The sequence below is a fragment of the Helianthus annuus genome, chromosome 3, assembly GCF_002127325.2.
Source record: "Helianthus annuus cultivar XRQ/B chromosome 3, HanXRQr2.0-SUNRISE, whole genome shotgun sequence".
Taxonomy (NCBI): Eukaryota; Viridiplantae; Streptophyta; class Magnoliopsida; order Asterales; family Asteraceae; genus Helianthus; species Helianthus annuus.
In genome coordinates this window covers 118,253,722-118,325,810 of record NC_035435.2, presented here as the reverse complement: position 1 = coordinate 118,325,810, position 72,089 = coordinate 118,253,722, and the positions used below count along the sequence as shown (strand labels likewise).

Genomic DNA, 72,089 nt, shown 5'->3' with positions numbered 1-72,089 from the left:
GCACAAAAGCCTTGCCGTGAAGGACAAATGTATATGGCAAAAAAGGCCTGGTCACAAAGGACTTTAAAATGCGGCACATGGCCTTGTCATAGGGATGTTAACATATAGCACGTTGGCTTGTCACGAATGACATTTAGAATACGATACATTGGCCTGTCACAAGGACATTAAACATATATAAGCCGTAATCTTATTCGATCAGGGGCTTTACGGCTTGAACATAGTTCTTCACCTTTGGAAAGGGAGTCATAGACTACAACTGTCATCGTCTTGAAAGACGATTCATTTTGGCCCATAGGCAAATCGATTGACATCACTAATGGATATTTATATATATATATATATATATATATATATATATATATATATAATCATTGTATTTGATGATATTAGTCATGATCACATTGATCTTATAGATTATAAGGCTTGGGCACCGCCCACCACCTTGGACAATGAACCATAACGCTCACAACTGTTAATGTCACTAGTGGACAATATAATATATAGCCCATAGGCAAAACATCATTAAAGGATGTTAAATAATGTGATCATCATATTAGATGATATTAGTTATGATCGCATTGATCATATAGACTATGAGGCTTGAGCATAGCTCACCACCTTGGACAGGGAATCATAAAAGATTACAACTGTCTTTGTCACAAATGGACAATATAATATGGCCCGTAGGCAAAACATCCCTAAGGACGTTTAAATAATATGATCATCGTATTAGATGATATTAGTCATGATCACATTGATCATATAGACTATAAGGCTTGGACATAGTCCAACATTTTTTTTAGACAGGGGGCGTAGACCATGACTGTCGTTGTCTTATTGGACAACAAATATAGCCCGCACGCACTTCATAACTAATCGATGTTTATAATATGTTCATCACATTGATGATACTTGCCATGATCTAATTTGATCATATAGGCTTTAAGGCTTGGACGTAGTCCAAATATCTTGACGGCTGGTGTGGTTTCTCAAGTCACACTGCCAGGAGTGTTAACATTTTCTGAATGCTAACAAATATTTATTGTCTTAAGAGGGTTTTACCATCATAGCCATGTTCATATTGACATATAGGCTAGGTTATACCATTAAGAGGATCTTTTGAAATTACTTAGCAGATTGATAAAGTTTGAATAAAATCGAGACGATCGCTTGAACAAAGGATATAATGAATACATATATAATAATTTCAAAATACTTTCGATTTAAACGATAGGAATTACCATACGTCCTTAAATAGGACTTTAGTTATCTTAAACTAGCTTGTCCACGCAGGGACTAAAAAGAAATATAAGTCCGCATAGAGACTAAAAGATGTGCCCACATAGGGACTATAAGAAATAAATGTCCACGCAGGGACTATAACGAAAACCAAGTCCACGCAGGGACTAAAGGATACGCCCACGTAGGGATTAGAATGAAATAATATGTCCACAAAGGGATTTTAATAAGCAAATGCCCATACAGGGACTTAAAGGAAAATGAAATACAATGAAAGAAGGATTTTCTAATGCCTTCCTTGCTTCATTCCAATTGTTTCTTTTCTTTGTTCACCACGTACGGTAGTGACACTTGATGTGCGTTAGGTGTAATATAATTTAGGTATATATTTTAAGCCCTTTTTACACTTTTTAGCCAAGTTTTAAATTTATAAAACACGATATTTACTAACACTAAACACACATATGGGCAAGTGCACCCATCGTGGACGTAGTATAGTGTTGGTAAGATACCGAGGTCGTCCAAGGACACAAGAGCTTTTAGTACCGGTTTATCCTCAACGTAAATCAAATCAAAATGTTAGAAAAAGGTTTTTAAACTAAGAAAATAAAACTAACTAAAATGCTGAAAAAAATAAAATAAAAATAAAACAGATAGACAAGATGAATCACTTGGATCCGACTCGTGTGTAGTGTAACCTTTGATTATTTTCGCACTTTTGCACTTGTTTAAGAGATTATCTTAGTTATTGTAGTAGGCCCCTCTTTTGAAGGCGACGTTACCCTCAACCCAGTAGTTTGAGTCAGCAAGGATACAATCCTAAAGGGTTGGATTATTGAAAGATAATTTATTAAGTTATTAATGCATAATGTGGTAGTCCCCTCTTTTGAAGGCGACGTTACCATCGGCTAAGTAGTCTGAGTCAGCAGGGATACAGTCCTAACTAGCCGGGTTAAAGTTTTAATAGTAGTTTAACTTATGAGGGGATCAAAGAGTTTGGACCCTCGCCATCCAATACCTTTGGGTATTGAAGGAGGTCCTACTAAATTTGACCCAGGTCCTTTGCAGGATCTATACACTGAACAATGGCAAGACTCTTACCAAACCGTTCCCTTAACCCCCGACCAGGTAGCCAACATACCTCCATATAGACTGTGGAGATATGAATGGTGAAAATCTTTTATTTTATATAGACAGTAAAATAATGCCAAGACACCACGGACAAACGATAAGGAAGAATCACCTTCAACATAAGAAACTAGTAATTAAAGTCATTAATACAAAACCAATTAAAAAGTGCAAAAGATTAAAAATAAAAAGTATTATACTAAACACTTGTCTTCACCAAGTGATGTAAGAGACTTAGGCAAACATGGCTTTTGATTGTCAAGAACTCTTATGATCAATCTTGGATCCCGAGACGACTCACACACTCTACGATGGACAATGGATGATGGTGGTGGATGATGGTGTTGTGACGGTGGTGGGTGGTGGGTGAAGTGTGAGAGAGGTGGTGTGCCAAGGGATGAGTTGCAAGAGCTCCAAACACTCCTATTTATAGGCTGAACAGAAGCTCGGGCACGGCCCCGTGTCCGCTGGGCACGGCCCCGTGTCCATCTGACTCTCTCTCTTCATTAATTGCAATTCGCAATTTCAATAAATGCATCTGCAGAAAGTTGACCACGCCCCCGTGTCCGCTGGATACGGCCCCGTGGTGGGCAACAGAAGCTTCTATGACTTTGTCTTTTCTGCTGACCCTTGGGCACGGCCCCGTGCTCACTGAGCACGAGGCGTGTTCAGTCTTTTGTCTTCTTTGTTTTGCTTGGGAAGATGCTGTCGGGAGGTCGGGCATGCCACTTTTGTTCCTTTTCTTGTATTTATGTTATATTTAGCTGTCTTTTTGCTTCTTTTGTTCTTTTGAGCTCATTTAATCCTGAAAATACAAAAGGAAGACAAAAGCATACTTTTTCCAACATTAGTACTAAAAAGGGGTTAGTTTTATGCCACAATTGATGTAATTTATATGTTGCATTTTGTGCACATCACACTAAAGACCTCAATGAATAAAGTAAGCATTCCAAATCAGGATCCATTGTAGAAATAGAATCCAAGGATTCAATGGTTAGAAAGGAAATATAAATTGGACCACGGATTGGAGTTTGACAAGCATAGTCCAAGTTCGGAATTTCAAAACATGGAGATAAGAAATAGAGGTCATTAGCATCCACCAGTATTATCTTCAATACGGGAGCCTCAGGGACCTCCTGGTATGGATTCCACTAGTACAGACTTCAAAATTTGAGCCTCAGGGACCTTCGGTATCGACTCCGAAGTATGGTTGAAAGTTTCAATAGGTTTGGTTTTGGGAATAGTTCCATAAGGGTCTTATTTTTGGCCATGGTACGAAGCTTAGCATTCCTTGGCTTCAGATGAGGAGAATTTCTATCAACGACTTCTTTGCTTGGCGACATATTCATAAAATACATAAAATTGAAACAATGTTTACTTAATAGGGATGAGAGCATTCCTATGTTAAGTCTAGACTCAGAAGTCAAAGGAATATGCTACTGTGTTATTTGAGATTAAACACAAAAAGGCTAGTGTTTATGTCACAACCCCAAATTCCACACGCGGAGTATCACCGGAGGGAGCGTGACATGACCAGGATCAAGCCACCAATCATATTGAACAATGTATTAAAGTAAATATAAAACCAACCAACAATATAATTGGTGTCCAAAACAAATTAACTAAGTTCAAGTTATCAGCGGAAGCATAAAGTTTAAAACCAAAACATAAGTTTAAAAGTTCAAATGTTTAACATGGAACACAACAGTCCATGTCCCACAACAACCTCGACCTCCTGTGCATGCTCCATCTAAGCACCTAACGACCTGCAAGGCATATAGTAACGAATCAACAACAAAGTTGAGCGAGTTCATAGTTGGGTGTTCATTTTAAGTTGTTTCAAAAACATAGGTTTCCTTTAGCTGGCTTACTTACCGTGGGGGTTACCCCATAGTTTAAAAACACGATTAATCCTTTCCTTTTACTCTGGCTCCCAGCCATGGGGGCTACCCCATGAATATCCCACTAGGCCTGTTACTATATCAACTACTGACGGAGAAAGTTGGGTACCCTAAGTCAATGTCTATCATCATTGACGTGCCCAGATCCATTAGTCCACTCCCGTCCTCTGCGGCACGGTGTGAGACTTGTCAAACCTAATAGCGCTATTTAACTAATGACCCGTTCGCCATTGGCCAGGCGATTAAGTCGATATAAAAATGAGGGACTTAATGATAGAGTTTTTGGTCTAGTATCAATGTTGTCACCCTTCAGTTAAGAGGGTGGAGGTACGTGTCCCATATAAGGAGATCACGTAGGTTCCAATGTTGTCACCCTTCAATTAAGAGGGTGGAGGTACGTATTCTACCCAAGAAGAATACGCAGGTTTCCTCTCAATCATTTACCCATTCCTAACCACCGGGAATCCCATGCCTTGTAGAAAGTGTGAACTCACCTTTGGTTGCTCAGTTGAACTCTTAAAATAGTTAATGGTCAGGGTTGGTCAATCACGTCCTAATATGATTGCCATTAGTTTGTTAATGGTTTTAAATAAAATACAAAGTTCCTACACGTATCTAACACGTATTTGTCAAGTAGTGTACTCGCATCAATCAAGTAACAGTTTATACCAAGCATACACTTATTTCACATTTATCACGTAGTCCATAAGCAGTGTACAAGAAATAGCCATCATGTATTTTGTATCGTTATTTGTAGCATCATTTTCACGTATCATAGCAGTAACAGTTAAACATGTATACAATGAACAGTAATTAAGCCCAATACATTAGTCTATGCGGCCCACTTGTCGGTGTGCGGTTATAATCAAATAAAGGTGTGCGAATGTAGTGGTGGGGCCAGACCATTCCATTTACTGTGCGGCCCAAACTGGGCTTATGTAATCCAAAAATAGGTAAGGCCCAAAGATGAGAAATGGTTTGTATTGTTCTAAAAGGTTAGTGACAATGTGCGACCAACAATGAAGTGTACGAGGTAAGAGGTGGGGCTGGACATTAGTGTGCGGTCGCCAATAATCATGCATTCCTTTCATCAGAAAAAGATAACGGGCATATACACACCTTTTTAAATAAATCACGTGACATCCTAGTTCCTATCCAATATTCAAACAATCATACAATTGTACCGTGAGCTCATTTGCTTGTACACACCATTAAAGCATAAAATTAAGTATTCAAGGAAACACCCAGATGTGCATTCCAAGGTTTCAAATTGATTCGAAAGGGACAAAGCCTTAATTAATCATTCCATTATTCATACCAAATCACAAGGTTAAACCATATCTACTCTCGTCCCCTATGCCTCTTATGACTTCATCAAAATGGATTCTAGCATCAAGCACTCTGTTTATTCCTAGGATCATTCAAACAAAATCATGAAGTGGACATTAACAGACTTTTTCATAACATCTCATTCCTATTAAATCATCCTAACCATATCAAGATCACAAAGAATCATTCTTTTCTTATACAGCAAATATCACCTCTAAAACAAAACATTATCCAACATTACCACCAAGCACGCATGACCAGGTTGTACCCTACGCAGAGCTGATTGTACATTCATGAAAACCCAGATTCATAACACTTTGCAACATACCAAAACCATGTTAACCATCAAATCAACAAGCAGCAACAAACACACCACCCTGCTTCACAAGTGACATACATATTCTTTTTGCAATCTTTATTTCAAAAACATTCCTTCAAATCTCATATATATGTATATCAAACAGTTAACACACACAAATGTCCAACCGAATTTATAATAAACACACATATATACGATTATGAGGTAGCACATTACTGACCGGCGAAAACGTGAAACGGTTGGACGTGTGATCTTGTTGTTTCTGCCTTCATCCTGCTCCGAGACCTGAACCGAGCCGAGGCAGAGCTGAACCAAGACCACCACCGCGTCCATAGTCGTGATTCCGACACTGGAAGATAACCGTCACCGGAGTTCTACGTTGCCGTTGATGTTACTCGACGAAGCGGCAGAGGAAGAGCGGGGGTGTGGTGGTGTCACACCCCGATTTCCACGTGTCTCACCGGTGGGCCCGGTGGGGGATTATCGTGATGTAGTTGGCAAAAAAATAGTCAAACCACACAATTATATGAATGCACAGCGGAAGCATAAAGATAAATATATTTCAACATTGAATGTAATATCAAAGTATCACCATTGTTGAAATAAAATCCACAGGGGATCAATAATAATAAAAGTATTGTTCAACAGACGTAGGCATCTTAAGCTTGCGAGACTCTTTATTGATGCTAAGGAGAAATAGCTAGCCAATTACGCTTAGTACCTGCATTTAATCTTTTTGGGAAAATACGTCAGTTTACACTGGTAAATACATTCAACCGACACTTTTGTAAAATGTTTATTAAAATTTATTTAAATGCACAAGGCACAAACTCTTTTATAACTTGGGAGAATTATTTGAATTTATAATCTTGAGAACGGATTACATGTTCCTTATGCGTTCAGTATCCCGGATCTTGTCCGGGTTAAAGATTAATAGACACACCACATCAACTATTTATGCACTGACGAGTGTACGCCTACACTCCGCGCTTAGGTCGTGGCCATTTCGTAAAATGCTGCCAGGGATATCCGGGACATGGTCATTAACCCCCCAAAGGCTTTTAAGTAAACAAGACTGTTTAAACGAGCCAATCAAATTTATTCAATTACCCACTCAACGGTGGAGAATTTGATACCCGATCAAGCGGTATGCTATATACCGTAACCCAAGCTCGTATAACGGAAAATAAGTTAAAAGTATTTACCTTTGCAAGTATAAATCCTTAATCGAATAAATTGCAAATAGCTTTTACTGATCTCCTATTCTGGAACGAAGGTTTAAAATAACCTATTAGAATCCTAACGGGTCTTTAATTAAGCTGTAGCTTAGACCGGTCAGTTTCAAAGGATAATTACTGTTTAATCGTGTGAAAGGCGAAAACCGGGAATGGAATATGATTTGGACCCAACAAGTTTGAAGACTCGTTTTATATGGGTATAATAACCACACTCTGGATTTTGGGGTCAAAACAATATGGTTTGACCCGTATCGGCTAGTTTATGTAAACTAGTTACATAAACCGAACCGTGCGCGCAAAAGGCGCAACGGGTAACCGTAAGAGCCCTACACTGGTTTCCTAAGTCAACATGCTTTAAAGAGGTTGTGGTATCAGTAGGATACCTTCCATAATGCCCGTAACGGGTTTAAAGCCCACATGATTACCAACATATAACTATCTTTGATTCGACAAACCACTGGACCATTTGTGATTTATCGTAAAGTCAATCGTTAATTACGACGGATTGACTTTTAAGCTAAACTAAGCAAAAAACTAAGCCACAAAAGGGTAGGCATACTTACAGAAGCTTGGTGCACGACTAGGGATGTTAGAAGAATGCTTTAGAGCTCCAGAGATGATCAAGAAAGCAAGTTTGAGGTGTGTTTCAAATGTGTGCAATACATTGCCTTTTATAGTGAAAATTTTGGCATAAGATCATTACAACTCACCCTATAATTGCTTATGGATGATCAGCAGGTGTCCCTGAGTGCTAGGGGGCATGTAGAGGGCGCCCATGCTTCAATTAATGCCTCAATGATCGTTTACAAGCTCAAACAGTGAATCTGTCCAAGTTTCTGCATCTGGCACTCTCACGCGACCCGCATCAGGATTCAGGCTAGGCTTACGCGGGCCGCCTGAATCCTTAAGTCAGTAAACAAATCTGCAGGTGGCTCACGGCCCGCATCAACTCATGCATATCCTTAACGCGGCCCGCATTAGACTTGATTTTCAAGATTTTCATATCTTTTGCAATCATTAACCTGACCTTTCGGTTTCGAAGGGGTAACTTTGCAATTTGGCCCTCGATTAATTACGAATAAGGGCCTCGTGACTTTTACCCGCATTGTTAAGTCCCCAGTTAGTTTAATTACTAACCAAAAAGCCTTAACTTTTATTGTTGACGCTTTTAACCCCTCACATACGAATTTGATCATAACTTTCTCGTTTTAAAACGGAACTTCGCGAAATTCATATCGTATATTCTAGTGAGCGTATTTTACTGTTACAAAGTCTCGGATTCGTCAGATGGTCACTCAGAGGTATAAATTAAACACGTTGACACATTCAACCCTTGTAGTTTGTAATCTCTCACTTTCTTCCGCGTTTCGCTCCGCACGATCCATGATTTATTCGTTTGAAAGTACGAGCATCATTTAGGGTTACTATACAGTATATTTACCCCTTGTTGACATTTTTAACCCTCGAATTTACATACTTCCAAGGTTTGTCAACTTTAGTCCTTTATTTAATGTTTAATACCACGTGTACCTCATGACACGTGTCAACACATTATTGGACACAAAATTTCGAGGTGTTACATCCTCACCCCCTTAAAATAAATCTTGACCCGAGATTTACTGAAATAAATAAGGGTATTTTTCTTTCATCGTGGCTTCAACCTCCCACGTGAATTCGGGACCTCTACGGGCATCCCATTTGACTTTAACAATAGGTACATGCTTCCTTCGAAGCTTCTTTACCTGTCGATCTTCAATCGACAAAGGTTTTTCCACAAATTTTAAGCTCTCATCTATGTGCACATCTGTATGTGGTATTACCAGTGATTCATCAGCGAAGCACTTCTTTAGATTGCAGATGTGGAACACATTGTGAATTCCATTGAGCTCCTCCGGTAAGTTTAACGTATAGGCAACTGACCCGATACGTTCGATAACCTTGAAAGGTCCTATGTATCTCGGGCTTAGTTTGCCTTTCTTACCGAAACGCATCACCCCCTTCCAGGGTGATACTTTAAGCAACACTTTTTCACTTACCTCGAAGTGAAAATCTTTACGCTTTGGATCTGCGTAACTTTTCTGCCTATCTCGAGCAGCTTTGAGACGGTCTCGAATCTGGACAATCTTGTCCGTCGTTTCGAAGACTATCTCTGGTCCTGATAACTGGACATCTCCAACTTCCGCCCAACAAACGGGCGATCTACACTTTCTACCGTATAATGCCTCGAAGGGTGCAGCCTTAATGCTGGTATGGTAGCTATTGTTGTAGGAGAATTCGATTAATGGTAGGTTCTTATCCCAACTACCACCCAAATCGATCGCACATGCACGTAGCATGTCTTCCAACGTCTGAATAGTACGCTCACTCTGACCGTCTGTCTGAGGATGGTAAGCCGTACTAAAATTCAAACGTGTGCCCAAAGATTGCTGGAAGCTTTTCCAAAAATGCGACGTGTATCTAGTATCTCTGTCAGAGATAATAGACACAGGTATGCCATGTAAGGCTACAATCTTATCAACGTATAACTGGGCCAACATGTCGGAGCTATAAGTCTCCTTGATGGGTAAGAAATGTGCTGACTTGGTCAGTCTATCAACTATAACCCATATTGTATCATTTCCTTTCCTCGTCTTGGGTAACTTGGTAATAAAATCCATAGTTACACATTCCCACTTCCATTCGGGAAGTTCAGGCTGTTGTAGCAAGCCTGACGACTTTTGATGCTCAGCTTTGACTTGCGCACAAGTCAAGCATTTGGCTACATAAGCGGCTGCAGACTTTTTCAAGCCTATCCACCAATAATTTGCCTTTAGATCCTGGTACATCTTATCAGCTCCAGGATGAATAAAATATTTGGAACTATGGGCTTCCTGGAGGATAACATCTCGTAGTCCTCCATAAATTGGAACCCATATTCGTCCATTTAATCGTAAAATTCCGTCCTTGCTAAGAGTTAACTGCTCCTCAGTTACTCCTAGCTTTTCTTTTGGATAGTTAGCTTCCAACACAGCTTCCCTCTGTGCAGCTAACAACCTTTCAATTAAATTATTCTTCACTTCAATGCTCTTGGCATTGATTCGGATGGGTTTCACCCTTTCCTTTCGACTTAAGGCATCAGCGACTACATTCGCCTTGCCGGGATGATATCTGATTTCACAATCATAATCATTTAAAGTCTCCATCCAACGGCGTTGCCTCATGTTTAACTCCTTCTGATTAAACAGGTGTTGAAGGCTCTTATGATCAGAATAGATCACAAACTTGATACCATACAGATAATTCCTCCACAGTTTTAGTGCGAACACAACGGCACCCAACTCCAAGTCATGGGTGGTGTAATTCTTTTCATGCACCTTTAACTGTCTTGAAGCATAGGCAATAACCTTGCCTTTCTGCATGAGCACACATCCCATGCCAGTGTGTGATGCATCGCAGTAAACTACGAACTCTTCGGTACCTTCAGGCAATGTCAGTACAGGAGCGTTGCTCAACTTTTGCTTCAGAATATCAAAGGACTCTTGCTGCTTAGGGCCCCAAACGAACTTTACTTTCTTCTTGGTCAAGGAAGTTAAGGGCGCAGCAATCCTTGAAAAAATTTCAATGAAACGCCTGTAATATCCTGCTAACCCCAGGAAACTACGAATCTCTGTAGGCGTCTTTGGCTCTTGCCAATTCATGGCAGCTTCTACTTTAGCGGAATCCACTTGGATACCACGCTCGCTGACAACATGTCCAAGGAATTGGACTTCTCGGAGCCAGAATTCGCACTTAGAGAATTTGGCATAGAGTTTCTCATGATGCAGGGGTTTGAGAATACAGCGAAGGTGTTTCTTATGGTCAACTTGGTTCTTAGAGTAGATAAGAATATCGTCGATGAAAACGATGATGAATTTATCTAAGTATGGCTTGCAAACGCGATTCATGAGATCCATGAACGCGGCCGGTGCATTAGTGAGCCCAAAAGGCATCACTAGGAACTCATAATGACCATAACGAGTCCTAAATGCGGTTTTATGTACGTCTTCATCTCTGACTTTCAGTTGATGGTAGCCTGACCTTAAGTCAATCTTCGAGAAATAACTTGCCCCTTGTAACTGATCGAACAAATCGTCGATCCTCGGCAAAGGATACCTATTCTTTATCGTGACTTTATTAAGCTCGCGATAATCGATGCACAGACGCATCGATCCGTCCTTCTTCTTGACAAACAGGACTGGTGCTCCCCAGGGAGACGAACTAGGTTTAATGAAACCTTTAGCCAACAGTTCATCTAGTTGTGTCCTTAACTCCTTCATTTCAGTTGGTGTTAACCTGTATGGTGCTCTAGCAACAGGTGCTGCTCCAGGGATGATATCAATCCTGAATTCCACTTGCCTATCTGGTGGCAAACCAGGTAGATCTTCAGGGAAAACTTCTAGATATTCCGAAATGACGGGGATGTCTTCTATCTTCGGTTTAGGCTCATCAATAATCACTTGTGCCATGTAGATGACACAACCCTTCTTTAAACATTTTGAAGCCTTGAGCATAGTCACTTGCTCAGGTAATCCATACTGGGTATCTCCCCGAATGGTAAGCGATTCACCAGTCAGAGTCTTTAGCACCACTTGCTTTCTGTTGCAGACGATTTGGGCCTGGTTGTGAGATAACCAGTCCATACCCAATACTATGTCAAAACCGGACAATTTAAAGGGAAGTAGAGACAGAGGAAAAGAGTGGTTCTTAATGGATATCACACATCCCTCTAGTACAGTAGAGACGGTTTCTATGGTGCCATCTGCTAACTCTACCTCATAGTTCACATTTAAGGTTTTGACAGGCATATTCAGCAATTTGCAAAATTTATGATCTACGAAAGACTTATCAGCGCCCGAATCAAAAAGTACTCTTGCAAACATATCATTTACAAGGAAAGTACCTGTGATCACGTTATCGTCTAGCACAGCTTCTTTAGCGTCCATTCTGAAGACTCTTGCATTGGTCTTCTTGGTTTCTTCAGGCTTCTTGGCGTATTTAGGGCAGTTGGTTTTAATGTGCCCCTTCTCATTGCAACTGTAGCAAGTTGCATCCTTTATCTTTTTGCAATCCAAGGTCTTGTGGTCCTTGGACTTGCATATCCCGCAAGCAAATGACTTCGACTGAGTCTGCGAGTTCGATTCGAGTCTGCACTTTCCAAAGTGGTGTCTCTTGCAATTATTGCACTTGGGCTTCTCACCAGATTGTTGCCCATCCTTCCTTGACTCAGACCCTCTCTTGCTGTCACCGTTCCCACGGTGCTTCTTGCTCGACCTTCGTGAAGTATCATCTTCACGTTTCCTCTTCTCAGCCTCTTTGTTCCTCAGCGATCTTTGTCTGACCGCATCCAAAGTGAGGGACAAAGATATGTCGGCTACAGATCTAAAGGTCGCTGGCCGAGAGGCCTTCACGCTTGCCTTTATTTCGGGGGCTAAACCACCGATAAAACGAGTTATTCTCTTTGGTTCCGGGGTTACCAGATACGGAACCAACCGGGACATTGTGTTGAAGCTCGTGAGGTAAGCTTGACAGTCAAGGTTCGTCATAACCAATGATAGGAAGTCGGACTCGATCTTTTCAACCTCATGCTGAGGGCAGAAATTTTCCTTGATGAGAGAAATGAATTCCTCCCAAGTCATGCTGTACAAAACAGCCTTCCCCGAGGCCTGAACCAGAGATCTCCACCAAGCCAGGGCTTCACCCTTGAAGGATTGCGAAACAAACTTTACCACGTCTCTCTCTGCACAACCACTGATGTCCACCACGGTGTCCATCTCGTCTAACCAAGTCATGAAATCTACTGCGCCCTTCTCCCCAGTGAAATCTCGGGGTTTGCAAGATACGAAATACTTGTAGGTGCAACCCCTGGCGCGAGATGCATCAGTAAACACTTTTTCCTTAGGACGGTCAGTGTTTTCATTAGATGAGTGCTTATCATCGTCCCTTTTTGGCTTAGACGGAGTCGAGGGTGGTTTGCTGTGAGATTTTGAGTGGGTTTTTGGCTTTGAGTGTGGTTTAGATATGGTTCTGCTCCGGGACTCAGTGTATTCTTCGTACTGTCGATCCGGGGCTGCCTTAACAGCGCCGTCGACTAGTGCTTTTAGTTCCGCACCCGTTAGATGAATCTGGGCGTTATCATTTTCATCTTCTTTTGAATGACTATTCACTTCATTGGGATCAGCCATCGTAACTTGAATCTGCTACAGAAGATAATGACAAAGTTTTTTTTAGTAGTTTATTATGGAATTGTCTTTTATGGCAATTCATTAACCATGGTAAACATAGACCATATCTGGTTAATTTGTTACTCACTTTAATTTAGGATTTGACGTAGGCATCTTAAGCTTGCGAGACTCTTTATTGATGCTAAGGAGAAATAGCCAGCCAATTACGCTTAGTACCTGCATTTAATCATTTTGGGAAAATACGTCAGTTTACACTGGTAAATACATTCAACCGACACTTTTGTAAAATGTTTATTAAAATTGATTTAAATGCACAAGGCACAAACTCTTTTATAACTTGGGAGAATTATTTGAATTTATAATCTTGCGAACGGATTACATGTTCCTTATGCGTTCAGTATCCCGGATCTTGTCCGGGTTAAAGATTAATAGACACACCACATCAACTATTTATGCACTGACGAGTGTACGCCTACACTCCGCGCTTAGGTCGTGGCCATTTCGTAAAATGCTGCCAGGGATATCCGGGACATGGTCATTAACCCCCCAAAGGCTTTTAAGTAAACAAGACTGTTTAAATGATCCAATCAAATTTATTCAATTACCCACTCAACGGTGGAGAATTTGATGCCCGATCAAGCGGTATGCTATATACCGTAACCCAAGCCCGTATAACGGAAAATAAGTTAAAAGTATTTACCTTTGCAAGTATAAATCCTTAATCGAATAAATTGCAAATAGCTTTTACTGGTCTCCTATTCTGGAACGAAGGTTTAAAATAACCTATTAGAATCCTAACGGGTCTTTAATTTAGCCGTAGCTTAGACCGGTCAGTTTCAAAGGATAATTACTGTTTAATCGTGTGAAAGGCGAAAACCGAGAATGGAATGTGATTTGGACCCAACAAGTTTGAAGACTCGTTTTATATGGGTATAATAACCACACTCTGGATTTTGGGGTCAAAACAATATGGTTTGACCCGTATCGGCTAGTTTTTGTAAACTAGTTACATAAACCGAACCGTGCGCGCAAAAGGCGCAACGGGTAACCGTAAGAGCCCTACACTGGTTTCCTAAGTCAACATGCTTTAAAGAGGTTTTGGTATCAGTAGGATACCTTCCATAATGCCCATAACGAGTTTAAATCCATTTTATGCCTCGTAGGGGTATTTCGGTCTTTTTAAAGATTATAAAAGAGGTTTCTGAGTTCTACAGGAAATCTGAGTTTTCCGAATAGTTTATAAAGTCCAAAATACTTTATTTATTATTTAAAATCAGTAGCAACTGGAATCGGGTCAAAAGACCTTGTAGAACTCAAGTTATGTCCGAAAAGGGTATATTCGGTAATTACCGAACCGATGCCATAACCGCAGGTTATGAGCAGGTTAAAAATAATTAATAATCTTTAAAAATCTCAAAATATTACTTTACTTCAGTGTGTAAAAGGTTTGGTGTCAAAATCTGGTTTTAGATAGGCGTTATGCTAATTGCGCTATTTAATTACTAAAGTTTCCGTAATTTGCGCTATTTAGCATAACTCCTATTCTGCACCTCGGAATGACGTGAAATTTTAGGGGCATGCTTAGAAATCAGTAACCAAGGTTATGGTTCTTTCACATGTCCGAAATTCTCGTTTTAAATTAAAAAGGGCGTTACGGTCAACTTTTAAGCATTTAACGGAAAGGTGTAAAAGACTCGGACAAACAACGAACCGGTCACAGAGGGTTATACCATCATGTAACCTGGTCCTAAGAGAGTCCTAAGGCATATCTAAAACATACTTTAACGGGTCAGAACTGAAGTCAAAGCAAAAGTCAAAGTTTTGCGACTTTCGGCTCCGAACCGGGTCAAAACAGTAAATGGTCGGATCAAACAAGCTTAGACTAGTTAATATACTTATTATCATGTTTTATGAGTGTTAAAACAGGTTACACGCCATCTACATTACTGATTATGCATTAAATCGCAAAATAGCATTTCTGTTGACTTTTTCTAGGCACATTTGACTCGACATTCGGACTAGTTAGAGTGGGAATCAGAGGGTGCCCTTTTTAGGGGTTTAAAGCCCACATGATTACCAACATATAACTATCTTTGATTCGACAAACCACTGGACCATTTGTGATTTATCGTAAAGTCAATCGTTAATTACGACGGATTGACTTTTAAGCTAAACTAAGCAAAAACTAAGCCACAAAAGGGTAGGCATACTTACAGAAGCTTGGTGCACGACTAGGGATGTTAGAAGAATGCTTTAGAGCTCCAGAGATGATCAAGAAAGCAAGTTTGAGGTGTGTTTCAAATGTGTGCAATGCATTGCCTTTTATAGTGAAAATTTTGGCATAAGATCATTACAACTCACCCTATAATTGCTTATGGATGATCAGCAGGTGTCCCTGAGTGCTAGGGGGCATGTAGAGGGCGCCCATGCTTCAATTAATGCCTCAATGATTGTTTACAAGCTCAAACAGTGAATCTGTCCAAGTTTCTGCATCTGGCACTCTCACGCGACCCGCATCAGGATTCAGGCTAGGCTTACGCGGGCCGCCTGAATCCTTAAGTCAGTAAACAAATTTGCAGGTGGCTCACGGCCCGCATCAACTCATGCATATCCTTAACGCGGCCCGCATTAGACTTGATTTTCAAGATTTTCATATCTTTTGCAATCATTAACCTGACCTTTCGGTTTCGAAGGGGTAACTTTGCAATTTGGCCCTCGATTAATACGAATAAGGGCCTCGTGACTTTTACCCGCATTGTTAAGTCCCCGGTTAGTTTAATTACTAACCGAAAAGCCTTAACTTTTATTGTTGACGCTTTTAACCCCTCACATACGAATTTGATCATAACTTTCTCGTTTTAAAACGGAACTTCGCGAAATTCATATCGTATATTCTAGTGAGCGTATTTTACTGTTACAAAGTCTCGGGTTCGTCAGATGGTCACTCAGAGGTATAAATTAAACACGTTGACACATTAAACCCTTGTAGTTTGTAATCTCTCACTTTCTTCCGCGTTTCGCTCCGCACGATGCATGATTTATTCGTTTGAAAGTACGAGCATCATTTAGGGTTACTATACAGTATATTTACCCCTTGTTGACATTTTTAACCCTCGAATTTACATACTTCCAAGGTTTGTCAACTTTAGTCCTTTATTTAATGTTTAATACCACGTGTACCTCATGACACGTGTCAACACATTATTGGACACAAAATTTCGAGGTGTTACATCCTCACCCCCTTAAAATAAATCTTGACCCGAGATTTACTGAAATAAATAAGGGTATTTTTCTTTCATCGTGGCTTCAACCTCCCACGTGAATTCGGGACCTCTACGGGCATCCCATTTGACTTTAACAATAGGTACATGCTTCCTTCGAAGCTTCTTTACCTGTCGATCTTCAATCGACAAAGGTTTTTCCACAAATTTTAAGCTCTCATCTATGTGCACATCTGTATGTGGTATTACCAGTGATTCATCAGCGAAGCACTTCTTTAGATTGCAGATGTGGAACACATTGTGAATTCCATTGAGCTCCTCCGGTAAGTTTAACGTATAGGCAACTGACCCGATACGTTCGATAACCTTGAAAGGTCCTATGTATCTCGGGCTTAGTTTGCCTTTCTTACCGAAACGCATCACCCCCTTCCAGGGTGATACTTTAAGCAACACTTTTTCACTTACCTCGAAGTGAAAATCTTTACGCTTTGGATCTGCGTAACTTTTCTGCCTATCTCGAGCAGCTTTGAGACGGTCTCGAATCTGGACACTCTTGTCCGTCGTTTCGAAGACTATCTCTGGTCCTGATAACTGGACATCTCCAACTTCCGCCCAACAAACGGGCGATCTACACTTTCTACCGTATAATGCCTCGAAGGGTGCAGCCTTAATGCTGGTATGGTAGCTATTGTTGTAGGAGAATTCGATTAATGGTAGGTTCTTATCCCAACTACCACCCAAATCGATCGCACATGCACGTAGCATGTCTTCCAACGTCTGAATAGTACGCTCACTCTGACCGTCTGTCTGAGGATGGTAAGCCGTACTAAAATTCAAACGTGTGCCCAAAGATTGCTGGAAGCTTTTCCAAAAATGCGACGTGTATCTAGTATCTCTGTCAGAGATAATAGACATAGGTATGCCATGTAAGGCTACAATCTTATCAACGTATAACTGGGCCAACATGTCGGAGCTATAAGTCTCCTTGATGGGTAAGAAATGTGCTGACTTGGTCAGTCTATCAACTATAACCCATATTGTATCATTTCCTTTCCTCGTCTTGGGTAACATGGTAATAAAATCCATAGTTACACATTCCCACTTCCATTCGGGAAGTTCAGGCTGTTGTAGCAAGCCTGACGGCTTTTGATGCTCAGCTTTGACTTGCGCACAAGTCAAGCATTTGGCTACATAAGCGGCTACAGACTTTTTCAAGCCTATCCACCAATAATTTGCCTTTAGATCCTGGTACATCTTATCAGCTCCAGGATGAACAAAATATTTGGAACTATGGGCTTCCTGGAGGATAACATCTCGTAGTCCTCCATAAATTGGAACCCATATTCGTCCATTTAATCGTAAAATTCCGTCCTTGCTAAGAGTTAACTGCTCCTCAGTTACTCCTAGCTTTTCTTTAGGATAGTTAGCTTCCAACACAGCTTCCCTCTGTGCAGCTAACAACCTTTCAATTAAAATATTCTTCACTTCAATGCTCTTGGCATTGATTCGGATGGGTTTCACCCTTTCCTTTCGACTTAAGGCATCAGCGACTACATTCGCCTTGCCGGGATGATATCTGATTTCACAATCATAATCATTTAAAGTCTCCATCCAACGGCGTTGCCTCATGTTTAACTCCTTCTGATTAAACAGGTGTTGAAGGCTCTTATGATCAGAATAGATCACAAACTTGATACCATACAGATAATTCCTCCACAGTTTTAGTGCGAACACAACGGCATCCAACTCCAAGTCATGGGTGGTGTAATTCTTTTCATGCACCTTTAACTGTCTTGAAGCATAGGCAATAACCTTGCCTTTCTGCATGAGCACACATCCCATGTCAGTGTGTGATGCATCGCAGTAAACTACGAACTCTTCGGTACCTTCAGGCAATGTCGGTACCTCATAGTACATCTTTTAATCATTGGAATTCCGAATCCCTGAGCATCTTTCTAATGCTAAGTGATACTCTTTCGAGTTTAAGCCATGAGAGATTGTGTACATGATTGGGAACTTAGCGTAATGCGGTTTGTGTCGTAGGTGCTCCATGGTAAGGCATAGGTATCGTTCGGATTCCTACCGGTTCTTGTAGTAGATTCGGTTGTCGTTGGAGAAATAAGTGGCAAATCTGTCAAGGTGGGGTAAATTCGAATGTCGTGTCTAGGAAGTTGTATTGGTCGTATCGAGTTCGAAAGACAGTGCTTATGATATTCGTAAAGAGTAATTCGTTCGAGCGGGGTTTGTGCAGAATAGGGCGAGATAAGAACTTAGGAGTTCGTGAAGTATATCACGAATAGTGAAAACACACAAGAAAAATAGTCACAATCCCATGCGTTCAACTCGAGAAAAAACATAAAGGTTTCGGGATTGGCAGCAAGGGTTTATCTGATGTCAAAGATGCAGCTCATCACACACAAATGGTATGAGGTTAAATTGAAGAACGTCGTTCACCGATAGGAGTGTTATATCGATATGGTTGGCACAACAAGAACTAGCTGAAGAAGGATGACCGTCGTACAGGTTTGTGTTGTTAAGGTTCACTGAAATTTTCGTCAAAGTTGTTGGGCTCCCCTCATGCGAAGGGGGAATAATTCACCTTGATCGATGAACTTAGATGAGTTTGCGGTTTATCGAGTCGGTAAGCAACCAAATTCAGAGGAGTTTCCTTATGTCATGTGAATGAATCTAAAATATGGTTGTGTAGTCAAGAGGTTTCAAAGGAAGGATGCGAAAACATGTTCAAGAGGGTATAATTGTATCAATAACACACCACCATCCTCAGGTTTCAAGATGTGATCACCAATGATCGAGGGTCGAGCCTTCCAAATTCTCTAAACTAGAGTAAGTTCGTATTAGTGTCTCTGCATGGAGAAGCGAGTACGTAGTATCACTGTGGTAAAGGAAATGATGGTCTTGTCTAAGTCAGTAGTAGAAATTAGGCATTGCATTAATCGATAAGCATAGGTCGGTACAAAGGCTAGCAAAAAGATTTCACATAATTAAGATAAACCATCGTAGGATCAAAGTGCGACTCTTGTAGTGTAAGGGGGAAAGGGTGAGGTGAATGTGTAGTTCATCGTGTCCGTCTGTAGGTTGAGTAATTTGTATCGCCGTCCTCGAATGTCCCGAAGACTATCACATCATTAGGAGGCATCCGCTTGCTAAGTAAGGTATACGAAGGTGTAAATCAAAGTAGAATAATAATTAACCACCCAACAGGGTACTGGGGGGGGTAAGGGTGATCTTATGATCGGTGGAACTCATGGTATGGTTGTTAGCGTTTCGTTATATCGGTTACGGATCGAAGAAATAGGAGGTTGGTGACATTCATACAAAAAATTAAGTGAAACAAAAATCCAACAAATAACCGAAGAATTTCACCGACTATTCCGTTTTCTAGAGACAGTTCCAGTAATGGTAGATGGCAGCACGACACGAAAGGAAGGTTCGTTGCATCATGGTCACGTGAGTATATCATTGGTCCAAAACAGAGTTTGGATGATAGGGTTTCGAGTGGTACAACGCCAAACACGTGTAACTGTGACTACATCGCTTCTGGTGATGACGACTAGTGGAAATGATGGGGTTCGTCAACATGGACCCGTGGGTATATTGTTCCCTTAAATCCGAGTTCGTTTGGGCCGGTTCTGGTCTACGTGCAAACCGAATGTATGAAGGGTCAGATCTGAATTCTAGCTATAACGGCGATGTCATGCCGAGACAATCGTATGGATAAATAGAACGCATAAAACAGTTGTCGTAGTGGGGTGAGGAGAAAACAGGAAAAGAATTTGATCACTACATGTCAAGTTTCAAGTAAACCATTAAGTGTCAAAGCGAGCACACTAGGGCTAATAAGGGCAACATGCTACTACGTTAACTAAGCATACTATAAACAACGCACCATGCAAATGTAACTAACAAGTAGGTAACATAAACATAGACCATACTATCTAAAGTGTTAAGCCTTGCACGTGGAGCGAAGTGTCGTTGTGGATCGTTGAGCACTGAACATGTTATAGTCTGGTTTTTGTCAAAAAGATTTTTCCTTTTTAAAACCAAGTTCACTATAGCCAATGGCTCTGATACCAATCTGTCACAACCCCAAATTCCACATGCGGAGTATCACCGCAGGGAGCGTGACATGACCAGGATCAAGCCACCAATCATATTGAACAATGTATTAAAGTAAATATAAAACCAACCAACAATATAATTGGTGTCCAAAACAAATTAACTAAGTTCAAGTTATCAGCGGAAGCATAAAGTTTAAAACCAAAACATAAGTTTAAAAGTTCAAATGTTTAACATGGAACACAACAGTCCATGGCCCACAACGACCTCGACCTCCTGTGCAAGCTCCATCTAAGCACCTAACGACCTGCAAGGCATATAGTAACGAATCAACAACGAAGTTGAGTGAGTTCACAGTTGGGTGTTCGTTTTAAGTTTTTTCAAAAACATAGGTTTCCTTTAGCTGGCTTACTTGTCGTGGGGGTTACCCCATAGTTTAAAAACACGATTAATCCTTTCCTTTTACTCTGGCTCCCAGCTGCGGGGGCTACCCCATGAATATCCCACTAGACCCGTTACCATATAGACTACTGACTGAGAAAGTTGGGTGCCCTAAGTCAATGTCTATCATCATTGACGTGCCCAGATCCATTAGTCCACTCCCGTCCTCTACGACACGGTGTGAGGCTTGTCAAACCTAATAGCGCTATTTAATTAATGACCCGTTCGCCATTGGCCCGACGATTAAGTCGATATAAAAATGAGGGACTTAATGATAGAGTTTTTGGTCTAGTATCAATGTTGTCACCCTTCAGTTAAGAGGGTGGAGGTACGTGTCCCAAATAAGGAGATCACGTATGTTCAAATGTTGTCACCCTTCAATTAAGAGGGTGGAGGTACTTATTCTACCCAAGAAGAATACGCAGGTTTCCTTTCAATCATTTACCCGTTCCCAACCACCGGGAATCCCATGCCTTGTAGAAAGTGTGAACTCACCTTTGGTTGCTCGGTTGAACTCTTAAAATAGCTAATGGTCAGGGTTGGTCAATCACGTCCTAATATGATTACCATTTAGTTTGTTAATGGTTTTAAATAAAATACAAAGTTTCTACACGTATCTAACATGTATTTGTCAAGTAGTGTACACGCATCAATCAAGTAACAGTTTATACCAAGCATACACGTATTTCACATTTATCACGTAGTCCATAAGCAGTGTACAAGAAATAGCCATTATGTATTCTGTATCGTTATGTGTAGCATCATTTTCACGTATCATAGCAGTAACAGTTAAACATGTATACAATGAACAGTAATTAAGCCCAATACATTAGTCTATGCGGCCCACTTGTCGGTGTGTGGTTATAATCAAATAAAGGTGTGCGAATGTAGTGGTGGGGCCAGACCATTCCACTTACTGTGCGGCCCAAACTGGGCTTATATAATCCAAAAATAGGTAAGGCCCAAAGATGAGAAATGGTTTGTATTGTTCTAAAAGGTTAGTGACAATGTGCGACCAACAATGAAGTGTACGAGGTAAGAGGTGGGGCCGGACATTAGTGTGCGGTCGCCAGTAATCATGCGTTCCTTTCATTAGAAAAAGACAACGAGCAAAAACACACCTTTTTAAATAAATCAAGTGACATCCTAGTTCCTATCCAATATTCAAACAATCATACAATTGTACCGTGAGCTCATTTGCTTGTACACACCATTAAAGCATAAAATTAAGTATTCAATGAAACACCCAGATGTGCATTCCTAGGTTTCAAATTGATTCGAAAAGGACAAAGCCTTAATTAATCATTCCATTATTCATACCAAATCACAAGGTTAAACCATATCTACTCTCGTCCCCTATGCCTCTTATGACTTCATCAAAATGGATTCTAGCATCAAGCACTCTGTTTATTCCTAGGATCATTCAAACAAAATCATGAAGTGGACATTAACAGACTTTTTCATAACATCTCATTCCTATTAAATCATCCTAACCATATCAAGATCACAATGAATCATTCTTTTCTTATACAGCAAATATCACCTCTAAAACAAAACATTATCCAACAATACCACCAAGCACGCATGACCAGGTTGTACCCTACGCAGAGCTGATTGTACATTCATGAAAACCCAGATTCATAACACTTTGCAACATACCAAAACCATGTTTACCATCAAATCAACAAGTAGCAAGAAACACACCACCCTGCTTCACAAGTGACATACATATTCTGTTTGCAATCTTTATTTCAAAAACATTCCTTCAAATCTCATATATATGTATATCAAATAGTTAACACACACAAATGTGCAACCGAATCCATAATAAACACACATATATATGATTATGAGGTAGCACATTACTAACCAGAGATAACGTGAAACAGGTGGATGTGTGATGTTGCTGTTTCTGCCTTCATCCTGCTCCGAGACCTGAACCTAGCCGAGGTAGAGTTGAACCAAGACCACCACCGCGTCCACAGTCATGATTCCGACACTGGAAGATAACCGTCACCGGAGTTCTGCGTTGCCGTTGATGTTGCTCGACGAAATGGCAGAGGAAGAGCGGGGGTGTGGTGGTGTGGTGTGAGTGTGGTTCGCCTGAAAGGGAGGGGCGTCGGAAGTCGCCAGAAGTGCGGCTCCGGTCATCGGAAAAGCAGCGAAGGTTGGAGGGGTGTGAGGGAATGTGCGGCTGCCAAGTTTTTAAAAAGGGACTTAGGGTTTTATTTTTTTAGAGAAAAATGAGAGGGGTAAGGGTATAAGTTTCTATTTATAGGGTAGGGTTTTAGGTTAGAGAGTGGGCTTAGGCCTAGCCCAAGTGCGTATGGATTTCTATCAAAACAAACAGCCCGATTCATATTGAAACATGAAGGTAATTAAATAATAAACGAATAAACTTCTCTTTGCATTATTTTATATATAATATTAATAATAGAAACGATATTAAATAATACGTGTGTTACTATAATACCCTTCTCTCGTCAACGAGAATACGGGTTGTTACAGTTTAATTCACTCAAACGTTGGCTCTGATACCAACCTGTCACACTCCGATATTTACAGCTCAGCCTGGTGGGCCCGGTGGGGAATATCATGACGTATGATTGGTATTGTCATAGTCAAACATACACAAAATACCACAACGGAAGTCTTGGAATATAAAATATTATTACAAACTCAATTGTTTGAAAAAAATACTGAAGTAATAATTACAGACGAGCTTGTAATATCAAATCCACAGGCGGATCTAATAAATGTACAAAATGATGTTTAACATACTTTAGGGCATCCTAAGGATTTGCAAGATCCTTTATTGACACCGAGCAGCTACCAGCCTATTTGCGTATAGTACCTGTCACTTAGTCTTTTGAAAATACGTCAATTTACACTGGTAAATACAATTAACTGACACATTTGAAAACATTTTCAAAAAATTGATCTAGGTGCACAAGGCACGAAAAATTCTTTTATAACTTGGGACAATTACATTTATAATCTTGTATACAGATTTACATTTTTTTCATACATATGGGGCCCAGTATAGAAACCGAGACATGATTAACCGACACGCCACTTTTATAAACCCACAAAGGAGTTATCCCCAACCTTGTGGGTATAATTTAGCATTTTGCAACTGTCAGGTGTATACCTACACCCCGTGCATAGGTCGTGGCCATTTGCAATTAAATGAGACGAGGATATCCAGGACACGGTTGCATTAACCCCCAATGTTTCGGGTTATGCGGATTTGTTAGTCACAATCCGACCAAGTGATCCCATTCTCGACCAAGCGGTAATAATTTACCGTATCCCAAGCCCGTATAAGGGAAAATAAGTTAAAAGTATTTACCTGAGCTAATACTCGATTCACAGCAAGGTTTAAATAACCCAGTCGTATAATACACTAGATAAGTGTAGATAGCTTTTACCGGGAGGCTCTAGTGGAATGATGGTAATATATAACCAATTTAGAATGCTAACGGGTCTTATTGAAGTCATAGACCTAGACCTGCTAGCTTAAAGTATTAGAAACGGTACGATACGCTAGATTAAGCGATGACCAGAATAGAATGTAATTTAGACCCAACAAGTATAAAGACTTGTACAATATGGGTAAACTATTTACATTCTGTATTTTGAAGTAAAAATGATAAGGTTAAACCTGTTTCGGCAAACTTACGTAAACTAGTTACGCAAGTCTAACCGTATGCGTATAAGCGATAACGAGTAACCGGATGAGTCATGAACAAGTTCCATATGCCAATATACTTTAAAAAGTTATAATACCAGTAGGATATCAACTTGTATGCCCGTTAAGTTTTTAAAATCAAACTATGCCTGATAAGGGCGTTTTGGTCATTTTACAACATATAAAAGGAACTTGCGTATAATCTGATGTTACGACCATAAACATTCTGTGAAAACACTTTTCTTATGATATAATATCAGTAGGATATCAAACATATGTGTGTTTTATAGTTTAAGACCAAACTATGCTCCGTAGGGGCATTTTGGTAATTTCACACATAGTTTTGAAAGCTAATTTGGTAATCTGAGTTTATATCATGTACCTACTGTAAAAATATTTAAAACGATTTATAAAATCAGTAGGTAACAAGTCTTGGTAGGTATTTATGGTTTAAAAACCACACTACGCGCCGACATGGCGTTAAAGTCGTTAAATGGCGATATTTGCTATCTTTTAGGAAAACTGATGTTATGATCAGGTTTATATGACCGAAATATGTTAATTAATATAACATATCAGTAGTCAAAAGGTTTTGTATGAAAATTATGCTTTAAAACCATTTTAGATGCCAAAAGGGCATTATTGTCATTTACGAACATAATTCAAGAACTTGTGCATAAACTCAGTTTGTAAATTGAATAGATATCCCAAAATATTCTAATTATTATATTATATCAGTAGGCAATGAGTTTGGTATGAGAAATTATGCTTAAAACCGATCTACGCGCCTGAAGGGCATTTTGGTCACTTTAAAGCATAATTTACGAAATTATACGCAAAGTCAGTTTATAATCAGATTCGTAACATCAAAATATGTTAAACATGTTAACATATTAGTATCTGAATTATTTGCAAGCTTATTGGTCTCTAAACCTTATTTTTGGTAAAAAGGGCATAACAGTTAAAGTACGACATAATAACGGAACATGCGCATAAACTCAGATTACTAGTCTGATCGTATAATATAACCTTATAGGGTTATACTACATATTATTACGATCATAACAGAATGTTAATCAGTAGTAAACTAATCTAATTCGGTTTATAATCGAAAGTCAACACAGAAGTCAAACTTTGTGACTTTCGGTTGCGAACCGACCCTAAAACTGGAATTGACGAGCCGAACATATTTACACATGTTCTAATAATTATTACTAAGTTGTTTAAGTGATAAAAAAATATTTTAGAATGCTTCTAAACTCAAATCGTAATTATTTCAAAAACTGGCCCTTTGACTTTTTAAATTATTAATATGTTGACTTGTCAATTAACCAAGCAAACGTGATTCTTAGGAGGTGCCCTTTTGAGGGATTAACACCAACCTAATTACGATCACGTATCCATGTTCATTGCGAACAATGGCTTGACTTTTTCAGGTCTGACTGAAAGTCAAAGCGTTTATCGTAAACACTTGACTTTTCGGCTTTAAAAGCCTAAGGGGCTGTTTGGTAGCCTCTGTATGGTCATTAAGAGGTTACCTCTTAATGGAACCATTAAGAATTTTACCAATGAGAAGGTAGAAGAATGTGACATGTGATGATTTACCATTCAGAGGTTACCTCTTAACCATTCAGACTTGAGGTTACCTCTTATTCATTCAGAGGTTTTAAACCATTAAGAGGTAGCATCTGAATGGTCATTAAGAGGCTACCAAACAGCCCCTAAGAAACGAACTAGTCACAAAAGGAACACTTACAAGTGGTCATAGGGACTGAAAATAACTCAGAGGATGCTCCCAAGTAGTTCAGGAACTTCCAAGTTGAGAGATAGGAAGAAAGAATGATTTTGGTGCAAGTTTTGAAATGAGATATCACACCTATTTATAGTATTCAAGAATTCCTATGATCTTGCCAAGTGTTTTGAGGGTTCTTAGGATCATAACAAGTGTTATGACAGGTGTTACAAATCAGTTAACAACCCATGGTTTTGATTAAATGGTTTAGAATTGTTAGGATTGGAGAACAAGCAAAATAATAACAAAAACAATATATAAAAACAATTGTTACTGCTGTTTGTTGTCCTGGCGGCCCGCGAAGACAACAGACCCAAAGGCTCGCGGCCCGCGAGTGAGTCCGGCCCAGCCACAACACTTTCATCTTTTGTCAGATTAGCCCCTCAACCTTTTATATAGTTTAAAACTTTTAATGTTTGCATTTTTGGCACAATATTTCTAAACTCTTATGTAAAATTTAATATAAGGCACATATGCCCATTGTGGCCAATATTAACCACACCCGGGAGTACGACCAAACATTACGGAGTTCCCAGTTTGTATAAAAAGTCACTTAGAGGTGTAGATTCACACATTGACGCTTTTAGTCCTTTTAACGTGCAAACTTGTGTTTATTATCGTTTAATGGCATCAAAGCCCTAAACGGCCACTATTAGGCATTCTCGAGAGTATGATTGAACATCATGATGCTCCGGGTTCGTTAAAAGGTCACTCAGAGTAAGAATTAACATGTTGACACTTTTAACCCTTCGTTACACAAACTTTTAAATTTATCGCAAACGGTTTCATTTATCCAACAAGTGGCTTAATATGAGAATACGAATACCGTGTAAGGTCATTCAGAGGCTTAGTTTAAGCATGTTGACACTTTTAGTTCGTCCACATACATATTTTAAATTTTGACAAAATTAGTCCCTCATAGTCAACGTTTGACTTCATTAGGGTTTAGTACACGTGTCAACTCATCATTGGACACGATTATATAAGGTGTTACATAATAATAATAATAATAATAATAATAATAATAATAATAATAATAATAATAATAATAATAACCGGATTAAGGCAAAGGACACCATCTTATGAGAAATAATAACATAAAAACATCTGGTATAATCTCGTTAGTTAAAGGACACTGCCTGAAATTTGAATGAAACTTAAAATTTCGTTAGTTAAATGACACTGCTTGAAATTTGAATGAAACTTAAAAGACGTAAAGTGTAATTTACTCTATTTTTTAATAAAAGTTCAGATGATCTAATCAATAATTCAAACAAGTTTTTTTTGGACGATTAAATCACCTGGTAAGGACATTGCCTTATATCACCCAAGTCCCAGGTAGGAATTCTGGGGCTGTCACAACAACACGGGTCAGGAATTCTCCACCCCTGGATTCGACCTTAGGACCTCCAGGGCAGGAACCCCACATAAGTGGGTAAACCTTCTCACCTCCGACCAGTTGAACTGGCCTTCATTGGCAACAATCAAACAAGTTAACTTATGTGTTAATTATTCGAATAAACCATAATATTTTTAAGTAGATCAATTAGATTCGATTTTCTACTTATCGTCGACATTGGCACAGTCCGACAGTCGTTGTAACTTCCGCCACTGCTAACACCACCAGAACCAGTGTGACACCACCACTGCCATTGCCACCCTTATTGCCGCCCCCGTGGTCAGCCTCTCATGTCACCGCTAGTCACCATGAAAACATAGTTTGTTTGACTCAATATTCTGCTTAGAGCCCGTTTTAACGCCAACAATGAATGGTTATACAGAAATTGATTTGACTGATCTAGGTTTACCCAATTTGTTACTTATTAATATTTTTGTTTGGTCAATCCATGAATAAAATCAACTGAAAAGGGGAATACAGTTTGACTTGTTACGGGACATTTTGTGGTGTTTAATAAAAAGTAAATAAAAATAAAAAATAATTTGGACCGTCAACATTTGTTTGGGACTAAGGGAAGTTTAAAAGGACCATGAAGAAAGCGACCAACAAACGTACGCGGAGCGTCGGTTTCGCACTAGTAACAATCAACAAAACGGCATATTCTGTGAATGTTCTCTTAATATTCTTCCTTTTCAAAAAAGCATTTATCATGCAAAAAGAAAATAATTTATTTAAATAAAATGTTCATTATGCTTTAATAGTTTAATATAATAATATACGTGGAGATTTGTTTGTTCAAAAGCAATGTTTTAAATACCGGTATGAACCGGCCGGTTATACCGGTTAAACCGGATACCGGACACGTGTCTGGTACGATAAAGGCCGGTAAAACCCAAATACGGTATGTCTTATGTACCGCCGGTAAATCCGGTTCTACCGGTTCAAACCATTGAACCGGTTTGCATTATCTTAAAATTTGATTTTTTTTTAATTATAAAAATACGAAATTAAGGTAATACGACGTTCCATTGTTGGTAACTATCCTAGTGCCTTCAATTACAACTATTGAACCTGTTACTCACATCATCCAATGTAATATTATTTATAAGTAATAAAAATGCTCTTGAAAAATAGATAACATTTTACAAGAAAACAATTGTTTTTAGATAAAATCATAATCAGTTATATAAATCTTAATTGAGATTAGATTGTTTTTTAGATTAATTTGTATTCTATGGAATTATAGTGTTAACTAGTGACCCGGTTGAACCGCCCGGTACAACCCGGTTCAACCGGTTGAACCATTTCAGTGCCTAATCCGGTATGAATAAAAAACCGGTTTTTAAAACATTGTTCAAAAGTACATCATCACTGGATTAGAGTTTTTTTTATACACGTCCTAATATTATACTTTAATAATACAGTTTTTTTATTATATACTAACCGACATATCATTAAACACTTTGTGAACAATGATTAATGTGAGATTAAACTTATACCATATTGGTTATCTAAAAGAAGTCTTAGTTCCACCTTAATTTGCATTTTGAAAAATATGTTAGGGGTGTCATCACTCACCGATTTAGGTTTCGGGTAGGGTATCCAATCTGGTACACGGTCACCATCCATTCGGGTACCCCAAATCGAACAGTGGGTTGGGGTTCAATATCTCATTATTTCAACATTCATATTTCAAACACCAAACTTTGAGTATCGATATCTCATTCATCTTAGCTTCGTTTTGGACACGGTTTAGTTCGTTGCGAAACTCTTCCAACATAGAACACAGACCCACAAATAAATATATGAAATCTCCATCATTTCTTATATTTATTTCTAGTCCAAAAATAGAAAAACTGCATTTCCTATATTTATGAAAATTCCTATTTTCACAAAACTTCGAACAGTTTCTTCCAAAAATCACCTACATTTGGTTTGGGTTAAACTAATTATTGCTATGTTACTGATGTGCTTAGCTCCAATTGGTCATACATATATTTTTTTTACCTTTTTAAATAATTGAGTAAAATTACCGGTCTACTCTTATGTGCAAGTTACATGACCAGACTTAACTGAAAATTTTAACCTTGTTACTACTAAAGGACGAAAAGTGTACTGAGTTTTTCCAAATAAAGGACTGTGTCTGTAATTATTAAAGTTAAAGGTTATCCATTGCAATGTGATACAAACATAAAGGACGAAAAATGTAATTTATCCGTGATTTTAATATTATAATAATATGTAGTTTTTTTAATACTTTTATTATTTTAATATTATAATAATAGTTATTTTCTTTAGTTTTTAACTTTAATCTTTTTTTTTCATATCAGGGGTTGGGATAAGTAGGGCTGGCAACTCGTGTCTTATCTGGTTTAACAGGTCTCTGACGATGCGTATAACACAAGTATTAAATATGAATACAACTCGTTTAACTACTTGATATATCATGTCTATAACACAGTTTTATGTTTTATGTACCATGAAAAAGAAATGATGGATCCTAACCTCATAATTTTATTTATTTTTAAAAAAAGAAAAAAACCATATTGTTTACTTTTTCAGTAAACAGGTCTAATCGTGTCTTATACAGATATCTATTGCCAGCCCTTGGGATAAGTTTGTTGTCAACCGGTATCGAACCAATATTCGTATCGAAAATACCGGGACAGTCCTGTTCGGTATCAGTACATGAAGGTAAAATCCGGCACTAATACAGAAAACGTCAAAAGTTGGTGCCGAATTGATATTGGAAATTTTTTGGTTCGGGAAATTCAGTACTGCTACCCGGTACCATTTGCTCATCCCTGATCACGGTTACCGTACGGACAACGATATCGTACAACTTTTTTTTGTTGATTTTCTTCGACTTTTAATTTTTTTTCTTTTTTTAGTTTCAGGGGTAGGGATGAACTCGGTACCAACCAATACAAAATCGGTACTGATACCGAAAATACCGGTTACGGTACCGGTATATGAAGGTAAAAACCGATAGTGAACCGGTACCAGGAATGCCAAAAGTCGGTACCGAATTGGTACTTAATATATTTTGGTTCGGCAAATTTGGTACGATAACCAGAACAATTTGCTCATCTCTGACCACGGGTTTCATACGAACAACATCGTTACCATACAACTTTTTTGGTTGATTTTCTTTCAATTATCTTTTAGTGTTTTTTTCTACATTTTCTTTTTATTCTTGTCAGCAGTTCCGTTCGCAACACGCTTGTAGTAATTTCAAAACACATGTAAAAACAGACTAAATAACAAAAAAAATTTGCCGCAACGTGACGAACTTCTTTAAACCTAGTATCACTAATATGGGAAAATAAAGTCTCAAAAAAAGAAAAAAATTTGCATACCTTTGAATAATATGACTAAGTTGGCGATGGAGGTGGACCGAGGTGGCTCACAGTTGTGAATGACAGTGGCAACGACAGGAAACAGGTGGTTTAAGTCAGAAGGCGAGATAGATTCAAAGACATGATGCTTTAGGGATGAATGAAGACCAACATACTAGGCTTGTGTAACTAGGGCTCAGTCACCTTATCTCGATGACATGTCGTTACAATAGGGTGAGCTAAAACGCCGTCATTTCATTTTAAATCTATTAAAAATAACAAAAAAAGAAATCATGGAAAAAAATACTTTTTTCCGACGACGTGTCAGGATAAAGTTTGGGAGCGACATCATGATTTTCACCCTTCCCGCTTAACCTACCCGATGACATGTTGTTGGAATAGGTTGAAGAAAAACATAATTTCTAAGGTCCCCCTAATGCGACGACATGTCGTGTCGTCGCATTAGCCAAGCTATGTCAGCTACAATATTTCGTCGGTAAAGAGTTGACATATCAAACGGGTTTTCTTATAGCAATAACCAGGTTATTTTGTGGTTTGAACTGCTATATTCACTTGTCTAGGTTTAAATCTTGGTCTTTTATAACATACTGATCTAGTGGTGTGGTGATCACTTATAGTAAAAAAAAAACATTGATCCCCTAGAAAAGGAATATTGTGATCGTTTCCTGATTTTAATTTGATATTTTAACAGTAATAATGGAAGTCATACCCGAATTAACCACCCAAACCTAAATGTTAGATTATCTTTAGTCTAAAAGATGCAAGGTGTAACATCACAAACCATTTAATTAAAAGTATGTTATTATCATGCTTCATGCATGATTATAGCCTTCAAGTAGCATAATGAATTAAATTATAAATTGTTTGACTCTCTAGTATAAAAAAGACAGAAGAATTTATAAGTTGAGCGAATTTTTATAACTAATCATGTGATTTCAAATATAATACTCAAAACATTTATATTAAAGGTGTATATATGATAAATATGTAACTAGTTAAGTCATGTATCACAACTTTGTAAGACCAAGATTCCTTTTGTTGCTTCTTTTATTTCACTATTTTGTGTTCATTTCTTTTTATTTCACTATTTTGTATTTCATTTCTTTATTTATTTATTTTTTAGAAAAGTTAATCATGTATTTTTTTTAATTTAACTTTCCTTCACTTTTTATTTATATATAAAATATTGGTCGAGTTACATCAATATCGCAGGTAAGCGAGCAACAAGCTGCGCCGCTACCCTTTTCTGAATAGCAAACCCTAGCCTATTAAAGACAAACCCCTGCCCTCCTGTTGATGAGCAACTGCTGTGGACAACCTTTTGGACCCTAGTCAACAAACGGATAGCTTCTGAAGCTAGGGAGCCAAAGGTGTCGAAGCCGAAGGGGACAAATGCATGTTTGTTATCAGCACATGCATGTTGGTTATCATGTATTATCTTAAAATATCGTTTTCCTAAGTTATAAATACTAACAAATAACAACTCAAAAATCACTGTAGCGCTATAGTGTTTTTGTTTTTTTCTTTTACACTTTTGTCTCTTTTTTTAGTATTTTAGTCTCAATTGCACCCTTAGACTTTAAATAACCTGTGTTCGTTAATTATATATCAGCTATTGGTATCGTACAGGTAACGGAATGAACGAGACCCATACCGACCGAATAACGTCGATACCACCTGTCGCAACCCCCGCCCCCTATACAAACCCGGGAACGGGCGGCCGCGGCCAGTTTCGGTGGTATCTCGTTGTTGTCTAATTTGGCAGCGGAATTTTTCATCAGTACCGTAGTTAGGAAATATTTGATCAGAGTAAAATACCACACTTTTATAATATTATACACATGAGTAAAACCCAAGTTTTAAATACACACAATTTCATAGGAATAAATCCTATTTTATTTAATAAAAACATCTATCCATTTTTAGATAACTTTGTTGCCACTTTTCCAAGCCTTCAGTGCTGTCCAGCTGGCTTCTATTTGGCTTTCACATTTTGTTACCTGAAACGCGTTTAAAAACATTTTGTCAGTGGGAAATACTGGTGAGTGAATCCCAGTTCAATCAAGTTTTAATAAAAACCATTGTACAGTATTGAGGGCGATCTCGCAATTACATTTGTTTCCAAGTCATATCAATTAACACCCACGGTACCGTCAACCTGACTTGTGGTCATGTTACCCCTCGCAAGGCAGTAACAAATTTTGTATACAAAATCCCAACATACCGACGATAGTTGTATCCTTACAAATACTTAATAACTGTTTAATATATAATTAATTAAGTGAGGTTTTGTAAAAATAATTCGCAAAAAGGAGATTACTCACAAAAAGGTTTACACAAAAAGAGGATTACTCACATTGCTGTCTTAGGTTTTCAGTAAGGATTTCCTGGGAATAATCTATAAATTACACAAGTGCACATGTGTTAGTATAATAACCCATTTTAACATTAGTAATACCCTCCCCGAGACGACATTCCAACGACTACGTCGGGCAGAACCACGACAGCCGTTACGGAACCCTAGATCAATCGGGCAGAGTATCTAATACGTATCCAGGGGTTATGATACTTACAACGAAGCAGAACTTCATTATTTAGGGGGGTATTATGCCCGAGTATAGTGCCTACTATTAAGAAATTGAGAGAGAAAGTCGAGAGATGAACGATATGGGATTGAAGCCCTTCATCGCAATTTATAGGGCCTGATTTGGCTTTTCTCGCGGCCCGCGTAAAACGAGACCAAGGCCTACGCGGCCCGCGTAGTAGGTCGGGTAGGGTTTAGGTGATCCGGGTCATCGGCTAGCTTCGTCGTGTGGCTGCCACGTGGCAGCCCAGGGTCTCGCCGCGTTGTTGATCGCTCACGGCCCACTTAAGCTGAAGGGGTGGCTTACGCGCCCCACAAGAGCCCAAAAAAATTCATTTTTAATTAATTTTAATAATATTTAGGGTATTCGGGGCCCGTTTTCACGTATGGGGGGTATTTTAGGACATATTGGGATATTTTAAAATCTATTAGGGTGTCGAAAAATATTATGAGGGTGTCGGTTTAGGGTTGTTATACCACCATTGGTATACGTGTTTGTTGTTTTCGATCGATATAAAACCCGCATCAATATCCTTTTGGTTATATCACTGTTAGGCATTAGATTTTTATAACTATGGATCCAGTATTCTGAGGTGTTGCCTGGATCAATTATCCTTGGCGGGTAGTGCAAGGACTCAGAGGATCAAGGATTATTATTATATCTTTTAGTTTCTAACAGTTGTTTTCGATATTTTCTTATATCCATATGCAGGTTATGACGACGTGCACTAAGTCTCAGCTGGAATCTTGTGCATTATTTGTTTGAGATGTTGCACGTGCTAATTCTTCAAACGGTCATGGGGTCAATCAAGTGTTAGTCAACATAATTACGAACACACACACTTTCGCATACATTGCAAACTAGAACTCTCACTTAGCATTCGATTGTACCACACTTGATCAACATCCAAAGTTGTAATATTTTTTGTGCAATACAGTTGATGGTAATAGTTTCCACTATCCGAGGTTTTTATGCCGACGATCAACTAGGATCAAGGGCTTTTCCTCGTATAAATAATTATGTTCATATTTTCATTCATCAAGCAATTTATTTTGTCATTGTTCATCTGTCACACCCCCAAAATCCACAAGCGGAATATCACCGCAGGAGGCGAGACATGACCAGGATCAAGCCACCAATCATATTGAACAATATATAATAAGCAAGATAAAACTAACCACAATATAATTGGTGTTCAAAACAATTTAACCAAGTTCAAGTTATCAGCGGAAGCATAAAGTGTAAAACCAAAACATAAGTTTTAAAGTTCAAATGTTTAACATGGAACTCAACAGTCCATGTCCCACAACGAGCTCTCCTTCTCATGCGAGCTCCATCTAAGAACCTAACGACCTGCAAGGCATTTAGCAACGAATCAACAACAAAGTTGAGCGAGTTCACAGTTGGTTGTCCATTTTAAAGTTGTTCCAAAAAGCATAAGTTCTTTCGAAAACCATGAGTTAACCAATTCCTTGTTTCCCAAACCATAACCAGTGGGGGCTGCCCCATGTTAACCACTAGACTCGTTACCATATCGGCAACTGACTGGAGTCATGTTTATGTGTCCTGCGTCAATGTCTATCATCATTGACTAAGTGCCCAGATCCATTAGTCCACTCCCGTCCTCTGCGGCACGGTGTGAGGCTTGTCAAACCTAATAGCGCTATTTAACTAATGACCCGCTCGCCATTGGCCCGGCGATTAAGTCGATATAAAAATGAGGGACTTCATGATAGAGTTTTGTCTAGTAAGTTATATGTTGTCATCCTTCCTATGGAGGATGGAGGTACGTAATCTACCCATGGAGAATACGCACGCTTAAAGTTGTCATCCTTCCTATGGAGGATGGAGGTATATATTCTACCCAAGGAGAATATGCAGGTTCCGTTTTAGTTCCTTAACCCATTCCCAAACCACCGGGAATCCCATGCCTTGTAGAAAGTGTGAACTCACCTTAGGTTAGTGATGTGCACAAAATGCAACATATAAATTACATCAATTGTGGCATAAAACTAACCCTTTTTAGTACTAATGTTGGAAAAAGTGTGCTTTTGTCTTCCTTTTGTATTTTCAGGATTAAATGAGCTCAAATTAACAAAAGAAGCAAAAAGACAGCTAAATCTAACATAAATACAAGAAAAGGAACAAAAGTGGAATGCCCGACCTCCCGACATCATCTTCCCGAGCAAAACAAAGAAGACCGAAGACTGAACACGCCCCGTGCTCTGCGAGCACGGGGCCGTGCCCAAGAGTCAGCAGAAAAGACAAACTCATAGAAGCTTCTGTTGCCCACCACGGGGCCGTGCCCAGCGGACACGGGGGCGTGGTCAGCTTCCTGCAGACGCATTTATTGGAATTGCGAATTGCAATTAATGAAGAGAGAGAGTCAGATGGACACGAGGCCGTGCCCAGCGGACACGGGGCCGTGCCCGAGCTTCTGGTCAGCCTATAAATAGGAGTGTTTGGAGCTCTTGCAACTCATCCCTTGGCACACCACCCCTCTCACACTTCACCCACCACCCACCACCATAACACCATCATCCACCACCATCATCCATTGTCCATCGTAAAGTGTGTGAGTCGTCTCGGGATCCAAGATTGATCGTAAGAGTTCTTGACAATCAAAGGCCATGTTTGCCTAAGTCTCTTACATCACTTGGTGAAGACAAGTGTTTAGCGTAGTACTTTTTATTTTTAATCTTTTGCACTTTTTAATTGGTTTTGTATTAATGACTTTAATTACTAGTTTCTTATGTTGAAGGTGATTCTTCCTTATCGTTTGTCTGTGGTGTCTTGGCATTATTTTACTGTCTATATAAAATAAAAGATTTTCACCATTCATATCTCCACGGTCTATATGGAGGTATGTTGGCTACCTGGTCGGGGGTTAAGGGAACAGTTTGGTAAGAGTCTTGCCATTGTTCAGTGTATAGATCCTGCAAAGGACCTGGGTCAAATTTAGTAGGACCTCCTTCAATACCCAAAGGTATTGGATGGCGGGGGTCCAAACTCTTTGATCCCCTCATAAGTTAAACTACTATTAAAACTTTAACCCAACTACTTAGGACTGTATCCCTGCTGACTCAGACTACTTAGCTGAGGGTAACGTCGCCTTCAAAAGAGGGGCCTACCACATTATGCATTAATAACTTAATTAATTATCTTTCAATAATCCGACCCTTTAGGATTGTATCCTTGCTGACTCAAACTACTGGGTTGAGGGTAACGTCACCTTCAATAGAGGGGCCTACTACAATAACTAAGATAAATCTCTTAAATAAGTGCAAAAGTGCGAAAATAATCAAAGGTTACACTACACACGAGTCGGATACAAGTGATTCATCTTGTCTATCTGTTTTTATTTTTATTTTATTTTTCAGCATTTTAGTTAGTTTTATTTTCGTAGTTTAAAAACCTTTTTCTAACTGTTTGATTTGATTAGACGTTGAGGATAAACCGGTACTAAAAGCTCTAGTGTCCTTGGACGACCTCGGTATCTTACCAACACTATACTACGTCCACGATGGGTGCACTTGCCCATATGTGTGTTTAGTGTTAGTAAATATCATGTTTTATAAATTTAAAACTTGGCTAAAAAGTGTAAAAAAGGCTTAAAATATACACCTAAATTATATTACACCTAACGCACATCTAGTTTTTGGCGCCGTTGCCGGGGACACAAGGATTTTAAGAAAGTTAGGAATCAACGGCCTAATCATTTTTTCTATTTTATTTTTATTTTTTAGGCTTTTCTTAATTTTTCAGCTTCTGCAGAGCTCAGCACGGGCTGTGCCTGGTCGGACACGGGCCGTGCCCAGCAGTGTCACTGGCAGTTTTTATTTTCCGAGTTACAGAGGGCTGAGCACGGGGCCGTGTCGGTGCAACACGGGGCCGTGTCCAACTTTCCAGTAACAGGGATCCGGAAAACAATCGCTGTATCTCCGACCACGGGCCGTGTTCACTGAGCACGGGGCCGTGGTGAACTTTCTGACCAACATTCTTTTCTGTTTTTATTGCAGGACTTGGAACCAGACGCCACATCTGAACCTTCTACGTAGTGTATGAGCTCCAATTCTAATAAAGACATAAAAGAACCTCTAGAAGAACCCGAACGCTTTCTCAGAAAAAGACTTAAAGCTAAAAACCAAGAGAAGGTTTCGGGGAACCCACTTCCAATGGCGGACCAACGTACCCTCATGGATTACCTACGACCCACCGTTGGTAATCTCGGCGCCGCTATCAATGCACCGAATGTTGAAGCCAACAACTTCGAACTTCGACCACATTTGATACAAATGCTTCAAAACTCCGCAACCTTCCATGGGCTTGCGGACGAGGATCCCCATCTACATATTACTAATTTCTTAGAAATATGTGATACCTTTTCAGATCAATGGAGCATCAAATGATGCCATCCGCCTTCGAATGTTTCCATTTTCACTAAAAGACCGAGCAAAAGCTTGGCTCAACGCCTTCCCAGTTGGTTCGGTAAACACCTGGGATGAACTAGCCCAAAAATTTCTATATAAGTATTTCCCTCCCGCTAAAACGGCTAAATTAATGACTGAAATTAATAAATATTCACAAGAGGATGGGGAATCCTTATATGAAACTTGGGAAAGGTTCAAGGAGCTATTGCGAAAGTGTCCCCATCACGGTCTTGCGGTATTGCAACAAGTATCCACTTTCTATAATGGGTTGTTGCCACACACGAGACAAACACTTGACTCTAGCTCCGGGGGACTTTTAGGTAATCGCCGCCCACATGAAATATACAATCAAATCGAGGAAATTGCTCAAACCAATTTTCAGTGGCACACTCCCCGAGGCAATAAATCTATTGCCCCGGGCGCCCATAAGGTTGATGAAAGCACTTCTTTACAAGCCCAAATCAAGGCCCTTTCTTCGAAAATTAAAAAGTTAGAAATGACAAAAATGGTCTCGGTAATGGCTTGCGAAGGGTGTGGTGGGCCACATGAAAATTGGAGTTGTATGAAAGAAACAGATGATTAAACAGAGTCGGTAAACTACATTGATAATAGACCTAGGCCGTCGGGTCCTCCAACGGGTACCTACAACCAAGGATGGCGTAATCACCCTAACCTTGGTTGGAGAGAACCCGACAATAGTAGTAACCAACAAAGTCTAAACCAACGAACAAACTTTCAACAACCAAGAAATGAGTCACAAACATTCCCTCAACAACAAGGTGGACGAGAAAGGCTTGAAGATACTATATCTCGCCTCATCTCCGACAATGAAAAGAAAAACTCGGATCGATTTCAACAATTGGAATCGAATTTTAGAAATCAACAAGCTAGTATACAAAACATTGAAAAACAAATAAATCAACTAGCTCAAAATTTCTCCGAGAGACCACAAGGCGCGTTACCAAGTAATACCGAAACAAACCCAAAAGCACAAGTTCATCTCATAACATTAAGAAACCGTACCGTGGGTCCCGCGGAAGCTCCGCCACCACCAACTGAGGAAAGCACAACACCGCTCCAACAAGATAAGGCTTCTCCTCTACTTCAAGAGCCCACCAAGGCTCCTCCGGTTCCGTACCCCGGTAGGTTAATTCGTCAAAAGACTAATGAGCAATTCGTAAAATTCGAAAGTCTACTAAAACATTTGCATGTTAATATTCCTTTCATCGAAGTCCTAACTCAAATGCCTAAATACTCAAAATTCACGAGGGACTTCCTCACTCATAAAAGGAAAATTGAATCATTGCAATTAGTTAACCTAGGCGAAGAATGCTCCGCCCTCGTACTCAACAAACTCCCCCAAAAGAAGATTGATCCCGGAAGCTTCACAATTCTTTGCTTGATCGGGTAATCCCCCATTCGTAATGCACTAGCCGACCTTGGGGCTAGCATTAACCTCATGCCCGCATCAATGTTCAAACAACTCGGCTTAGGAAAAACGAGCCCTACCAAGATGAGTATACAACTTGCCGATAGGTCCGTCAAATACCCGCAAGGTGTCGCTGAAAATCTATTGGTCAAAGTCGACAATTTCGTCTACCCGGCCGACTTTGTCATACTAGATATGGAAGAAGACACCGAAGTCCCACTCATACTAGGGAGGCCATTTCTAGCCACCGCACAAGCAGTGGTAGACATGAATGACGGAACACTCACTTTGAAGTATGGGGATAAGGAAGTGAAGTTTGGGGTTGGATAGAGAGTAGAGGACGATGACCCGGTAAATTACATGAAGGTTATTGATTCGAGTTTGGATGAGGCTCTCTGACGGTGCAACGGATGCAAAACATCCCGCTCGGAAAACATATAACCTCAATTTGGGTCTAGCCAAGGACCCTTATAAACGTGGCGCACCACGGAGGCATTCCACGGAACTATCCTTAGTTTAGTTTAGTCTTTTAGTTTAATTTTAATTTGCAGGAATAAAACACACTCGTGATGGTGAAGGATAACAAGGGAAATGAGAAACATCGCCCCGTACACAAAAACAGGGCCATCCGACAACAATTTCTTCATTACAGTAAGTTCAGCACGGGCCGTGTCCGCCCAACACGGCCCCGTGCTGCACACTCTGCAGAAAATTGCCCAGTTCAGGTAACTGGACACGGGCCGTGTTCGCTGAACACGCCCCCGTGTCCAGGCTTCTGTTTCTTTTCTTTAATTTTTGTCACTGGCACCTGAACACGGGGCCGTGCCCGGTCACCACGGGGCCGTGTCCAGGATGCCAGTAACATAAAATTTTGCTTTTAACACCATTTTACACATACAATCAACCTAAAAACTTATTTTTGGGACACATTGAGGACAATGTGTAATTTAAGTGTGGGGGGGATGCTAAAACCTTGAATCTTGCAAGTCCTAATAACAAGCCTTACACAAAACTCTATTGGAACCGCTAATCACCCCAAATTTTTTTCAAAAAAAATTTCATTTTTCTTTTTACTTGTCTAAGTTTAAGTTGGGAATTCATGTTCTAACAAGGTTATATTTTTACAATTTTACAACCGATAGCGTCGTGATAAAAAGAACCAACATAAGAAAATTATGAAACAACATGACAAACTTAGTTAAAATTTGATTATATATACTTGATCACATAAAAAACCCTTTCCCATAAAAGTGAGTTTTGAGCCTTTATCGAGCATGCAAATACATATCTTTACACTAAATGCTCATTTTTCGTTTCTTGTGTGAATAGCCGCTTGGTTCATACGACTCTAGAACTTGCCACGACAATACATTCCCGGTCCTTACCAACTTAAACCCGAGTAAGTAAATGATGGAGGCATTAGGACTAACCCTTTTTCTTTCTACACCATTATTTTTCAATTTTTTTTTACCACCTACCCAAAATCCCCCTAATTAACCCCTTTGAGCCTAAACCTTTTCATTTCTTAACCCAAAACAATCACCCTTTTTATCCACCTAAACCTTTTTATTTTACCCAAACAAACAAACAAACAAGTTCATCAAAAATAACTTTGTTTGAAAAAGAACGGTTCATCAAAATAGAATAAAATTGTGAAACATAAAAAGCCTTTCAAAAAACCGACGTTTGTTACGCTTTTCGCCCTTTTACTAACCACTAACCCAACCACCCACCTTTAGCCCAAGCCTAACCCTTCACCCAAAAAGTCCTCTTGATATTTACAAAGGTATATAGTTAAAAAGGAGGAGGATTGATTGCTTGGCAAGCTTATGGTAGGAGTAAGTTCCATGCCGCTCTCGAGTGATTCACTAAAAATACACCTTCGGCCGAGTGTTGAGTGATTCCCCGTGAGGTATGTGAACTTGTATATAAATGGAATTTTAAAAAGGTATGTTATGCCCTAATAAGTAATTTATCTTATGAAACGTTTTTTATAAATCATGACGAATAGGATTGTAAATAAATAAAAATAAAACCTAAATAAAGAATCTTGGAAATCCCAACACTCTATGACAAGCCCAAAAAACTTTCTCTTCTACCCATTCCATTTGGAATTGATAAAAGCCACATTATAAAGAGTTTTGCTTGAGGACAAGCAAAGATTCAAGTGTGGGGGTATTTGATGTGCACAAAATGCAACATATAAATTACATCAATTGTGGCATAAAACTAACCCTTTTTTAGTACTAATGTTGGAAAAAGTGTGCTTTTGTCTTCCTTTTGTATTTTCAGGATTAATTGAGCTCAAATTAACAAAAGAAGCAAAAAGACAGCTAAATCTAACATAAATACAAGAAAAGGAACAAAAGTGGCATGCCCGACCTCCCGACAGCATCTTCCCGAGCAAAACAAAGAAGACAGAAGACTGAAGACGCCCCATGCTCAGCGAGCACGGGGCCATGCCCAAGAGTCAGCAAAAAAGACAAACTCATAGAAGCTTCTATTGCCCACCACGGGGCCGTGCCCAGCGGACATAGGGGCGTGGTCAGCTTCCTGCAGACGCATTTATTGGAATTGCGAATTGCAATTAATGAAGAGAGAGAGTCAGATGGACACGGGGCCGTGCCCGAGCTTCTGTTCAGCATATAAATAGGAGTGTTTGGAGCTCTTGCAACTCATCCATTGGCACACCACCTCTCTCACACTTCACCCACCACCCACCACCACTATAACACCATCATCCACCACCATCATCCATTGTCCATCATAGAGTGTGTGAGTCGTCTCAGGATCCAAGATTGATCGTAAGAGTTCTTGACAATCAAAGCCATGTTTGCCTAAGTCTCTTACATCACTTGGTGAAGACAAGTGTTTAGTGTAGTACTTTTTATTTTTAATCTTTTGCACTTTTTAATTGGTTTTGTATTAATGACTTTAATTACTAGTTTCTTATGTTGAAGGTGATTCTTCCTTATCGTTTGTCCGTGGTGTCTTGGCATTATTTTACTGTCTATATAAAATAAAAGATTTTCACCATTCATATCTCCACGGTCTATATGGAGGTATGTTGGCTACCTGGTCGGGGGTTAAGGGAATGGTTTGGTAAGAGTCTTGCCATTGTTCAGTGTATAGATCCTGCAAAGGACCTGGGTCAAATTAGTAGGACCTCCTTCAATACCCAAAGGTATTGGATGGCGGGGGTCCAAACTCTTTGATCCCCTCATAAGTTAAACTACTATTAAAACTTTAACCCAACTACTTAGGACTGTATCCCTGCTGACTCAGACTACTTAGCTGAGGGTAACGTCGCCTTCAAAAGAGGGGCCTACCACATTATGCATTAATAACTTAATTAATTATCTTTCAATAATCCGACCCTTTAGGATTGTATCCTTGCTGACTCAAACTACTGGGTTGAGGGTAACGTCGCCTTCAAAAGAGGGGCCTACTACAATAACTAAGATAATCTCTTAAATAAGTGCAAAAGTGCGAAAATAATCAAAGGTTACACTACACACGAGTCGGATCCAAGTGATTCATCTTGTCTATCTATTTTTTTTTAATTTATTTTTCAGCATTTTAGTTAGTTTTACTTTCGTAGTTTAAAAACCTTTTTTCTAACTTTTTGATTTGACTAGACGTTGAGGATAAACCGGTACTAAAAGCTCTTGTGTCCTTGGACGACCTCGGTATCTTACCAACACTATACTACGTCCACAATGGGTGCACTTGCCCATATGTGTGTTTAGTGTTAGTAAATATCGTGTTTTATAAATTTAAAACTTGGCTAAAAAGTGTAAAAAGGGCTTAAAATATACACCTAAATTATATTACGCCTAATGCACATCAGTTAGCTCGGCAGATAAACGAAAAGGTCACTTGAGCTATATGTGGTCAACCACGTCCTAACATGGTTACCATGCGAGTCAGGTCTAGGTTCAAGTAGTGCACATAGGTTTACACGATAAACGAACACGTAATGATCATGGCAAACACATTGAACACGTTAACAGTCAGGCATACATCATATCCAAACTTATGCGACTCAGATGATTGGGCTCGCACAAGTTCAACGGCCCAATCATCTTGTGCGATTCGATAATTGAAGCCCAATAATATTCGGTCCAACCTGTTGTGCGTCCAGCACAACTTGTGCGACGCACAACGGGTTATGCGGCTGAAACAAACCCGACCCAACAACATAAGCAACCCAACATTCACACGGCCCAAACAAACAAACAGGAAAATCAACTTGTGCGGTCTATTTATCTTGTGCGATCCGGAACAGCTTGTGCGACTGGATATTGGGCTGTTCGGCCCAACATCATAACATAATTTGACATACTGTGTGGCCCAAGGTATTGTGCGATTGACATATCTTGTGCGATCCACAATACCTTGAGCGATCGTGCATAACTGGGTTGTACTGTGAACTCTAAACAGTTGCACCAAGCTTGTGTGACTGTCTTGTGCGACCAGTCCCTTTTGCGATCCGATAAGATCTTTTGCGATCAAGGGTGGTCTTGTGCGATTAGTTGTCTAATCCCCTAATTTCATGCAATCAGTTTCAATCATTCAACAGTTTCCTATTTTGCATTCATTGAGTCAAGATAACAGTTTCCAATCATGCAAATAATCGATCAAACTAAACATTTACAAATTAATTCTTATGAACCCTAGTTAATCATATAACAACTCATTATCATCATATCGAATCAAATAGCCTAATCAAGGTCCTTAATTCATCATTCAAACATAAACATCAACCATAATCATTTAAACATATTTGCACGGTTCCGGTTCTTGATTTCTAGCATACATCCTAATCATAACAACACAACCAAACCGTCCGAATCCAAACACATATGGCTGATTACATTCATTCGGTTCTAGATCGTTATTTTCATTACATGATTATCAACCCTATATTTAACTAACATATTACACATGTGGGCCGATTTACATGAACACTAACCTCAACAATTCATATCATAATCAATCATATATTATTCGTAAATCATCATGTAGGAACATATAAATCACAATATCATCTAACAAAACAATAACCATGAAACACTAACCGGTTAGAAGGTAGAACAAGGATGATCCGAACAAGAAAGTCTTCAAGAAAGAGGGGTGGGGCCGTCGGCTTCGAGAGAGAGGGAGAGAGATTTAGGGTTTGCTAAACTTTGTGTGTTTTGGTGAAGTGTAGAATATATACTAACACTCTAGGTGTTATTCGAACTAAGGGAGTGGGCCGAACCCTTCATGGGTTGCCCTTGGGTTTCGAGTACAAGGAGTGTGGCTTGAATTAACTTGTACGATTGGGCTAGTGTTGTGCGACTACATTAAATACATACATTACACACATAATCACATAACATAACAAACATTCCGTTAAAACCACGTATCACGTAATTACATATTGTTCAAACAAGTAACATCAAAGTACAACGAAAGGTTTGAAACACGAGTTGTCACATCATCCCCAAGTTGAAAGAAATTTCGTCCCAAATTTAGCACGTAGTTACTGAGGAAGCTAGTTAGGTTGCGTGGTTTCCTGGTTTTCCTGGGGTGTTACATCATCACCTAAGCACTCTACCCCACTTAACAAATTTGGTTACATTATCCTTAATCATATTTTTGACCAAAAAAATCACGACTTTACTTTTTTTTTTTTGGTTTCTTTTTCGATTGTTATAGCGAGTACCGAGACCATAATGAACCGAATCAGACCAATACCAACCTAACAATGTAGGTACTAATATTGTTATTCGCTTTATTGTTTTCCATTGATAATATAAACACGCCTCGATATCTTCTTGGGTATATCACTGCTTTAATTTATTTTTGTTTCTCTTTTGGTTGTTATAGCGAGTGTTGGTACCGTAACAAACCGAACCGATACTGACCAAACTCCCATCGTGTAGACCTATAGATTTTTAAAGGTTTAAAATTTTCTATTATTATAATTAATGTTGAGTATATCTTTTTTTCCTTGTAACTTTTAATATACGATGTTTTTTAAGAATTATGAATATGTCGTTGCGACGTGCCTGGACCTTATATATATCTAGGTCTTGATATAACTTTATATTGAAACCGTGTTGTGAATATTAATGTATAAGTAAACAAAAGACGGACGTAAACGTTATCAAAGTGACCTCATATTAAATTTTATTAAATAAATTAGCGTGGTCACCTATCTTCGTTATTCTAAAAATATTATAATCAAGTTTGGAATATACCACTGCAGCGTTTTTATTTTTATGCGCGTTTAAATTTCGTTAAAAACGGAGTTTTATTTGCAATAGAGTTTTTTTTTATCGTACGCCATAGTGAGTGTTGTCACAATACAGGTACCGTGACGAGCCAACTTATGTCATCGATCAAATAGATCAGTATCGACACTATCAGAACCATTACTAGTATTCTTTTTTATGGTTTCCAATCAATCTAAAATGCGGGTATACTTTCATTTGACTTTATCAGAACTTTAAAATAGTATTTGTTGGAGTGTATTTTACTACCAATACCACACATTTCGTAATGCACGTTAACCATCCTCCGAACCCTATAACTACGCTGCTCCTGGGCTCCCTCATGTATTTTCTTTCTAACTGTCGTAGACCAGAATATTCATTTCTTCATCTTTTCTCTCTCTAGATCTTATTTCTTAGTTTCTCATACGATGAAACTGGACCAAGAAGCCAAACAAGAAGGTGGTCATGACATGTGCAGGACCATCAAGTTCCTTGAACCACTCCCCAAGCTCTCAGCAATGGCCACCGGAAAAGTGGACGCCACTAGCGACGAGCTATATCCACCTGTCAACTTCTCCATGGTCGACTACGGCATCTACCGGTCCAGCTTCCCGGACTCCGCCAACTTTTCGTTTCTTACCGCCCTAGGCCTCCGCTCTATCGTGTAAGTCGTTAACACTAAACACACCAGGGGTGGCTTCACTGTATAAAAAAAAAAATAAGTTGTCGCTTAGGCGCCCCAATTTTCTTCATTATATACTAAAATCGAATTAACCGGATGTTAAACAAAAACATATATTTTTTTAACTAAAAGGACACGATTTAAGAATCGGTTCTGGAGGAACACCATTATGTACACACATTGATTTAGGCTGGCCTTTACTAAATAGATTTAAATTGTGTTGTAGATATCTGTGTCCTGAAAAATATCCGGAGCATAATTTGGAGTTCTTGAAGTCTAATCGGATTCAGTTGTTTCACTTTGGTATGGAAGGAACCAAGGTGCGTATTTATGGTTTTAATTCTGTCGGAAATTACTTGTTGAAAATAATGTAAGTAGTTTGTTTGTTGTGTTTCATCATGATATCTGTCTGTCTAGCTGGATGTATAAGATTCTTTGAGATCTGATCTGATGGTTTTCTTATCATCATTACTTATTGTTACTCGTACGGATTACGGATCCACATTTCAGGTATTCCAGGGCCAGTTAATTGAATTTGTGTCCTGTAATTTCCTCTGTAATTTCTTGATTAGTGTCCGTAAGCACCTGCGCCCACGGATTATGCCGTTGGTGAAAGTCATTAGTTTTTATAGAGGTTGAAGACTCAAAATCATGTAGTTTCATTTATTAAAGTACTCTAGAATTATTTTCCTTAAAATATTAGATTTTCCTAGCCCCAAGAAGCCATCCACTTTTTGACCACAAGGGTTTGTTTTTTAAAGGTTAGGAATTGTAATTCAGAAAGGAGCGGCGACGTAGCTTGTTGCCCGCGTAACTTCTAGTTTGATGTAACTTCGCAAGTTTGTTATATTTTAATGAAATAACAAAAGAAGCTTGATTAAATAACAATAAAATAATTTTACATCAACTATATATGTGGCCACTAGATTAACTATACACTGTTGAAGGTCTATATATCAAGACAAATAAAGAATGAGAACCGAGTTAATCTGATCTGGACAACCTTTAGAATTAATTTGGTACGGAGAAAACACCTGATCCTAATAGTTTGTTCATGAGGTGACTTGATCTAATATCTTTTTTCTTTTGATACTTATATATTGGATGCTTACATCGATAGCCTTTGTAAGGTGGTTGCCTACGGTATAAAATATATTAAAAGCATCCACAGTGGTGGGAGAGTGACGACGGACCACCACATCAAGCAAACTATGCACTAACTTCACTCCTCTCTCATCTCCCAGAGACATACCGCACACCTTTTATCTCTCTTGCAAACTACCCCACTAACTTCACTCCTCTCTATCCTCTCCCAGAGACGTACCGCACACCTTTTATCTCTCTTTTGTTGGACGTAATTTCCGACCCATCAAGTTGGATGGGGTTGGGCCGACTTGGAGTGCGAGTTTGTTAGAATGATTAGGGTATGAGGCGAGTTAATTACCAAGTGGGTTGATTAATTAATGGATCGGCTTAATGTAACTTTATTAACAAGTTGGTTGGATTAAAGGATTAGGATTAAACAAGTACGTTTATCACCTACTAGTTAGCTATTTAATTTGCGTTAAAAAGGTTAGCTTTTGGCTAGCAAGTTTGGGTAGTATATATAAGATGATTCGAGTCATGAATTCAACAAGAGAGTTGTAATTAGCTTTTAAGTTATTTTTCTGATTAATATACATGAGAGTTATTCACAAATCTTTGTTGTTCTTATTGATCGAGACTTGATATGACCCCTTTCATAGAAGTAGCCAGATTCTGCCAGGGACGGTCCGTGGCCAAGGACCTTGCGGTCTCCTTCACATCGTCATCCGTAGGTTCGACAAACCCCATTGAAGACAGTCTAACATGTCAAAACAATTGTGGTTCCAACTTCCAACTAAGTACCTTTTAGAGCATGTTAAGCGACTTAAGCGTGTTTTTTTTCCTTTTTTTCGTGATCAAGTGAGTCAACTGAAAATATATATTTTTTCGAGATACAAACCAAGCATACGAGATTATGTTGTCTAAATTATATGTTGTCCCAGAAAACCAAAGTACTTTGCTAGATATACTTGTAATCTTGAACTGCCAAATGTATTATGCATACACATTATGATGAACAGCACACATTTGGTACATGGAACCTTGTTGGCTGGATAGAGATATAGGATGTTTACTTAAGAGTTAAGACTGATGGATGTTTCATTACTCCAACTCCATCACCTTGTTGTCTAGATCTAAGTTTCAAGTTTCCTTTTGGTAACTCTGGGAACCCGTCAGAAAAAAAAAAAAAAAAAAAAAAAAAAAAAAAAAAAAAAAAAAAAAAAAAACCCTCACATGCCCCACCAATACGCTGCTAACTAGGTCCGGGTAAAGCACAACTTATGTCCACTGGAAGATGGATACGATTCCGAGACCTCTGCTAGAGGGGGATTAGATGCTTACTACTGAACCACCTCCTGAAGGTTACAAAGCTCTAACTTCGAGTATAACTTCACTATTTTTATGGCATTATCATGCAGGAACCTTTTTTCGATATTCCCGAGGATACCATTCGAGAAGCATTAAAAGTTGTCATTGGTATTTGATCTCTTCTTTTCCTTACTTGTATAGAATTTAGAATGTAATCTAAGTTGGATTCTTCTTTCTTGTTGGCAGATGTAAGAAATCACCCTTTGCTTATTCATTGCAAAAGAGGAAAGGTACTTGTGTCTTTTGAGTCCCATTATCACCCATCTCTAGTTACAAATAAAGATAAATATTTTTATTTATTTTCCTTGATTCAGCATCGAACGGGTTGTCTAGTGGGATGCTTAAGAAAGATGCAGAAGTGGAGCCTACTTTCAATTTTTGATGAATACCATAAGTTTGCAGCTGCTAAAGCTAGAGTCTCAGATCAGAGATTCATGGAGCTGTTTGATGCCTCTAGCTTGAAGAGGTAAAGCCCATTCCCATTGGCCCGCTTGGGCCGGAATAAACTTGAGTCCGGGAATATGTTTAGCAATTCAGGAATGATGTTTCTCATTCCTTGAGGATTGAGTGAGAATATTTTTAGTACTGTTAGGAATTTGATTCCTTTCTGCACCCGCTATTCGTGACTAGCTTGTTCTATGCATTTGCTATGAACTATTTGTCATTGGAATCTATCAAAAGGAATGAAAGTAACTTGATAAAAAGATATTTTGGTTTGTAGCATGTGGGAGTCTCGTGCACCGGGTTTGCCCTTTATAGTTTTATTTTTTTTTAATTTTTTTTTTTGAATCGATGCAAATAAAGAAACATTAATTTTCATCAGATTATACAGGATTCAAAGATGTGCTTATCCATGGGGCGAAGGATCACAGGGGAACCCCCCCCCCCCCCCCTGTTTTTTTCGCTCGTAGTGTTACTTTTACAAAAAAAAAATTGATTTTTTTATACTGTAAAATATTGGATTTTGAGAGTCCGCTGCCCACCACCTCCCCAATTTTTTATTCAACCTCCGCCACTGTGCTTATCAAGGTTATTATCTGAATAAGCAGGTGAAATTCAAAAAGTATTGCTATCATGTGGTTTAAGCAAATAATTAATAGAAAATAATAACCAAAACTTATAGAAAAACCTGAAAAGGTTGAATTCAAAGGCAGAGATGATAAGTGTCTGATTCCGCTCTAGAAGAGTCTCATGTTTGAATCTCGCTTTCACTGGTTTCTGCTTAGCCTGTGAAGGCCACCTGGTTAGTAGAGTATTGGTGGGCCCTAAAGTTATCCATATGGAAGCACTTCTAAGGCCCAAGAAATAGGTATGGACGAAGCAATTCGGGCCAAACTGTTGCACAACATCCAGCCTGTTACCATCTTTTCGTTGATAGCTCTATGGCCCGGTAACCCTTTAGCTATTAGGATAATAACATCTCTCTATAGCCCCATTACACAGTTTTATGCACTCTCTTGGCGGGTTGCTAACAACACCTGAGGAATCTTAGACATATATAAGCACATATGCATATTAACTGCTAATATCAGTTCTAATTTGCAACTAGACATATGAAACTTGCATACAACTTGCCTTCTTTATATCCGTCTCATCGAAGATCAACTAAATTAGGAGACTAATTGCAATGAACAATGAGTCGATATGATTCAAATTTATCCTTGCAACTTTTTAAAAATATGCTCCAATCCATAATTATGAGTCCATTTTAACAGTGTATTTATGGTTTCTTATTGTTAGTGTCAAAAGCTCTCTGCATAGATGCAACTAATACTGGCTTTTAATATTTTTTTCTTTTAAATCTATAATCTGCATGATTATATGTGCTTTAAGTCGTGGACCTTGTCCTTTATTAAATATAGAATTGCTAATGACTTTCTTGCAAGATTCTTTATTTTTTTAATTCTTTTTGCGGAAAGCAAAGTCGGCAGAGTGTATTCTAGGCAAGGTTTATGGCTTTTGCTAATGGAAGTTTACCTAATGTATTACTTATTGCATCAATAAGTGTTGACAACTTTATGGTCTGCTGATAGTGCTCATTGTTGCATGTTACCTTTTCTCAACTCACACCTGCTGCACTTTTAGCTAGAAAACAGGATGGTCACCGTCCTACTCCTTTTTACTAGACGTAGTAAAATGATAGGGTCGGGTCAAACGAATGTTTTTTTTTTGGTAAGGGCCCAAATGTGTCGGGGTCAAACAAGTAATTTTCGGTGAGGGTCAAAATGGGTAGGTTCGAGTTGGGTCAATTTTTTTTGGTTTCTTTTTTCGATTGTGTATAGCGAGTACCGAGACCATAATGAACCGAATCAGACCAATACCAACCTAACAATGTAGGTACTAATATTGTTATTCGCTTTATTGTTTTTCCATTGATAATATAAACACGCCTCGATATCTTCTTGGGTATATCACTGCTTTAATTTATTTTTGTTTCTCTTTTGGTTGTTATAGCGAGTGTTGGTACCGTAACAAACCGAACCGATACTGACCAAACTCCCATCGTGTTAGACCTATAGATTTTAAAGGTTTAAAATTTTCTATTATTATAATTAATGTTGAGTATATCTTTTTTCCTTGTAACTTTAATATACGATGTTTTTTAAGAATTATGAATATTGTCGTTGCGACGTGCCTGGACCTTATATATATCTAGGTCTTGATATAACTTTATATTGAAACCGTGTTGTGAATATTAATGTATAAGTAAACAAAAGACGGACGTAAACGTTATCAAAGTGACCTCATATTAAATTTTATTAAATAAATTAGCGTGGTCACTATCTTCGTTATTCTAAAAATATTATAATCAAGTTTGGAAGTATACCACTGCAGCGTTTTTATTTTTATGCGCGTTTAAATTTCGTTAAAAAACGGAGTTTATTTGCAATAGAGTTTTTTTATCGTACGCCATAGTGAGTGTTGTCACAATACAGGTACCGTGACGAGCCAACTTATGTCATCGATCAAATAGATCAGTATCGACACTATCAGAACCATTACTAGTATTCTTTTTTATGGTTTCCAATCAATCTAAAATGCGGGTATACTTTCATTTGACTTTATCAGAACTTTAAAATAGTATTTGTTGGAGTGTATTTTACTACCAATACCACACATTTCGTAATGCACGTTAACCATCCTCCGAACCCTATAACTACGCTGCTCCTGGGCTCCCTCATGTATTTTCTTTCTAACTGTCGTAGACCAGAATATTCATTTCTTCATCTTTTCTCTCTCTAGATCTTATTTCTTAGTTTCTCATACGATGAAACTGGACCAAGAAGCCAAACAAGAAGGTGGTCATGACATGTGCAGGACCATCAAGTTCCTTGAACCACTCCCCAAGCTCTCAGCAATGGCCACCGGAAAAGTGGACGCCACTAGCGACGAGCTATATCCACCTGTCAACTTCTCCATGGTCGACTACGGCATCTACCGGTCCAGCTTCCCGGACTCCGCCAACTTTTCGTTTCTTACCGCCCTAGGCCTCCGCTCTATCGTGTAAGTCGTTAACACTAAACACACCAGGGGTGGCTTCACTGTATAAAAAAAAAAATAAGTTGTCGCTTAGGCGCCCCAATTTTCTTCATTATATACTAAAATCGAATTAACCGGATGTTAAACAAAAACATATATTTTTTTAACTAAAAGGACACGATTTAAGAATCGGTTCTGGAGGAACACCATTATGTACACACATTGATTTAGGCTGGCCTTTACTAAATAGATTTAAATTGTGTTGTAGATATCTGTGTCCTGAAAAATATCCGGAGCATAATTTGGAGTTCTTGAAGTCTAATCGGATTCAGTTGTTTCACTTTGGTATGGAAGGAACCAAGGTGCGTATTTATGGTTTTAATTCTGTCGGAAATTACTTGTTGAAAATAATGTAAGTAGTTTGTTTGTTGTGTTTCATCATGATATCTGTCTGTCTAGCTGGATGTATAAGATTCTTTGAGATCTGATCTGATGGTTTTCTTATCATCATTACTTATTGTTACTCGTACGGATTACGGATCCACATTTCAGGTATTCCAGGGCCAGTTAATTGAATTTGTGTCCTGTAATTTCCTCTGTAATTTCTTGATTAGTGTCCGTAAGCACCTGCGCCCACGGATTATGCCGTTGGTGAAAGTCATTAGTTTTTATAGAGGTTGAAGACTCAAAATCATGTAGTTTCATTTATTAAAGTACTCTAGAATTATTTTCCTTAAAATATTAGATTTTCCTAGCCCCAAGAAGCCATCCACTTTTTGACCACAAGGGTTTGTTTTTTAAAGGTTAGGAATTGTAATTCAGAAAGGAGCGGCGACGTAGCTTGTTGCCCGCGTAACTTCTAGTTTGATGTAACTTCGCAAGTTTGTTATATTTTAATGAAATAACAAAAGAAGCTTGATTAAATAACAATAAAATAATTTTACATCAACTATATATGTGGCCACTAGATTAACTATACACTGTTGAAGGTCTATATATCAAGACAAATAAAGAATGAGAACCGAGTTAATCTGATCTGGACAACCTTTAGAATTAATTTGGTACGGAGAAAACACCTGATCCTAATAGTTTGTTCATGAGGTGACTTGATCTAATATCTTTTTTCTTTTGATACTTATATATTGGATGCTTACATCGATAGCCTTTGTAAGGTGGTTGCCTACGGTATAAAATATATTAAAAGCATCCACAGTGGTGGGAGAGTGACGACGGACCACCACATCAAGCAAACTATGCACTAACTTCACTCCTCTCTCATCTCCCAGAGACATACCGCACACCTTTTATCTCTCTTGCAAACTACCCCACTAACTTCACTCCTCTCTATCCTCTCCCAGAGACGTACCGCACACCTTTTATCTCTCTTTTGTTGGACGTAATTTCCGACCCATCAAGTTGGATGGGGTTGGGCCGACTTGGAGTGCGAGTTTGTTAGAATGATTAGGGTATGAGGCGAGTTAATTACCAAGTGGGTTGATTAATTAATGGATCGGCTTAATGTAACTTTATTAACAAGTTGGTTGGATTAAAGGATTAGGATTAAACAAGTACGTTTATCACCTACTAGTTAGCTATTTAATTTGCGTTAAAAAGGTTAGCTTTTGGCTAGCAAGTTTGGGTAGTATATATAAGATGATTCGAGTCATGAATTCAACAAGAGAGTTGTAATTAGCTTTTAAGTTATTTTTCTGATTAATATACATGAGAGTTATTCACAAATCTTTGTTGTTCTTATTGATCGAGACTTGATATGACCCCTTTCATAGAAGTAGCCAGATTCTGCCAGGGACGGTCCGTGGCCAAGGACCTTGCGGTCTCCTTCACATCGTCATCCGTAGGTTCGACAAACCCCATTGAAGACAGTCTAACATGTCAAAACAATTGTGGTTCCAACTTCCAACTAAGTACCTTTTAGAGCATGTTAAGCGACTTAAGCGTGTTTTTTTTCCTTTTTTTCGTGATCAAGTGAGTCAACTGAAAATATATATTTTTTCGAGATACAAACCAAGCATACGAGATTATGTTGTCTAAATTATATGTTGTCCCAGAAAACCAAAGTACTTTGCTAGATATACTTGTAATCTTGAACTGCCAAATGTATTATGCATACACATTATGATGAACAGCACACATTTGGTACATGGAACCTTGTTGGCTGGATAGAGATATAGGATGTTTACTTAAGAGTTAAGACTGATGGATGTTTCATTACTCCAACTCCATCACCTTGTTGTCTAGATCTAAGTTTCAAGTTTCCTTTTGGTAACTCTGGGAACCCGTCAGAAAAAAAAAAAAAAAAAAAAAAAAAAAAAAAAAAAAAAAAAAAAAAAAAAAACCCTCACATGCCCCACCAATACGCTGCTAACTAGGTCCGGGTAAAGCACAACTTATGTCCACTGGAAGATGGATACGATTCCGAGACCTCTGCTAGAGGGGGATTAGATGCTTACTACTGAACCACCTCCTGAAGGTTACAAAGCTCTAACTTCGAGTATAACTTCACTATTTTTATGGCATTATCATGCAGGAACCTTTTTTCGATATTCCCGAGGATACCATTCGAGAAGCATTAAAAGTTGTCATTGGTATTTGATCTCTTCTTTTCCTTACTTGTATAGAATTTAGAATGTAATCTAAGTTGGATTCTTCTTTCTTGTTGGCAGATGTAAGAAATCACCCTTTGCTTATTCATTGCAAAAGAGGAAAGGTACTTGTGTCTTTTGAGTCCCATTATCACCCATCTCTAGTTACAAATAAAGATAAATATTTTTATTTATTTTCCTTGATTCAGCATCGAACGGGTTGTCTAGTGGGATGCTTAAGAAAGATGCAGAAGTGGAGCCTACTTTCAATTTTTGATGAATACCATAAGTTTGCAGCTGCTAAAGCTAGAGTCTCAGATCAGAGATTCATGGAGCTGTTTGATGCCTCTAGCTTGAAGAGGTAAAGCCCATTCCCATTGGCCCGCTTGGGCCGGAATAAACTTGAGTCCGGGAATATGTTTAGCAATTCAGGAATGATGTTTCTCATTCCTTGAGGATTGAGTGAGAATATTTTTAGTACTGTTAGGAATTTGATTCCTTTCTGCACCCGCTATTCGTGACTAGCTTGTTCTATGCATTTGCTATGAACTATTTGTCATTGGAATCTATCAAAAGGAATGAAAGTAACTTGATAAAAAGATATTTTGGTTTTGTAGCATGTGGGAGTCTCGTGCACCGGGTTTGCCCTTTATAGTTTTATTTTTTTTTAATTTTTTTTTTTGAATCGATGCAAATAAAGAAACATTAATTTTCATCAGATTATACAGGATTCAAAGATGTGCTTATCCATGGGGCGAAGGATCACAGGGGAACCCCCCCCCCCCCCCCCCCTGTTTTTTTCGCTCGTAGTGTTACTTTTACAAAAAAAAAATTGATTTTTTTATACTGTAAAATATTGGATTTTGAGAGTCCGCTGCCCACCACCTCCCCAATTTTTTATTCAACCTCCGCCACTGTGCTTATCAAGGTTATTATCTGAATAAGCAGGTGAAATTCAAAAAGTATTGCTATCATGTGGTTTAAGCAAATAATTAATAGAAAATAATAACCAAAACTTATAGAAAAACCTGAAAAGGTTGAATTCAAAGGCAGAGATGATAAGTGTCTGATTCCGCTCTAGAAGAGTCTCATGTTTGAATCTCGCTTTCACTGGTTTCTGCTTAGCCTGTGAAGGCCACCTGGTTAGTAGAGTATTGGTGGGCCCTAAAGTTATCCATATGGAAGCACTTCTAAGGCCCAAGAAATAGGTATGGACGAAGCAATTCGGGCCAAACTGTTGCACAACATCCAGCCTGTTACCATCTTTTCGTTGATAGCTCTATGGCCCGGTAACCCTTTAGCTATTAGGATAATAACATCTCTCTATAGCCCCATTACACAGTTTTATGCACTCTCTTGGCGGGTTGCTAACAACACCTGAGGAATCTTAGACATATATAAGCACATATGCATATTAACTGCTAATATCAGTTCTAATTTGCAACTAGACATATGAAACTTGCATACAACTTGCCTTCTTTATATCCGTCTCATCGAAGATCAACTAAATTAGGAGACTAATTGCAATGAACAATGAGTCGATATGATTCAAATTTATCCTTGCAACTTTTTAAAAATATGCTCCAATCCATAATTATGAGTCCATTTTAACAGTGTATTTATGGTTTCTTATTGTTAGTGTCAAAAGCTCTCTGCATAGATGCAACTAATACTGGCTTTTAATATTTTTTTCTTTTAAATCTATAATCTGCATGATTATATGTGCTTTAAGTCGTGGACCTTGTCCTTTATTAAATATAGAATTGCTAATGACTTTCTTGCAAGATTCTTTATTTTTTTAATTCTTTTTGCGGAAAGCAAAGTCGGCAGAGTGTATTCTAGGCAAGGTTTATGGCTTTTGCTAATGGAAGTTTACCTAATGTATTACTTATTGCATCAATAAGTGTTGACAACTTTATGGTCTGCTGATAGTGCTCATTGTTGCATGTTACCTTTTCTCAACTCACACCTGCTGCACTTTTAGCTAGAAAACAGGATGGTCACCGTCCTACTCCTTTTTACTAGACGTAGTAAAATGATAGGGTCGGGTCAAACGAATGTTTTTTTTTTGGTAAGGGCCCAAATGTGTCGGGGTCAAACAAGTAATTTTCGGTGAGGGTCAAAATGGGTAGGTTCGAGTTGGGTCAAATGTGTTTTTTTTTTGGTAAGGGTTGAAATGGATACGGTTGGATCTAATGGTACTTTTTAAACGAATGTTTTTTTTATTTTACTTTAACCGTTCGACCTGTTAGAGTTAATAGATAACCCGAATCAACCCTTTGTTTAGTAAATGTGAAAGAGCAGGTAAACAATTGCACAACAGATGATATTACACTACATGATTCAAAGCTCAATTAATAATTAATTGAAAATGAGTACAACACACTTTTGTCATTATGGTATAACAAGTAAAAAGTAAGCACACAATTCTTTGTAGAGTATCTATAGATGGCTGAGACCTCTCAAAAAAAATTGAAAAAAGATAAAAGAAAAAAAAGTATAATAATAATAATTATTATCACATTCTATTATTTAAAACATGTCACTTAAACTGTTGCAACTGGACCCAAGCCAACATTAGCTTCAACTGCTTTCATGGCTTCAAACCTTGGCTCCTTTGCCTGAAACTTTAAACCTGCATACAGTTTCATGTAATCATCAAACACGAATTTCGGGTACGATTGTTCTTTCTCTGTTGGCTCCTTCTCCAACAATGTTGGAGCTGGATAGATCACAGCATCATTCCCTGGGTTGTAAAAAGAGGCAATTGACATTCTTGTTCCATCTGTTTGAGCAATAACTCTGTGCATCACACTCTTGTATTTCCCATTTGTGATCACCTGCAATCCCATCCATAAACATTCTCAAAACTTGCATCCAAACATCACCAAAAGAAACTAAAAAAAATCTTGAAAAAAATATTACCTCAATTTGGTCACCAAGATTGATGACAATGGAATGGCGCATGGGCGGAACATCGATCCATTCGCCGTCCTTAAGAAGCTGTAGACCGCTAACTTTATCATCTTGAAAGAGCAAAATGATGCCACCAGCATCGGTATGGGCTCGGAGACCCTTGATCAAATCCGGTGTTGGGCATGGTGGGTAGTTGCTAACCTTGGTTCCAAAGTTTGGACCCTTTGAACCATAAAAGGCTTTCTTTAAGTAACCTTTCTCCAACCCAAGATTCTCACATAATAAATCCAAAAGCTCCTCTGCTAGCTTCTCTAATTTACCAGCAAAATCCTTCATCAACTCCCTGCATCATTATCATTATCATTTCATGGTCATGTTCATAAATTATATAATTTATATATATTGTATAAGTATATGAAAAAAAAAAGGTTTTTGAGCCTGTCTCCTGGGATAGAGGTAAGGTTTTTCCTCATCTCACACTCCCTAGACCCTGCTTTCTAGGTGGGATATTACTGTGTACGTTTGTTTGTATGTCTGTCTGTTTGTTACTTATCTTTGTATATATAGATCAAAAGTTACCTGTATTCATCTACAAGATCAGGGATCTCGGATATGTTGGAGGTAGGGCGATGGCGCAAGAAGAAAGTGCTCTCCCAATCCATATCGGTAACTTCGGCTTTCACACCTTCTAAAGCTTTGGCTGCCACCATTTCCTTAAACCTCTGCTCCATACACTTCTTGTAATGATCCTTTGTCATCTTTTCGACTTTGTCAAGTAAATCATGAGGAATCCCATGGTTCACCAACTAAAAAAACACATAAACTGTTATTTTCACAATCCAAACTATCAACATTTCAATTAGTTTATTATAACATACCTCAAAGAATCCCCAGTTTTCACATGCATCATTGATCTTCTCCATGGTAACACCTCTCTCAGAACCATTCAGGTTCTCCATGTTGATAACTGGGAAGTTTGCCATCTCTTTTGTTCTTGAAATTGATTCTTTTGCTATGTGTGTGTTTGTATGTGTGTGTTTGTGAGTGTATCAGTTGTTTGTGATGGTTTAATGCAAGATGGTGGTGGTCTAGATTTATAGAGAGATTTAAGGCACTAAAGACAAAGTGAACATGTAGAAGGAAATTTCGTGTTATGACTTAAAAAGGGTAAGAAATAAGAAAAGTAATATCCTTGACTCATATTGTGACCAAAATTTAATTTTGTGCCTTATTTTCCACATTAATATTGATAAGTATCCGGCACATTAGAAGTCAAGATATAGGTCTTTCCGAATTTATTTTTCAAAAATGGGTTGGAATATTAAGGACCCACTTTGTCGTCTGAATTTAGATAGTAAATTAAGGCAGCTAAGACTAGGAGACCATTATTTTTGGATATGGATTGCTAGGAAAACAAATAAAAAAAGAGATTTATAGGTTATATATAGTATATGATAGTTACTTTTTTTCTTATTTATGCGTGTGACGCTCAAATGACATCGACTTGTTGAAATTTTTTTCAAGGGAGGATGCTGGTAAAAATAAGTCTTTGTTCGCTTCTTAATGGTAACTATTGCTATTAATGGCAAGAACCAAAACTTCAAGAGAATGGTCATAATCGACTTTTCTACATGCATTTTCAACCATTCTACAAACAGCAAGTTAGACGCTTAAACTACAAGAGAATAACCACGTTTGATTTACTAATTAAATAATAAAGTGAAACTACAAGAGAATAACCACGTTTGATTCATTAATTAAATAATAAAGTGAAATTTGGTTGGTCAAAACGTCAACAAATTTACCCTTACACCCCCTCTAATAGTCTTTTTCTTTTTAATATTTTTAGATGGGAGAGTATTTAACTATTTATATAAAATATTTGCACCATTATCTGTATTTAATTTCTTTATTCGGAATATGATTGAATTGCATATGATGCCCACCAAGCAACTATATTAACATTATTATCAACGAGATTAATGAAAAAATATGGAACCTAAAGATGTCACCCTTTATCAAGGTATATATGAAGTAAAGATTATTCAACGTTTCTTCAAACTTCCCATGCAGTCAAACTTCTTTGTATGTTATTTCCTTCTTCCTTCGTCATTAAATAACGATTTATGTCCTTTTCAACCTCTAGTGCTAGCAGCCTAACGTACACTTGTAGAAAATCCAACATCATATGATAAATGAGGTTGATATGAATGACAATATTATACTTAAATTTTTAATTTTGTATGGACTGATGTAATATTAACAGTAATTTTGTTATAAAACTAGTTTTTCCCTGCCTGCGTTACGGAGCACTAAGCCAAATATTTCTCTCTCATAATATGTACGTCTGTGTTCCGTTTACTTACACATACTACTCATAACACGATCTCAAAAAAGATTATATCGAGTCAACCAATTAAATCAAAACACTATCATATTTTTGCTAAAAAAAACTAAAACACTAGAAAGACTATAATTTTAAACTGAGACCAAAATTGCAATTTTTAGGAAAAATGAGCGTGTGTCAGGCAGTCGCTTGGCACGAATAAAAATTATATCGAGTCAACTAATTAAAACAAAACACCACCATACTTTTGCTAAAAAAAATAACTAAAATACTGGAAAGACTAATTTTAAACGAGGACCAAAATTGTAATTTTTAGGAAAAATAAGTGTGTGTCAGGCAGACCGCTTGGCACGAATAAAAATTACACAGAGTCAACCAATTAAAAAAAACACTATCATAGTTTTGTAAAAAAAACAAAATTTAAAATGATGGCATGACTATAATTTTACACCAAGGTAAAAAAAAAACAAAAATATGGCAAAACTATAAATTTAAACTAAGGACAAAAACATAATTTGGGCTGGGAGGGGAATGTAACTCCCGAAATTTATAAAACTTAAAATCAGAATAATAAAATATTAAATAAGCAAGAACAAGCTAACTAGGAATCCATAACCCAGTTAGCTACTAGTCTTGAGATGACAAATAACAAGGTTAAAACATCTAAGTTAATAGTAAAATAAAACTTAGGGGCTTGAATTGTCAATTATGAAACTTGAAAGATTAAAAGAGATAATTAACACCAAACACACACTTAGTGTATGTGTCTGGTCGATCTCAAACACAGGGGGCGAACCAGAGTTCTCCATCAAACCCTAACTTGCATAAAACTCACGAATTGAAGCCCCTAATCTGCTCTAAATCAAGTTTCAAACACGAATTAGTGATCACCTCGTTGCAGGGATCAAAAGGTATGCAAAATTTTGGTATTTTGATTAATGTTCAATTTTAGGTTAATTGAGAAAATCAAAATTGAGCTTGAATATATGTTGTATAGATGAAATTAGAAGTAGTATGATGTCTAGGGATAAACCCTAGATGAATTCTTGTTAAAACCTTGCATGATACTTGTGAAATTGTAATCACCATTGTAGGTGATTAATGAAATTGTAGAAACTAGATAAAAACTAGGATTATGATTACCATTCTAGTGAAAACTGAATTTATGTGTTAAATTCAGTAATTATTGATGTTGAAAATTTGTGTAAATTGCCTAACGGAAATGAATGTAGATGGAAATAGCATGTCAAGAACCTAGTAAAGATTATGTAAAAATCTGACCCGCTAGGTGTTTGTTAAAACGCCTAAGTGAGGAATAAAATGTTAAAGATCAGACAAAAACGCAGATTTGAATATCATAATGAATTGTCCGTTATTGATTATAAAAGAGTTCTAAATTTGGTTGAGAATGGAACTCTTTAGGTAAAGAATCCGGATCGTCAAGTGGACAAACCGGAGGTGATACACGCTTGAAGGGTGCGCTTTAAAGGTACGCGACCTACGGTTTCGTCACATTATGTTATTTATTTATTCTAGTTAGTTGTATTGGAATTTAGCCAAACAAGAAAACCCGCTAAGTCACGGAATGTGTTAGACATAGAGTTTGGAATGTCTTGAAATGGTGGTCTACATTCGGCATCCAAACGGGTCAAAACAAGTTGAATTGTAAACGTTGAAGTCAAGGACCATCACTTGTTGATTGGTTATAACAAAGCGTAAGCCGTGAAGCGGACACGCTAACTTGTTTCAAAAACATGAACCCTTGTAGAGGGATTAAAGTTCTGAATTTTACTTGTCAAATGTTCTAGAAAAGCATGTTTAAATCCTTGGAAAACAAGTGAAGAAACACTGACCTATGCAGCACCTACGGCTTCAATGATTAGTGACCCGAACGCTTGGCTGCAAAACAGAAACACCGTTAGGACTCGTTACAGGAATGGGGTTATTCCTGTAACCACCCTCCGGCGTGAGAATAAGTATTGGTTGATGAAAGAAGTTTTGGAGAAGAAGATATATGAGAACAAGATGATCATACCTTATACGTTTACCTCTATTTATAGGTTTTCCATTAGGGTTTCCTTTAACCTAGGATATATTCCGATAAGTTAGAGATTTACACGATCTTCCCGCAAAGTTGGAGATTTGGTTGTGCAACTTCCATGTAGATATGGAAGGTTCTAGAATAATCGTTTGTATTTATATTAATATAATAGGTTGTAACCGGGTCGGGTTAACCGATGCGGGTCACACCTCGTCATGTCCCCCCAGTCCGAGTTCATGGAAAGAAATCCATTAGGTCGGACTAAGAGAAAAAAGAAAAAGTTAGTGTATTATGGTTGTTGCTACGGTTTTGGAAAATGACGGCGAAAATATAGGATGTGACAGTTGGGTCATCACATTAGTGACAACTGTTTTTACCCCATATGGACACGTATTTCCGTTCGTACATCTTTTTGAATTTGAAAAGTTGTCTTTGCGTATAAATAACGACTCTTTATGTAGGAGCTCAAATCCCCTCTCCCAAATCATTCCTTCGTCGTTCTTTCTAATCAATGGCTTCGAAAACCAACGAATCGTCTTCCACCGCTGCCGCCCCTACAGACATATTGTTTTGTAAGTGGGGCGTAACATCCTTCAACAACCTTGTTCATGATTATGGTATTAGGGCCGAATGGAACCCCGTTTTGCCGTCCAAGACCGACACTGCATTCCCCTTGAAAGCGGGTAAAATCACTTTGTTTAGTGATTTTTTCAAATTCTGCAATTTCCGGCTACCCATCACCAAATTTTTGAAATCGGTGCTTGATTTTTACCGTATCCACATTTCTCAAATACATCCCCTTGGTTTAGTGAAACTTCGGCAATTTGAGTTTGCCTGCATAGCACTGGGCCATATCCCAGAACTGGTTGTCTTTAGGGCTTTCTTTGTGCTTGTGTGGAAATCCCCTTTCTTTACCTTCGACCGGAGGGATACTGACGTATCGTGCCTAAGGGATATTCCTACCAGTTCGAGGGACAAAGATTGGAAGAAAAAATTCTTCTATCTTGATGCCTCTGTTATCCCTAGGGAAATGCACTGGAGAGAGAAAGGGCCAAAGGATAAAGTGAAAGACGATGTTGCTCCTGAGGATGCGTACGCGTCAAATGTTCTGTACATAAAGCTGTGTGGCCGCCCCTTCGAGTGCACAATTATCCCTGAAGGTGCGTTGGTGATGGCCGGCATGAGTTTGTTGTGGCCTGATATTAAGCGTTATCCCTCATTTCAAAGGGACGATGCAGGTATGTTTACTTTGTCGTGCATTGCTATTTTTGCTGTGTTTTTTTTTAACTCCCCATATGTCACACAGGGGAGTGGGGTATGTTTGACTTTATTGATCCTCCTCGGCATCTCGCGTTGAAGCCTGCCGACCGCGTGTTGGACGAAGGAGAACCAGATGTGCTAAGGGTGCATCTTGAGCAGTTTCTTCTACCCGCTGTACCGGCGGACCCCACAGCATACGTCACCTAATTGTCAGGTGTGGCAACTACCGCCGTGTCCGTGTCGGAGAAAAAACCTACCCGGATAAAGCTTACCGGGAAGAAACACACATCGGTCCATGGGGGTGTGCCCTCCGTGGAGGAAACTTCCAGTGTTGGGCGTGATGTTCCCTTGGCTACCGATCTGACCAGTCCAGGTCGTGCCTTTAAGAAAAGAAAAACCTTTGTGGCGCCTACTTTAAGTGCCTTTGAGGCGGTACAGGCTGCTTGTGCTTTCCCAACAGGTAGCTATTACTGACTGCCACTGTAGCATACTAGTGTTCATGTTGCTAAACCCCCGCTACGTTTATTGTGCAGGTACCTCTGTGGGAGTGCCACCTGGGGTTGTTACACCAACACTTGTGCCGACCGTGGCGTTGTCATGTCCTGGTTCCAGTGTTAGTATGTCCACAGTCCCCAAGACCTTGGCTTCTGCTACTGCCGCTGTGAGCTGTGTCATGCCCCTCCCTATTCCTACGTTATCAGTAGCTGTAACTGTTGATCCGCTGTCCACACTTCGGACAGGCGGTCTTGATACACCTGTGATTGACTCGCCCAGAGGCATTTTTGCTGATGTAGATCAAGATGCTACTCCCGTGTCAGCGGCACAGGAGGTGACCAGCGTGGGTGGTGGCGAAACTCGAGGATCGAGCAGCGGTATTGCTGATGACGGTGTCCGTCTGATTGACGACCTGTTTATACCAACTGTTCGTTGGGACCCCAATGCTCAAGACAAACGCTATCAACCTCACTGGAAAATCGCTGAATCTTCAAGGCTGATTTTCCCCCCTGTGGTTCAACACTAGGTCGAGCGGGCGTATCCCCCTGCCGAAGCGGCGTACGTAGAGGGTTTGAACAATGAAGATCTGATGAATTCTTCAATATCTGACTCTGTGAGCCTACCACGAAGGTTGGTTGAAATCCGTCGCAGGTGGATGCATGATAACACCCAACTCCACCAGGCTCGATCAACTATTCAGGAATTGAGGGACGACAAGCATCGCTTAGAAAGTCAACTTCAGACTGTGGGATTAAGGGAGGCCAGATTCTTGTCGGAGAAGAACAAAGCTGAGGAAGATTTGCAGAGGGTGACTAACCATCTTGCTGAAGAACGGATCTTGTGGGCCCGCGACATGGCGGAAAAAGATCGAGTGTTGGCTCAGGCCAAGAATATACAGGAGGAGTTGGAGCGTAAGGCCATAGCGGAGGCTCAGAAGGTGAGACTCGAGTTATCGGCCCAATTGGAAAAATTTCGTGTTGACACTGATTTTGTGTCTCAGGTTCAGGAGCGGTACCAAAGCTTGACAACTGAAATAGAAGCCTCCCATACCAAAATCCGGCTTATGCAGGCAGAGCTGGATGAACGGGAAGGAAAGGTCAAGGAGTTGCAGGACTATTGCGATTCACTTGTCACTCAGAACAACAAACTTGCTGTATCGTCCTCCTCTAAACTAAAAGAAGTGGAAAATGCGCTGGCACAATCCAACGCAGAAGTCGATGATTTGACCAGCCAGCTAGCGGCTATGCGGGGAGACAGGAATTGGTTGATAACTAATGGGCTTGTGGGGGCGTTCGAGTACCTGCGTGAATCGCCCCATTTTACCAGCTTGGTTGATCGTCTCTCCGCGGCTGCGTACCAGTCCGGGCATCATGATGGTGTGTATAAGGGCTATATGGATTGCCATCAGTTGGATAGGGTATCGCCGGATTTTCATGCTGTCAAGGGTAAGCTGCAAACTGATATGGCGAGCGCCCTTGAAGCGGCGTACACCGAGCCGCTGCCCTGTTATGGTGATTTAATGGACAAAGTCAATGAGGATGGGATATAATCGCTGCGTCTGATGCTGGACCCCGCGGAGGAGTCTGAAGAAGAATGACAACCTTGTTTTTCTTTTTGTTGCTTGTGATGTACTCTTATTGCTTTGCTAATGACACTGTTTGAATTGGGTTTAGTGCCCCTTTCTGTTTTGATTTGACAGCTATATTAATGCAAATGTCATGATTTCTGACACCGCCGAATTTTTAAAATATGGCCCTGTGACGTGTGATGATTATTTTCCATTAATGCACCCGACGTCATCACTATCAAAACTTTTTACTCCTGCTATAAATTTACCTTCCGTTTCCTTATTTGGTTGTTTGGACATGATGGAAAGAAAACGATATAGGCAAAGACTTTCCGAGATCTTCCGGGTTCTTGACGCTGCTGATGGCTTGCTCCAGCTGCAATACCCGGTAACGAGGTCGATGCTTAGGGGGAGGAGACCCATTCCCAATGCTGCTCCGGTTCGTGCTAACCGAGCATGTCAGTGCATTGTTATTGAGGATCCTCAACCAGTGGATCCCGGAGTGCCACAGCTATCAGCTGATGTGCTATCTAGTCTGATTCCGGTGAACCCTGAACAGCGATACCATCTGACGTACCAACGCCATTCTGGTGGTCGGCCGAGGAGGCAGCAGGCGGATGGCTCAGGTGCGGTGGTTCCGATGGTTGATGGTTCATCTGACAATTTGGCCATCGATCCAGTTGTAGTTGTGGGTGATGAGGTGGTGGTGCATACCCCTGCAGTGGTGATGGCACCCAACCTTCCTCAGTAGGTGTTTTGAACATGTTCTGTATGTTTGGTTTTTAGTGACAGGGACAAGTACTTGGTTTTTTTTTTGAGATAGGTTATGTACATGTAGTGATGCCTATCTGTTTTGGGGCGGTGTATGTATTTATTACCAAGATACCCGCCGTAAGCGCTTGTTAGTGTTAACCCTATGACTTATATGAATGAAAATATTTCGTGTTTAAGGGTGTTGTTTGTGTTTTTACCGTTTTATGCATTCATCGTGCGATGGTAACTTTTGTAACAAATAAACTTAAATCTTTATTAAACTTGCATGGAGTAATAAAAGAAAAGCAGGAAAACCCCAACACGGGTTACAAATGTGAATTGAGAAAATAGTTAACTCTTGCAGTTAGGAGCAAGGTTTTACAGGTAGCTTTTCCTCAACTGGGCGATGTTCCAACTGCGTGGTATTGGCGTGCCATCTAGTCGGGATAGGCGATAGGCCCCTTTACCCAGATCTTCTTGGACGATATAAGGGCCTTCCCAGTTTGGGCCCAGTTTTCCTGAGGGTTCCATTCTACTTGCTTCGTTATCACTCATGACGTAATCACCCGCTTTGAAACTCTGTTTAGCCACCCGTTTGTTATAATACTTTTCCAACGCTTTCTTGTATCGTGCTTCGCTGATGGCGGCTGCCTCACGCCTTTCTTCCAACAAATCCAAGCCTTCTCTCAGAGATTGGTCGTTGTCATTGCCTATGTTGAGACGCCGTAACGACGGTAACCCTGCTTCAGCAGGTATCATTGCCTCCATTCCGTAGGTAAGGCTGAATGGGGTTTCGTTGTTGCTAGTTTCACCCGCTTTGAAACTCTGTTTAGCCACCCGTTTGTTATAATACTTTTCCAACGCTTTCTTGTATCGTGCTTCGCTGATGGCGGCTGCCTCACGCCTTTCTTCCAACAAATCCAAGCCTTCTCTCAGAGATTGGTCGTTGTCATTGCCTATGTTGAGACGCCGTAACGACGGTAACCCTGCTTCAGCAGGTATCATTGCCTCCATTCCGTAGGTAAGGCTGAATGGGGTTTCGTTGTTGCTAGTTTTGGGCATTGTTCTATGTGCCCAAAGGACATGTGGCAATTCTTCCACCCTCGAGCTTCCCTCGTGCCCCAGTCGTTTCTTGATGCCCTCCAGTAAACTCCTGTTCGTCCGCTCCACCTGTCCGATACCTTGGGGGTGTGCTACCGACGTGAAAATCTGCTGGATGTGGAGATCAGTGCACCATTCCTGGAAAATTCTATCTGTGAACTGTGTTCCGTTGTCACTTACCAGGTAAAGCGGTAACCCGAACCTGCACACTATGTGCTCCCAGAGGAATTTCTTGGCATTTTCCGCCGTTATCTTAGCCAAGGGTTTTGCTTCCACCCATTTGGTGAAGTAATCAACCGCCACAATTAGGTACTTTAACTTTCCGGGGGCCGGCGGGAAAGGTCCTACGATATCCACGGCCCATTTCTGGAAAGGCCACGCTGCTGTCACCGGTACCAGGCTATTCTTGGGCCGTATTGTCTGAGGAGCGAACTTCTGGCAACTGCGGCATTTTCGTAGTTCAGTTACGGCGTCTTCGTGCATCCCAGGCCAGTAATATCCCGCGCTATGGATTTTGGCCACCACTGCTCGAGGTCCGGCGTGTATGCCACATAGACCCGCGTGAATTTCGCTGATGGGGTACTTTGCCTCTACCGGGGAGATACATCGCAGCAACGGACCCAAGTAAGATTTTCGGTATAGGACACCATCATTGACCTCATATTGTAGCGCTTTCGTTTGTATCTTCTGTGCTTCGCCCTTGGTGGGAGGTAGTTCACCTGTCTCGAGGAAGCGTAGAATCGGAGTATACCAGCAAGGTTCTTCCATTGTGATGGCGGAAACACTCCGTGGTTCAATTGAGGGTGTCTGTAACGTTTCGACTTTGACTTCCTTTTCCATGCCTGAGGTGGCGAGTTTGCTTAGGGCGTCTGCTATTTGATTCTTTCCTCTATGTACATGGTTGAGTGTGACCTTGTCAAAGGAATCCATGAGTTCTTTAGTTTTCGCCAGGTATTTCGCCATTGACTCGTCTTTAGCTTCATACGTTTCGTTTACCTGATTGTTAACCAGCAACGAGTCGACGTATGCGTCTACCCTGGCTGCCCCCATAGATTTTGCCATTCGTAAACCTGCCAATAATGCCTCGTACTCCGCTTCATTATTAGAACATTCAAAATCGAAACGTAAGGCGTACATTAGTCTGATTTGATCTGGACTTATTAGCATTAGGCCTGCACCGGACCCCTTTCCGCTAGATGATCCATCAGTGTATAGCTTCCAAGTCTGCCTTGTAGTGCTGGACTCTGGTATATCTTGGACGACTAGGTCCGTAATGACTTCTCCTTCCGGTATTTCAGCTAAAAAATCAGCAATCACTTGCCCTTTAACCGCTGTTCGCTTCTGATATTCAATATCTAAAGCCCCCAGCTCAATGGCCCATTTAGCCAACCTGCCCGAAACCTCTGACTTGTGTAAGACTTGCTGTAGCGGGTAATTGGTTAAGATTGTACGCGGTGTGCCTGAAAGTATCTTCTTAGTCGCCTTGTGGCGTGTACTAATGCTAAAACTAGCTTTTCCAGTGTAGGATAGCGCGTTTCAGGTCCCGCTAGCACCCGGCTTATGTAGTATATTGGTGTCTGCTTCCCTTCTCGTTCAACCATGAGCACGGCGCTTACCGCCGTATGAGCTGCCGCTAAATACATTTTTAATATTTCACTGGGCCTTGGCGCTGTCAGCGTAGGTAACCCTTCTATGAAACGTTTCATTTCTTGTAGAGCCTGCTCCGCTTCGTTGGTCCATTTGAAATTCTTCTTGTTGAGGCAATCTTTTAATGTTTTTATGAAAGGCAATGATTTTTCGGCGTGCCTTGCTAAGAACCTGTTGATTGCTACTAGTCGTCCATTTAGGGCTTGAGTTTCTTTCAGCGTTCGGGGAGAAGGCATTCGCGCTATGGCGGCTACCTTTTCCGGGTTAGCTTTAAAACCGTCTCGGGTGACTACTACCCCCAGGAACTTCCCCTCTTCCACCCCAAACGAACACTTCTTTGGATTTAATTTTATGTTGTATTCTCTGAGCCGCTGGAAAGTTTCCTCGATATCTGCCAACATCTGTTTTTCTTCGCTGCTTTTAATTACGAGGTCGTCTACATAGACTTCCAAATTTCGCCCGATCTGTGCCTCAAACACCTTGTCCATGAGCCTCTGATAGGTAGCTCCTGCGTTTCGTAGCCCAAAAGGCATCTTGGTATAACAAAAGATGCCCACGTCGGTATGAAACGCTGTTTTTTCTTCATCTTCCTTGGACATTTTAATCTGGTGGTACCCTTTATACGCGTCTAGGAAACATTTGAATCGGTAGGGTACCAGGGAGTCGACCTTTAAATCAATCTCGGGTAACGGGTACGCATCTTTTGGGCACGCCTTGTTTAAGTCTTTGAAATCGATGCACATTCGCCACGTGCCATCTGGTTTTTTCACCATGACCGGGTTGGACACCCATGTATGGTATTGCGTTTCCCTGAGGATTCCAGCTTCCACTAACTTTCGTACTTCTTTAACGACCGCCGCCCGGCGGTCCGGGGCCATGCTGCGCTTGCCCTGGGCAACCGGCTTGACGCCTAGAAGTGTGGCGAGCCTGTGTTCCGCTTTGTCACGGGGGACTCCCGTCATATCGGAGTGCTCGAAAGCAAAAATGTCCGCGTTTCTTTTTAACAATTGCTTCAAGTCGCTTACAACTTCCGGGGACAGAGTGTCCCCAATTGTGACCATTTGGTCAGGATGGCGTGTGCTTAATACCCATCTTTCTGGGCCCGTGGCCCCAGTGGGCCCCTGGCGACATCGTTTGGTATTTAGTACTTCCCCGATTTTATCGCGAAATACGGTAGCGATACCTTGCGGTGTTGGGAACTTCATAAAACCCCTTGTCGTGGAGACTATGGCGTCCAATTTCCCCAGGGTGAATCTTCCGATTATCACATTGTGGTATGACTCAGCGCGGACTACAAGGAAAGTTAGTAGTATGGTTCTTTCTTTAGGTGGTTGCCCGAAGGTTACCGGGAAAGTGATTTGACCAATAGGGTCAACCTTTTCCCCTGTGAAACCTTTGATAGGGGCGTGTACTGATTCAAGCAACTTCCTATCCTCTGGTTGCATTCTGTTAAAGCAATGTTCATAGATAATGTCTTCTGAGCTTCCGGTGTCGACTAGGATTCGCCTCATGCGGTAGTCTCCTACTGCCGCGGAGATGATCAGGGCGTCTGTGGTAAGATGCAAATCCTCCATTCGCGGTTCTATAGTCATTGTTGCCAACATCCAAGGCTCGAGCGTGGAGAAACTCCGCTTCGCCCCCTTCCCGTGTCAGCGTGTACCATGTTCAATTCGCGCAGCCTTTTGCCTACCGCTTTATCATTCTCCTCCTTGACCACAGGCGGGCCTTGCTTGATATCTCGCACTAGGTGTGCCAACTTACCCGACTTCACGAAGTATTCGATCTGTTTTTTAAGCTGAAAACAGTCGTTGGTGTCATGCCCGCTCCCCTTGTGGTACTCGCAGTATTTACTCGTATCCTTGTTAGGGTTGTCTTTCAACGGCTTTGGTGCATTAAGCCTGAGGTTTTCTGAGGCAAGAATTTCAGCTGGGGTCTTGCTTAAGTTGGGATATTCAGACCGAGGTTTTGACGTCTCGTTCCTTGAATAGGAGCTTCGGTGTCTGTCATATCGCGAGTCTTTGTCGTTTCTCTGGTATCGGTCCCCCCTATGTTTGCTTTTGGACCCCCGGTGATCTTTTTCCTCCTGATTTTTTAGGGCTTCTTTCTTTCTATTGGCTGCGTGACTGGCTGCTACCGCTTTTTCTTGTATAACATATACTTTGGCTATTCGCAGTATTTCATCTATGGTTGGGGGTACACCATCCCTTCCATGCAGCGTTCTTAGTAGCTCGTCATCGTTGACTCCTTGGAGGAACGCTCCACATGCCAGATCGTTGGTGACGCCTGGGATCGCCAGGCTTTCTTTGTTGAATCTGATGATAAAGTTTTCTACCGTCTCATTGTCTCGGCGACGAATATGAAGGAGTTCGTTCCTATCTTTCGTATGTCGGCGCTGCTGACTAAACTGGAGGATAAACTTTGATTCCAAATCTTCAAAGCTGTCTATCTCGCCTGTGGGCAGGCTGTCCCACCATACTCGTGCCGCTCCCACTAGAGTTTGTACGAACATTTTGCACCATAGGGGCATGGGCCAGCAGGCCACTTCACCAGCGCTCTTAAATAAATTGAGATGGTCGTCAGGATCGGTGAGGCCATCGTACTTGCCGACCGTTTGGGGCATTTTGGGGTTTTCCTTAATAGGAGCTTCGGCGATCCTACGAGTGAATTTGGACCGGAACGTCGCGTCTACCGGCTTGTAT

The 72,089-nt window shown here is 39.6% G+C and overlaps 3 protein-coding genes and 1 non-coding gene across 4 annotated transcripts; 2 read left to right on the top strand and 2 right to left on the bottom strand.

The window, feature by feature from the left end:
- Positions 1–38,476: 38,476 nt before the first annotated feature.
- Positions 38,477–38,583, bottom strand: LOC118490850. Its single transcript, XR_004890075.1, has one exon. It is a non-coding gene; the product is annotated as a small nucleolar RNA R71 (small nucleolar RNA).
- A 7,787-nt stretch (positions 38,584–46,370) lies between these two features.
- On the top strand, positions 46,371–49,897 carry LOC110910492 (tyrosine-protein phosphatase DSP1). The gene is made up of 5 exons (XM_022155130.2): positions 46,371–46,708; positions 46,953–47,046; positions 49,231–49,288; positions 49,367–49,410; positions 49,495–49,897. The coding sequence occupies exons 1-5, from the start codon at positions 46,473–46,475 to the stop codon at positions 49,648–49,650; spliced, it is 588 nt and encodes a 195-aa protein (XP_022010822.1). The 5' UTR covers positions 46,371–46,472; the 3' UTR covers positions 49,651–49,897.
- A 2,449-nt stretch (positions 49,898–52,346) lies between these two features.
- LOC118490640 (tyrosine-protein phosphatase DSP1-like) lies at positions 52,347–55,882 on the top strand. Its single transcript, XM_035988410.1, has 5 exons — positions 52,347–52,684; positions 52,929–53,022; positions 55,209–55,266; positions 55,345–55,388; positions 55,473–55,882. Exons 1-5 carry the CDS (start codon positions 52,449–52,451, stop codon positions 55,626–55,628), a joined length of 588 nt encoding a protein of 195 aa, XP_035844303.1. The 5' UTR covers positions 52,347–52,448; the 3' UTR covers positions 55,629–55,882.
- Positions 55,883–57,592: 1,710 nt separating this feature from the next.
- LOC110910493 (1-aminocyclopropane-1-carboxylate oxidase 3) lies at positions 57,593–59,259 on the bottom strand. The gene is made up of 4 exons (XM_022155132.2): positions 59,058–59,259; positions 58,759–58,985; positions 58,189–58,522; positions 57,593–58,103 (listed from the first exon to the last, which is right to left on the bottom strand). The coding sequence occupies exons 1-4, from the start codon at positions 59,160–59,162 to the stop codon at positions 57,810–57,812; spliced, it is 960 nt and encodes a 319-aa protein (XP_022010824.1). The 5' UTR covers positions 59,163–59,259; the 3' UTR covers positions 57,593–57,809.
- Between the last annotated feature and the right edge of the window lie 12,830 nt (positions 59,260–72,089).

Coding starts and splice junctions, on each gene's coding strand:
- LOC118490640 (XM_035988410.1), top strand. CDS start 52,449: ATGAAACTGGACCAAGAAGCCAAACAAGAAGGTGGTCATGACATGTGC. Junction 55,267..55,344: donor AGCATTAAAAGTTGTCATTG/GTATTTGATCTC, acceptor TCTTGTTGGCAG/ATGTAAGAAATCACCCTTTG. Junction 55,389..55,472: donor TTCATTGCAAAAGAGGAAAG/GTACTTGTGTCT, acceptor TCCTTGATTCAG/CATCGAACGGGTTGTCTAGT.
- LOC110910493 (XM_022155132.2), bottom strand. CDS start 59,162: ATGGCAAACTTCCCAGTTATCAACATGGAGAACCTGAATGGTTCTGAG. Junction 58,986..59,057: donor AAAACTGGGGATTCTTTGAG/GTATGTTATAAT, acceptor GTGTTTTTTTAG/TTGGTGAACCATGGGATTCC. Junction 58,104..58,188: donor ATCTTGGTGACCAAATTGAG/GTAATATTTTTT, acceptor ATGGGATTGCAG/GTGATCACAAATGGGAAATA.
- LOC110910492 (XM_022155130.2), top strand. CDS start 46,473: ATGAAACTGGACCAAGAAGCCAAACAAGAAGGTGGTCATGACATGTGC. Junction 46,709..46,952: donor CTAGGCCTCCGCTCTATCGT/GTAAGTCGTTAA, acceptor ATTGTGTTGTAG/ATATCTGTGTCCTGAAAAAT. Junction 47,047..49,230: donor TTGGTATGGAAGGAACCAAG/GTGCGTATTTAT, acceptor ATTATCATGCAG/GAACCTTTTTTCGATATTCC.